This window comes from Molothrus ater, chromosome 6 (genome assembly GCF_012460135.2).
Source record: "Molothrus ater isolate BHLD 08-10-18 breed brown headed cowbird chromosome 6, BPBGC_Mater_1.1, whole genome shotgun sequence".
NCBI classification, from domain to species: domain Eukaryota; kingdom Metazoa; phylum Chordata; class Aves; order Passeriformes; family Icteridae; genus Molothrus; species Molothrus ater.
In genome coordinates, this window is record NC_050483.2 from 22,763,593 (window position 1) to 22,835,456 (window position 71,864).

A 71,864-nucleotide genomic window follows, 5' to 3' on the forward strand; every position below is an offset into this window, starting at 1 on the left:
ACCAGCTAATTCTGGTGATGGTATTAGGTCAGCCAAGCATGTTTTCCTCCTAATGAATGCATGGTTTACAGAGTATCATCAACACCAACTTGAAAGTACTGAGACTGGCAAAAACCAAAATAATAATTAAAAAAAACCCTCTAAATTCACTTCTTAGTTTTGTTTCAGAGATGGAGCCAGTATCTGGGAAGAAACTGGTTCCCAGATCCCATTCTCTAATCTCCTTGTAGCTCCTTTAGAGCTTTGTTTAGCTGCCACCTTGCTGAAAAGGCCAATAGATTTCTTGTGCTTGCCCAGGACAGGACTCTATTGCTGACTCCTCCTCTTCTCTTCGTACACCCATCCTTTGATGACACCCTTCAGAGCATCTTCTGTTGACTCATGCTGGCACTCTGTGCCTCTGACATGAGCTGCAAGCAGAGGGGACTTACTGTAGAGTAAAAAATGCAGACACAGCACTGGTACAGCTTGGAATTATTTACTTGCAGTGTTTTACATGTTGTGCTGTAATATTAGACACAAAGGCTGAGCATCATGCTCTGATTTTGTGCATTAGATTGTGAGAACAATATAAAGTCTTGACAAACAATATCTGGCCGTGTACAATAAACACACTGGGACACCAAAGGACCAAGTAAGCAGAAAAGCCCCCTCATGCTGGAAGGCTACAAATCACTATTTCACTTTGCTACTTTTCTTGTGCATACTGAAAACAGAAGAAATAATATGATGTGTTGAGTGTTACTATTTACTCATCATGCTTATCTTTCAACAAATTAACCAAATACATTTTAATACCTAGTTAAATTCTGAAACACATAAAAATGTTGTCAAAGCTCTGTCCCTTAATTCGATCAGACTTCAAACTGACCTTCATAAGAGTTCAAGAAGCATGGTCCAAGCCACTTTAGCTTCCAGTTCTTATTAAATCTCATTGTAGTCAACTCGTCTTAGACATTAGGAAAATTTGGGCAAACCTTGGGCTGTAATTCTAGGGCCCAAATGACAACCTACTTCATTTTGGGGGGAAAAAAAGATTGGTTTTGAATGCTACTGCCAGATAATACTGAAGACAGATGCTAGCAAAATACAAGATACAGCCGTTCAACGTACTGAAAGCCCATCTCTACCTGGGAGAATAATTGAGCCTGAAAATTTTCCCAGTCCTGCTGAAAGGAATTTTCCATTACTTTCTGATGTATTACCTCCTTGCAAAGCAAACATGTTTCTTATTAGCATGCAAGGATATTTGGGACAACAACTGAGGGGAAAACCTTGCACTGAAAAAATATTACCCTTACAGGGCATCAGCTGTAACCACTCCCCTTAAAACTGGGGAAGGGTGCTGAGGGTAGTAATGAGTCTAAAACATCCCAGATATTTTAGTTATTATTGATGATTTGTGCTTATTAATCCTTCTACTGTAGGACAAATTGCTTAAAATCAAACTAGATCATTTTTGGGGAGGAAGATCTAGCTCTGAGGGCAGGTTGAAGCAAAGCAACAGATGGCTACAATCTATATTTTAACAAAGGAACTCAAAGTAGTCACAAGTCATTTCCTCTGGCCTCTTAGCCCTCTCCTCTGAGCAGAGGCCACCTCAGGAGGCCACCTTTCCCAGGCAAAGCTGGGTAATATACTGGGAGCTGCATTTCTCAGGCTTTTTTACAGTAATCTGGTTGTCTGTGCTTTGTCACTGGATGAGGGACTGTGAACCCCTATCCTTAAACTCGCAATTCTGACCTTTAGTGAGAAGGATCATTCATTCTGACCAGGTAGACTGCCTCGCACCATGGTTTTTTGTTTGGGTTTTTTTTTTTCTCTCCTTCCCTATTCCCTACAGTCTCTTGGCTTCCAGCTTCGTCATGTTAATGCTTATAATAGGCAAAACAATCAGTCCAGCCACTAACTAGCCACTGGGGACTCTTGTGGCTGCTTTTGGTCACACATATGTCTTAGGAACATTAATTGCCATAACTGGGTTTTTTTTGCTTCTTCTCTTATGACACAATTTATAAGCAGCATCCTTTAATTTAATACACAGTGGTGCTTGCTGATGCTCCTGCATTTTCAGCTTCAGGAGCTGAAAACAGAGGGTCTGTTTGGCTCTGTCCTTATCGCACTTCAGCGATACTTTGACAGCTCAAGTTGCTGAAGCTGCTTGATACAATGGCATTTCCAAATATTTCGGATTTATCTTCATGACTTTGTCAGCTACCACAACCATTCCCAGCCATTTGTCCGCTGGGACAGTTCAGCACCTCGGCCCTTGGGGTGCTGAGGCTCAGGGACAGCCAGGTACTGCTGCTCAGGCTGTTCGGAGGGATGAGGACAGGGCCCGGGCAGACGCTGGAATGCGATGGGTGACACACAGCCCCTGTTAGGAGAGTTCAAAAGGCCGGGCTGGGCACCCCTGCCCCTCGGGTACCACACGTACACAGCATTCCTCATCCCGTTACGTGCCCGCTGTCAGCCCCCGGCGAGCGGCCGCCTCTTCCCAGCGACTCCTGGCAGCCTTTGTTCGGGCTGTGCTGATGGCTAGGAACATTCTTTGCAGGCTAAAATGCCAGACAATAAGAATGATCCATCCGGGGCAGATGTATGCATTTTCATTCCTTCTCTCTTTCCCATTAAATCCCACTGCAGCAAAGGAGGAAACAATGCCGTTCATTAACACTGATGGCACCACTTGGCTCCTAAGACAGATTCGTGGTTAAGTAGTGTGTATACACAGTATTTGTCTGCTGTAAAAGAGGACATTGTTTTACCACAGCTAGTCAGATTCTGAGGAGCTATTCTTTTAAATGCCATAGGACTGATTGATATCTATTACAGGGTGTGCCAGAATCACCAGGGCACAGGCAGATAATGCTGTTTACAATCAGTCATCAAGATGTTATAAAAGGCTCAGTGAAACAAGCAGAATGCAGAACTAGAGGAGTTGGCAGCAAGGCAAATATTTGGCCCTTCAGGCTTTCCATTGCCAGCCAAATAGCATCATTATGTGAAGTTATCCTTCTTACCATTAGCCCTCAAAAAATCACAGTGCTGCCTGGAACCTATATGTGAATTAGGCCAACATTCCAATAATTTCTGCACTTATATGGAAATGATTACTCCATACCTATAGGTACATCTACAGGCAAATCAGGATCATAGTAAGCATTAAGAATTCACTATCAACTAGACCCCTGTGTCCAGTTTACTCACAGTATCCTACAGCTTTTTGTTAGTAAACAAAACCCTATACAAGAAAAGCAAAACAAGAAACCAATTTTCTTTTCATTTGCATGCCCTCTAGCCAACAGATTAATATCAGAGATTAAAATATTGGGTGCAAGATTCATGGGCATACTTAGCTTTTCAGTCTGTTTGGTTGCTCAAAGAAGATTTTATTGCTCTCTTCAAAATGATCCTGTAACTCCTGGCTACACCACTCACAAAAGAAATAGTAGTGTAAAGACAACAGTTTTCAGTGTGCATCAACCTTGTCAGTTTCTTCACAGAATCATGACATTGCTGAGGATATAAAAGGCCTTTGGAGATCGTATAGTCCAAACTCACCCTTGCTCAAAGTGGGATAAACTAGAGCAGGTTGTTCACGCTGTATCTCATCAAATTTTCACTGTCTCCAAGCATGGGGACCCCCAACAACCTCTTCTTATTCCAGTATTTGATTATACTCACAGTAAAAAAGTGGGTTTATTCTTGCTATTTTTCATGTGTTCAAATGGAATTACCTACATTGCAACTTGTCACCTTGACTCTTGTGCTGTCACTGGACACCAGTGAAAAGAATCTCTCTCCATCTTCTTTTGTCGTCTCCAAGGTCAGGTATCTGTACACATTGATCTAAACAGTTCCAGCTCTCTCAGACTCTTCTCTTATAGAATATGCTCCAGTCTCTTAAACATCTTCATGGCCATTTGCTGCACTCTTCCCAGAATGTCTGTATCTTTCTTGCCCTGGGGAGTCCAGCAACAGACACAGCATTCCAGAAGAGCCCTCAGTGGTGCTCACCCTCCTTTGACCTGCTGGCATTGCTTAATCCAGCACAAGGCGCTGTTGTCCTTCTCTGCTGCAAGACCACAATGCTGGCTCATGTTCAAGTCAGTGTCCACCAGGACACCCAGGTCCTTTTCTGGAAAGCTCCTTTACAGATTGTCAGCCTTCACCCCCGCACTGCAAGGTTGTTCTTCCTCAGGTGCCACTTCTCCTTGTTGAATTTCAGGAGGTTCCTGTTAGCCCAGCATTTTTCCAGCATTTCTCTCAGCATCCCTCTGAATGTCAGCACAACTGCCTTGTGTATCAATCACTACTCCAAGTTTTGCATCACGTACAAACCTGCCAAGGCCATGCTCTGCACCATTGTCTAGGTCATTTATGAAGGTGGTAAATTCTGTCAGTCTCTCGACCAGCCCCAGTCACCACTAATTACTGACTTCCAGCTGAACTTCATTTCCCAGTTCATAACCCACTGTGCCTGGTCTTCAGCCAGTTTTCAGACACTGGTTCTGTTGTTTTCTCTTTGCCAACAGGATGGTAGCCTTCCCTTGACAAGCTGCTAGACTTGTTAGACTGCACCATCAGAATAGGATGGATACTACTTAAAGTAGTATCTACTTAAAGGTTAGCTTAATATTTTACTACTTAAAGGTTAGCTTAATATTTTGATTTAAACAAGGAGCAATCTGACCCTGCAAATATGAAGCTCTCTGAGATTTTCAGGGCTACGAATTATATGGTTCTGTTTCCAGATTTTTGGATGCCTTGTCCCCATGGAAATCCCTTAAAGTTGTGTCTACTACTTGAAAAAAAGTAGTAAGACAAGCAGTGTGCTTATAGGGTCATGACATTATCACTGCCAATGCCAGACTTTCAATCCATCTAGAAACACAAAAAAAAGGACAGTCATAAGTAACATTTAAGCCACATCAAATCTTGAAAGTGCACACAAAAAACAAGCCCTGGAGAGTCTGTCTGGTTGGTGATTTCCTTCTGTCTGGAAGTGATGAAATACATGGCAGTTAATAAGGGTTGTCCTTGAGTAATGCTGGTATGAGGATTTGAGTGCAATAGTTAACTGTCAAACCAAAACCATCTATCAGCTGCTAAGGTATGTAATGATCCCATTTCTTTTGCCTAATTTTAGATGTTGCCTGGAATATAAATAGCATATTTGAAATTTGGGATAAACCCAAACAGAAAATGTGGCAGTAAACAGAAAGATTTGGTCCAAGTTTTAGGAGGTAACATCAACAGTAACTTTTTGTCCATATTTTGGATCTTCCTGGATGACATCATAGAAAGATAAATGCTGCAGGTATTCTGATAAAGGATCCTGAAACATTCATATTTTCAGCAGTTTTCATGAATCTTAAAGACAAGGTATTAAACTCTCCAGGAAACAAAAGTAAAGGAAGGTATTTGACTTCTTGCTCGGCAGTGTTTGCTTCAAAGGCTACACAGGATGAGGGTGTTAACTGTCTCCCCCTTTCTTCTTCTTCTGTTCTCTCCCTTCATTCTGTGTATTTTTCTAGGTATCCATTTACTGCACTTTGGCTTCACTGTCTTTTTCATACTCATTCTTTGTGCCTGCCATGACAGTCAGTTCTCTGATCTTCATTTCTCAGTCTTGTGGAGCATTATGAAAAGCAGTGATTAATAAAACAGTTGTGTGTGATTATGGAGCCAACACTCATCAAGGGACTTGGGTGACAGCACTAGATGCCAATGAAGGGCTTACATTTCCATGATAACTTGCTCTTCTTTCCTTCCCTCTGCTCCTCTACAGAAACAGCGACGTCTCAGAAGAGACAGTGGTCAGGTAAATAAAATGAATTCAAATCATCCAGGCAGCCAACCCGTTGTTTGAGACAACCACTTGATTAGGTGAGAGACTGCCCTTTACATACATTTTCCAGACAGTTTCCTGGGCTAGAATGGTCAGGAAGATCAGAGAAGGGTGATGTAGTAAGAGTGCTGTGCTGAGCAATTTCATGGAGGTGAAGGTGGAAGATGAAATCCAGCTTATTCCCCCAGGCTCTGAGGCCTGGTGGGAATCTTGTTGTCAGTAATCATGATGAGTCTACATGTGGAGCTGGTGCCACATGGCTATCTGTTTCCTGGGGTTCCTCAGCATTTCTTCCCAGTGGCTTCTCTCTGTGCCTGTGACGTGTAAGCCCAGACTGCACTTGCCAAGCACATGGCTCTGGCCAGCTCCATCCTGGCTCAGCATTTCCAGCTCCACGCTGGAGGCACGCAAGAGCTCATGAGGCACCTCAAACATGATCATCTCGTTCCACACAGGGTTGATCTTGTGTTTTGCACGTTTGGTCTGCTTCTTCTTCAACTTCAGTGACTGATGCCTCAGTGTCACCTTGACAGAAACGTCTGTATAAGGAGGGGAGAGAGACATCATGTTAATGGGCATGCAACAAATAGACTAACTAGACTAGAAGAGGCTGAGTTTGCAGGGACCCATCAGGATCATGGAGTTCAACTCCTGGCTCTCCACAGAACACTCCAAAAATTATGCCATGTGCCCAAAAGTGTTGTCCAAATGCTTTTTGAACTCAATCAGGATGGTGCTGTGACCAACCTAAGTCTCCCTTGACTTAGGGAGACTTCATGCTGTGTCCTCAGGTCCTGTCCCTGTTCATGAAAGACGAGATCAGTGCCTGCCCTTTCACTTCCCCTTGTGAGGATGTTGAAGACCATGAAGAGGGGCTTCCCTCCCTCTTCTCCAGACTGAACAGAGCAAGTGATCTCAGCCACTCTTCATAAGGCTTCCACTCCAGGCCCTTCACCATCCTTATGGCCCTCCTTTGGACACTCTGTAATATATTAACATTTTTTTTATATTGTGATGCCTGAATCTGCACCCAAAAATCAAAAAAATGCAAGAGAATTTATAGTGGTGACATCAAACTGAGACAGCACAGTTGAAATATTGGCCAGGGGGCATTTGGTTTTCACTTTTTAGAAATTATTCAGATCTCTTTGGCTTTCTAAGCCAGACTTTTTTTTTTTTCCTGCCAGACTTCACCCTTCCCACTTTCTTTCTAGATTTACATAATAGCAGAACCAACAGTATCTGTTTCCTTGCTATAACACTCACCACTTCCGAGGAGATCTTTCAGCTGCTTGGAATGGAGGTTTTTAGCCTTAATAATCACCACCAGCAGGCGATTAGCTGCTGGCAAGTAGCTAATAGAGAGCAGAACTTCCCCATGGCCCGTGGATGGCTCCTGGAAATGGAGATACAGAAAGGTTTAATTTTTATATAATCTTGGCCAGAACATTAGGAAAGCAACTGATGGGTGGAAGGTCATGGACCAACCAAGTTTTCTCTCTGTACAGGAGGTCTTTCCAGTCACCCTGGATAAGAATAAACCTGGCAAAGATGCCTGAGGCTCATAAGGCTCCCCTAATGTGAGTTACTGAATCCTTATGGCACCGGAAAGTAACTGCTTCCTGACATCAACTTTTAGTGCAATATTTAATCAGAAGAAGATCTGGGGCTTGTATACAGTGCAAATAGTCAGGAATTTTGACTATTTTGAGAGACCACCTAACTGCCCTGTATTTATGTCTGACCTGGAGCTGGGCTACACCTTCCCTGACACCCTATTTGGTATGAGAAAAAACCTAGCCCAGCTGAAATCCTCCACAAGCTGGGCACAGTACAAATCATGAACAGGACAGAACTGCTAGGAACGTGCCTTGAGCTGTTTTATTTTTCAGCATCAGTCTCATTACATGGTTATAACAATGGAAAGATCCCATCAGCTCACATCCCAGGCAGCAGACCAAGAACTTAATGCTACAACTTACTTTAAAAGTTTTTTGACCAATCACACAAAGCAAAAGCACTTTGACAGTATTTCTACCCAACCACTATAAGCACACGTACCTTCAGTTAAAACAATGCTTGCTTATTTCAAATACAATACTGGCTTGTAAGCCTTAAAACACAATGCACAGAGCTCCATTATTAAGCTTAAAACTTCCTAATATCTTGCTAGATAAACTTTTCTGTAGCTTAGGGAGTTATTCTAGACAAGCATTAATACAAAGCCCATTGTTCTATTTGTCCTTACTTTTCTATGTTTTACATAATTTTTCTGCTGACCTATCTCATGGCTACTGCTTAGCTCTAATCACAGTTCTACTGTCTCTGAGGCCTGCCTTTTGCAGCTTTCCCAAAACCCTCTGATTTTATGAATTCCCACACTCTTCCTTCCCACCTGCCTTCTATCAGGACTGTGAGCAGCTCTCCCTGCTTCCCCTGTGGTAGACTCTCTTTCCCTTTCCCTTTCCCTTTCCCTTTCCCTTTCCCTTTCCCTTTCCCTTTCCCTTTCCCTTTCCCTTTCCCTTTCTCCTTACTTCCATTTGCCCTGGATAAGCAGCCCTTGGGGAGAAAGCCTAGGGACACAGTCACACCACTGCTGCTCTCCTATAAGAAAGTAATGCCATTTCCTTCTCAGGAGCCAGCAGGGAAGGAGAAAAATCCCACACCATTGTGTGCAGAGCTGACAGCCCATGGCAAGGAACAAAAAGGGAGTAGTTATTCTCTCAGTGAGTGGGAGCTTGTGACAGAAATCTGGTTTAGTGTGAGGTTAATGACCCAGAAGAGACCCAGAAAGCCAATGCCAATTCAACAGACTCATTCTGGGCTCCTTAGTGTGTTCTACATCCTCGAGGATAGACAGCCCTTCTCTCCAGGCTATTTCTGTGCTCTGCAGTGTCGCTACTAAGTGAGCCATAAATATTTCAAATTAAGTTTTCAACCAGTTTCTCGATACAGGCAAGGACAGGACCCTGTATGCTCTCCATGAGTTGATTGACTCTCCAGAAAACATGGCTGTCATCACTGTCTGGTTCAAATGACTAATTTGTCCTGCACAAGTCAGGTGGAAGGGCATTAGCAAGGAAGCCTGAAATTCAATTCCAAGTCAGCTCAAGTAAATATGTTTTTCATGCACTCAGGTAGCAATGAAGGGCTTGTATGCATTTCACTTATATGAATCCTGTCTTAAACTGAAGTGGAACTTAGAAAAGCCCACACATTAAAAAAAGCAGTTTCAAATGCCTGTATGCCCACTACAAAAGAATTGTACACTCAGTGACAAACCCAAACACCACCTCAATGCAAACCCAGCGTTTAGGCTTGTCATAAGCTGCTTTTTTTTATTTACCCCCACTACATCTCAGCAGGTTCCATTCTGTAGCTCTTGGCTAGAATTTGGTTCCTGTAGCTGCAGGCACAGATAGATGCAGTGGAGATTGGGAGGGGGTGGGGCTCTGTAGACATGCGCACACACACAAACACACGCATTGTACTCGGATCACATCTTGCACCTATGACTTTCTAGCTCCTAGTGTGCTGATCAAGTTTTTGGCCAGCCTGTATCCACATGAAAACAAAACCTGGAATGGTTGGTCTCTGCTGGAGTTTTGCTTGGACAGACCAAACCAGAGGTACTTTCCCTTCCCCTTCTCAGCTTTGTGTTCTTTGTTTCTTTTTTCCTATTAAATCCATAACCTACATTTTGTGCTGAAATCCTACAAATTCATACAACCATCAGAGCTTCAGTCTTTCTTTCTATACAAAATGAATAAAAAGCAACAAGGGGTCATCAATGATTTACGTGCAGGGCACCACGAAATCACAAAAGGGAAGTTGCTATGCAAGGACACACTATCATCAAGCCACTATCATTACTGTCATTAGCAAAGCAGTGGGAGGGAAGGAAGACAAGATAAGGATATCAGTCTACAGTATCTACTCTTTGCATTGCTCACAGGACTCAATGAATTCCTGAATGCTAATTGCATTACCTGGTTAGCTGTAAGCTCCACTCTGGGCTCCTTCCCTTGTCTGTGGGAGAATTACTGGGAAGGTAAGAACATAATTTCTGCCCTTCCTGGCATTTCAAGGAAATGTCACACTTTTGACAAAGCTCAGTAACTTTGTTCCTGGATGAATGCTGTCAAAAATAGCTCCTCTTTTTTGATCAGCTCTTCCTCCCTCCCTCTCTGGTTCTCAATGAATGATTCAGGATCTGTATACATAAGCTATCTGTGCAATGGTTGGCTCTCTCAGGTCCCAGATGACGCAAATTCAGCTTTCACTGCACATTCTCAGCTCAAACTGGGGCACTGTTCAGCAGTACTGCTGGTGTTAACCTTGTGCTGTCAGCCTGGAGAAGAAATGAATGCTGCACTGTTTCTGTGTGTGGTTGTGAAGCTGGACCAAGGCAGAATTCCCTGTATACCAGGACTCCATCAGGTGCACTGGAGTAACAACTTATTGCTGTGAACAGGCTGTTCCTTGTGTATTGCTAAAAAAGCAAATACTTCAGTATGGCGGGAGAGGGGGAGGGTTACAGCTATTAGACAAATACTGAGTCTTGTGCTTGAAGTTTATTAAACTCATTCAGACCACCCGTTTGTTTCTGCTGCCTCTGTCCCTGACAGATGTTTTTTTAGAGTGGATGGTCCTGTTAATATTCAAGTGGTTATCAGATAAATCAGCCCTATTGGAAATCAGAAATGCTAACAGTGTACTCTGTGGCCAGCTCACAGTGGAGAGCACTCACCCGTGATGGTGACAGGCAATAATTTGTTTCATTGTGCTTAGTGGTGGTGCTGGTGTTGTTTTGCATTGCTCAGCCATACCACAGCAGACTGCAAGAGGTACCACTTGTTGTGATGAGTGAGCAGCAGCAGTAGCAGCATCCTGCTGCCATGTCAAGTGAATTGCTGCTGCTAGAAGAGCAACCTAGCTCATGGCAGGGAAAAGGCTCCCGAGGAAATGTGCAAGAAATTTTAATGTGCACATGAAGCATCCCCTGTACCCACTTCAAGAACTGTTGGAATTCTTCCCTCCATTTTTTCCTGTCTGTGCAACTGGCAAAATGTGGATAAGGGAAAGGAAGGTTTTGATGTTTAAGGAAACTGACAGAATACTGTGAATGATATTTTGATATCTCCCAGAACAAATAGCACTGGATTGATTCCGGTAAGTGTCCTTCAATCCAGCATTCCAGTCCCAACAATGAATTTCACTCCTAGATTAAGGCTCCCTGGGGTGCCACCGAGTGCCCTACCACACCCAGCTTTGCAGAGTCCCTCCATTGGGCTCTGAAGGCACTCTGATACTTCAGCTCTTGCCACTCTGGTCCTGTATCAATAATTCTCAGAAGCTCACACACCTTTTTCTAGACATAGCATTACAAATGCCAATGTCAGATTGTCATGTACTTGGGGAGGAGTTGAGGGAGTTGTGACACATTAACAGCTGGGAGCATTAGACAGAAGGGCTTCTGATATGACGAGCTACAGACCAGCACAGAGCTGTGCTGAGTGATCTCTGCAGTCACACATCACCCCTCTAAACCTGCTCCAAACAAATAAAGCCACCCACCCGCATGCAGGTCTCTAGGAAAAGGGTTTCTCTTGTCCAAACTCTTAATCATTAGGGTTTCTGAACTACCGACAGATGGAGTCCATACCTTCTCTGGGCTCTTTAGCCTTTCCCACTGGGCCTTCCCAAAGGATTCCTCCATTTCAGCAAGGTTCAGTTTCAGTTCCCCCACAATGCTGTGCCTGGAGAACTTGTCACAGTTCCTCAGGGTGAGAGTCAGTGTTCCTCCTGGCATCTCCTCCTCTGTTAATGAGAATTGCAGCACCTCCTCCCAAAGGGTGTGAAGTACCTTCTTCTTCAGCTCTGTCTGGGCCTCAGCAATGCCAGACTTGCTCTCCAGGGTGCCCAGTATGTAGCAATGGCAGCCAGTGTCTTGGTCCCCGCTCATTCCGTCATGCATAGCTGGAAAAGATGGATAGTAAGGACCTCTCACAAAAGACAGCCCTGAAATATCTGTGGTTAAATTGCTTGTTTCGTGACAGCCATAAAATAAAACAGCTGCATAGACATTGACCCCTGTTCCTGCCTGCATGGGGGCAGATTAAACTGTGAGTCCAAGCTGTGGTGTTTTCCTCAGGCTGCACAATGTCCCTGTCCTAGTGCCAGTACAGAAGGATGCTGCCAGTGTTTGGGAGAGCAACAGCTGAGTTCAAGGAAACACGTTCTATTGAAAGATGCAGAACAGCACTGAAACAAGGCAGCATGAAACGGGTTGGCAGTTCTCATTTACTTTTACCTTGGCACACAAAAAAATTTCTTACAATGACTTTAAAAGCAGGACGGTCGGTCACAGATATCAGAGATGGGATAGAGCTTCCCTTGGCACACATCCATCCCTCCAGGCCAATGTCAAAGGGTTATTGCATTCTGCTGGTCCACCCTCTAGTAAATGAATCCATCAGAAGCCACCCCACAGCCCAAAAGACCTGCATCAAGAGACATTCATCCCTAATTTTATATCCCCTTTATTTTGAAAAGTCTAGAGTAGAATGGCATTTCTCACTCCTCTTCAGTTGCAGCAACAGAGCTGCACAGCCTTCTCCAGCAGCAAGAGGAACACACCCTCCTCCATGGGGTCATTGAATATCACAGCTTTGAGGCAAAAACTGTTGTCCTTGCTGCAGACAGTCCAAAGACAGCTGCTCCTGAGCTGCCAGGACCTGTGGGTCACAGGGCTCTCCTGGCTTCTCAGGGGAGCAGCACTGGCAAGCACGTCCTGTGCACAGGGGGCAGCCAGGGTGGCAGCCAGCCAGCGTGGGTGGTGGGTGTCCATCCTGAAGGGCAGCTGTGGGCTTGCTGGTGGCAGGAGGCCTGCAGCAGTGGCTGCCATTCAGCACCCTTTCAATTCTCGCCTTAGAGGGTGTGATTTGATTAGGTTTCCACAGAGATCTACACTGTGCATGAATTATTCAGTCAGCTTATTTTACTCTCCCAGAGGAACTGATGATGCTCCAGCCCCGAGTGGAGACGCTGTTGCAGTTGTCAGAGAGAGGCACAGAGCCTGGCTGCCTGACCAGGCCGCTGCCAGAGGGATTTAAAATAAGTCTGGTATCTCCAGCTCAGGCTTTGACTTGACTTGAGGAAAGGGCAGTAGGGAGTGGATCAGGTTGAAGAATGAAAGGTATGGAGAGGAAGGAGATAGTAACCCCATTCCTCTTGCCCCCAGAGGAGAGGAAAAAATAAAAAGAAGAGGTTGCTTTGTACCATGTCTTGGACTGGAGGAGCCCATCCTGGCTCCTGACAAAGCTGTGCAAACAACTGTTCCCAAGCTACGCCCTCTCTTCAAGCAGTGACATTGACAGCTATTCCTGTTCTGCAAGCCCAGCACTAGTGAAAACTCCAGTGGTCCTGAGGCACCTGTTGGCTTCAGACAGGAGGGGAAGTGTCTCTAAGTGTCTCTAAGTGTAGTCACCGTGTGTGTTGCCCCGTTCAGGCCGGAGCCATGGCCCTTACCTTGGAGGAGGGCCACGCGCAGCTGTGCGCGCTGCGGCTCGTAGAGCAGGGAGTAGTGCAGCTCAGGGGCCTGCTGCCCGCCACCTGCCCGCTCGGGCCTCAGGGGCTCCGTGACACACACATCCTTCACCACACCTGGAACTGAAATAAACCCTTTAGCAAGCAGCTCTTCCCCTTCCCAAGACAGCAAATCCACTTTCTCTTGACTTGACTTTTCAAAATGTCACACTCTTTCTGCACTTTGTATGCAGGACTATAATTTATTTTCCTTCTCAATCCATCATCATGAACCCTTTTTGTTCTGTTTTCTTGCACTTTCAGCTCTTTCTACAGCATTTGGACAAGACTTCTGCTCTCCACCACCTTATCCTCTATGATGGTTCACACACTTGCTCTTTTACCTTATGACTAGGCCAAGGTGTCTGAACGACACTCATTACTTGTTATATTGTTTTATATTCTGTTAACTGGCATTATTAAATTAAATCTTACATTCTCTGCAATGAGACTATGAGTCTGCTCTTGAACTGCTGTGCAACTCTGCATTAGGTCAGACCTCTCTAAACATTTTGTTTTGTTTTTCTTTTAATTTTAACAATGAAGTCTTTGTCATGCAAAAGACATCGATTTCCATTGCACCTGACCAGGTTAAAGGCAATGAACTTTGGAATCCATAAGGCAGTTTCTCCATGCATGATTTTAGAGCTGAGTATGTATTTCATACTGAAATAAAGCAAGTTGTAAGACTAAAAGAAAAGCCAGATATTTTTGTCATCCAAAGCTGTTATCTGCAAGGTCAGTTCCAACTCACACAGAAAACAATAGTGAGACCAGCACACTTCCTCCTAAAAATCTCAGCCACAGTTCAGACCAGTTCACTGTGGCATCAAAAGGAGAATGCAACATTTCTTGTTTAATTTTAGCAACACTTGAGCTATATAATCAGGCAGAGCAGGAAGGAAACTTGCTTGTGCCATTAGCAGTGCAGAGAGGCTCTTACACCAACACTTATATAAGGCTTTAGCCTAAATGCAGCCATCATCTTTCATCCTTTCCACCCTTATAATCTTTTCCCTGACACCTAAGGATGTGGCTCAGACAGTCTCTTCCTCCAATGCATCTGCTTCCCATGGTACTTTCCTTTCTGTACTCACAAGCCTCAGGTTGGAGGGTTAAGGGTAGGAGTTGTCCTTCCAGAAGGGCAAAAACATAATCTCAAAAAATTAAAAATAACTAAAAAGAATACTCAGTAAAAATAAGGGCAGATGGCATTGTCTCTCTGGCAAATCTGCAGGAAGATTTTATTAAAGTGGTAACCATAAGAGTAAATTATCCTGTTAAAATATGGCTGTGAAGTTAAAAATCAGTATGGAAGAAATCTGAACATGTTGCCAGATGCATATAATTAAGATTGCATTTTCTCTCAGGCCCTAGAAATCTTATGTTTCAGGATTGGGAGTGTTATCCTTTGGGCTGGCTGGGAAACAGGAATTGTGTTTGGCAAAAACCTTTGAGGTGTCAGCCTTCAGTTTCACTGCACATTGCAATAAGGCAAGAACATCTTACCAACCCATGGCAATAAAGGAGGAGAGAAAATTAGAAGCTTTGAGCTCCACTGTCCCTGACAAGGACAGTTGTTGGACAGCTAGGATTTGACCTGGAGGAGATACTCTGCCGAATTTTGGCCAGATATTTCACACAAACTCTGGCTACTGCTCTCGGCACAACTACACTAAATAGGCTTTTCTACAAAATGTCTGCTACCAGGGAGACAGATTTTTTAAAACAAAAAATGTTTAGGTATAAAAAAAAATTGCAAAAAGTTACAGCTACAGCTTTGTTATCAGAATATCCTTATGAGCTCCATTACTACCTTCTACTAAACAAATGGGTTGAAAGCAAAACTCAGAATGCTCATGATAAGAAAGTGAAAAGCATCCGATAAATTCCACATTTATTTATCTGACAACAATCACATTATGCTTAGAAGTATTACAGATCCACGCCCACTAAAGCAATTGTTAGTTTGAAGACCAAAAGCTCCTACCGTTTTGAGGGAGAACAAACAGCTCTTCATTGACTTGTATCTTCATCCTATTCTCATCCAAAGCAGTATGTTTCCCAGGAGCTGGTTCTTCTGTTGTCTTCAGAGAGTACTGCGTGTAGTTAACAATTTCAGGTGAAGTTACTTCTGGTTTGGGGCCATAAATGTTGGGAAACTTCAGAAGTGCTCGAGGCTGGACTGGCTCTGCAGTTTTCTTAATGTTGAACTGAAAATTAAAACTTTGTTTATTACTTTGCACAAATTACATTAACTCCTCCAATTCTCTTAACGTTAGATGAACTGAGACAGGAAAAAAGCAGGGCACCTGGTCGTTCCTACCATCAATTTTTTCTTGGCTTGTAGAAACCACTGCCTGTATATCTGGAGACTTTCTTGTCAACACAGAAACCTTGTACTTGGTTGTTTCTTTTCAGATTTATTCCTCTACAGATATTTGATTACTATAAGAAAAAGATATGTTCTTATAATTTGATTTTTCCTCTGTTCTGGTACCAGTTAATATTTTCATAAGTTAATACTTTCATTTTAGTAAAGAAATTAAACACAAAGTTAATTTTGCTTTGATTAAGATATGGCAATTTTTACTTTGATGTTTGAAGTCAAATCCAAGAGCAAGAGGCTACAGACATCTCCCAGAATCTAGAATATTTTATATGAGTATATAGTAAGCATTAAGAGTGCAAAGATGTAAATCAAACGTGGAGCAAGTATGAGCATGATGCAATAAGACTAAGGAGAGCTGGTTGAACAAATGAGCCCTGGACTGGCAAACCAAGAGAAGTCGATTCAGTCGTCATCTCAGCCTCTTGGTTCTGTGGACCAGAGCTCCATCTGACCATCCGACACACATTTCCCCTTTATTATACCAGGACTGAAATTTGGATTTATGTCTGATTTTGTTCTTAACACTTCAATTCCCTGCTGAATCATGAACATGGGATGAGCAGAAGAACCTGCAAGATGCTTGGGTAGTCCAAGCAAAGGCTGGCAGAAAAGGCACTACTGTTCTCCCAAAACAGAAAAAAAAATATTTTAGTGGAATAGAACAGTTCTCTTCTGCTTATGTCCCAAGAAATTATCCCGTCTTCTTACAATTGAAATCATTCATGATTCATTTATATTTGGATTCATCAATGGGGAAGAACAAAAGCTGACTAGCAAATGACCCCAACCCTTGCAAGAGATTTTATTAATGTTTCCAAAACATGGAAGACAAAAACCACAAGTAAAATAGCCATTTTTGGTCGATTACTGTGCAGTGGGATTATCTCCAACCTACTGCCTGCTAACCTATTTTTGGTCAAGATTGAGGGCAAGACAGAAAAGGATCATAACTGTAATTAAAGTTTTTAATTAGTCTTATTGTTTTCTATTAATAATGAATGTAGATGGTGCCCTGAATCTCTTGTCTGTGTTGGGATTTCCTTGTCCCAGCTTGTATGTCCAGAGGAAGCACACCTCCCTCTCAAGAAACAGAGCTGAAGAAAGAGGGCTGTCTTGCATGTTAGCCTAGTCATATTCTGCTTGTGGAGATCCTGGTTGCATACGCTTGGCAGTGGTAGGGAACTAATTAGGACAGTGACTCCATCTTCTCAAGGCAGCCAGTACACCAGTGTTTAGGAAGTCTACTGTGCAACATAGGATCTTGTCTTGTCTAATTTTAAGGGCTTTGAAAGAGAAGTGGGCTGAGAAAGAAAGACGTCATTGTGTGCCATCTTCACCTAGCATTCAGTTGAGTTTAGCTATTATGTAAATTACACAGTGTGGGGCTGTAAGTGAGAACCCTCTTATAGAGATGTGAGCCTCATCAGTCCTAAAATACCTAGGAAATGTGAAGTTACTCATCCAAACTTTAAATGCAGTTTTCCATTCTTCTAAAATTAAAGCAAACCAACCAAGCAGAATACATGGGGAATCACTGACAGCAGCTAGAAAAGGCAGGTTGTTTTTGTTGTGCAGAGGCATTACAGCCAGCAGACACACAGTAGTGGTCAGCCTCTCCTGGAGCTGCTGTCCTACCACTCACTGGCCACACACTGGAGCCTCCTGCCTGTCTTGCTCTGTGCTGCCAGCACACAAAACACCTCCAGATCCTTTGGGATGAAAAACACAAATTTGAGATATTGTTAGTACAGTCTTCCTCTTGCTAAATACCTTGCCAGGTAAATCTGTCAGCACACAGCATCTAAGAACTCTGTTGGGTCTAAATATTCCTCTTGTCTGTCTGCTCTGCAGAATTACAGACAGAGACATATGCAAGCACAGTGGGACTAGCCCACCCCCTCTTCCTACTGCATCTGCCTCTGTTTATTATGTTGCTGCCAGCTCTTTTCCCAAGTGCTGTGTGCTAATCCAGTTACATAGCAGTGTCCTATGGAAGTTTCCTTTGCAACTCAGCAGTTGTGTCTTAAATAAAGACACAGCAGAGGAGTTCAGAGAGTTCTGCAAAAATGCATGAAAGCAAGTAAACCAAAAGGAGCAAGGATGCTGCAAATGATCCTTCTGTGTCCCTGCCCAGTGTCACTCAAAGCACCAGACTGTTGCCATTGTTGGATGTGTTTAGGAATCTTCATTCTGCAGGCTTTACTGAGACTTTGCAAATTTTCAGCAGTTTCTCATTGTTTTGCAGATGTATGTTTGTGTTTGAACTTCTCATGTATGCAGGGCATGCCCATGGGGAGCTTCTGTCTATAGCAAATACAAGCATCACTGTCATGGGAGACATGCCAACTGAATAAAATGCAGACTTGCTACATCTTTCTTTTGTCATCTGTGTTTATCAGAATCAGTGGTCCTGACAGGTTTCAATAATTAAATGTGTCCAACACTGACTAGGACATACTGTGTACTAATGTAGTCAGAAAAAAAAGTCCCCACAGAACAATTTATAAACATAGAGATAATAAAATTTCACAAGCTCAGAACTCAAATTGAGATTCATTTCTTGGAGGTACAGAGACTGATTCTGATTCAGTGACAGCATAGGAGAATTCATGTTCCTGGCAAGAAAATTATTTTAATTGGAAAGAATTGCTAAACATATGGAATATGCAAACTAAGAACATTTTGCACTTTCTGTGACAGAATGTTCACTCGGCTGCTATAATATGTCCAGATTCTTTAAAAAAAAAACATAAAGCCAGTAACATTGGAAATAATACTTCAAATTAAAAAGTCTACAATGCTGAAAGAATGCAATCACTCAGGTAATAATGATACATTTAGGGCAGATTGAATAATTCTATCCCCTGTTGGTCAAATACTGGATTAAGTCACGGCAAAACTTATGAATGTAGACATATTTTGAGGACTGTAACTGAATAGCTGCTGAGTACTGGAGGCTTAACTGAACAATATGGAGACACAGTGCTTACTTCAGTCCTGCAAACAGGATAGCACCCCTGTGGACAAGATCCAGGATGGATTAACACTTTCCCAAGATGTTTTCCAAAAAAGCTGTGTAAAAGAAAAAAAGCCCAGTCCACGGATGGAGTTATAAGGAGGATTTGAGATATTTCTGGGCTTGGAGATTACATCAAACTCTCATAGAAAGAGCCTGATGGTAAAGTTGTCTGTGGGTTGTGTTGCTGCAGACAACAGCTAGAAAAATTGCTTTGGAAAGTGATGTGGCTGTCAAAGTTACACATTTTTTATTCACATTAACAGTAAACTTGGAAAAACTTCTGCATCATTATACATTCTTATATACAGGTGTTAGCAAATCCCCTGTATGGGGTAGAAAAGATAAGAAAGGAGCATGAAAGGGACATGACTAAGCTATCAAACAGAAAAGCAGATGAAATTAATCCTAGGAAAATGCAAACAGGTACTAGGAGTTATTCACTATGCTCATGGAGGGAAGCTCAGAATTAGCAGTAATCTCTTGTCCTAAACTCCATGCAGAAGTTAATCCATGGTCAATGGAGCCATCCTCTCACACCTCTCCTCCCGCCTCCAGCAACCACAAGGTCTGCTAATGCCGTTCTCTGTATCTGCACCAGTTCTTACAATACTGTTTATAGATTTGGTCGTCTTTCCTCAGCATAAACTGCAACAAGAACATGAGGATGCCAAGGTTCTTTTCTGCTTAGAGGGTAAGAGAGGAAGCCAGAGAAACACTGAATATTTAATTACAAACATTACAGAGGAGTTCAATTAGGACTCCAGCTACACTCTTTAAGAATCCAAAAATAACAGTCAGCTCAAATAATTAAAAGGCAAACAAAGACTATTGTACAATGGAGCACAGGCCTTTGGAATGGGCTACTATGGCACAACACTTCATTGAATGGCTAGGTGAGAGTGAAAAGGACACAGGCACAAACAAATATCAGGAGCAACAGCCAACAAGTAATACTTTCAGAGACTGACCAGTGCTATAGCTTATCCTAAGACCACATTCAACTGAGGAAATCATCAAACGCTTCCCTTTGAAGAAGAGATTCCCATTAATAAGTATATTAAAAGCTTTCTATAATTCCCCTAGCTCCCTCTTGCCCTGGGCTCAGGAGTCAATCAGGCTGTTTGGATTCTAACAAAAATGAAAGAGCACACAAGGATGCCTGACATTATCCATACTCCACATTGCTTTTACGATAAGTGAAAAAGAAATTCACAATGTGATGAGACTGTCCAGTTATCACAATCTAGATTCTCATTTGCTTTTTATTATGATTTCAATGCGTTGTTTTAACTTCACACATAATTAATCCCCTCAATTAGAAGGGCAGAAGGAGGAGGAGGGAAGGTTTTCACGAGAAACCAGCTGTTGACAGGGAACTATCCTGCAGGAACTATGAGATATTGTGAATAGAATTAAATAGCTGCTATACGAGATCTCAGCAGGAGCCATCCATTTCCTCTTCACAATGCTGCGTGCCACTTGGTACAGTCCAGTCTTCTCTTCTTAGGAAATTATTTCTCTTTGATCTATCTTAACTAAGCAGCATTTCCAGTCCTCATTCCCTGTTTCTGCCATTAGCAGCTTTCTCTCTGGCTCCGTGGCAGCTGTCTCCTGCTCCGGTAATTCTCTGGTACCCAGCTCATCTCTGTTTTTCCCTCACTCCTCCTCCCACTGGCATGTTGTTATATCCCAAACACAGTAAGCAGATAAACAGGCAGCATAAATCACATGCTGAGTAGCCTAACAGGGAAGTTGCACTCCCACCCTCTGCCTTTAAAGAAAAATCACAGAGTAAATTAGAGACTGTTTCTTACTTGCTGGACTGGCTGAAGCACACTGGGCTTAGTATTTTCCGTCTCATCCTCTTGGTCCTTTTCTGAGAGTCCTTTCCCAGGTTGCTTGCATTTGCAGAAGCAGGTGAGGCCGCAGAGGGCAAGGATGCTAGTTGCAGTCCCTAAGGTAGCCCCCAGGGCTATAACTGGAGCAGACAAAACCATTGTCCTGTGCTGCACAGGAACAGAAAGCACAGAGACCCTGTGGCTCTTTCTACTCCCTAGGAGAGCAGCTCTCCCACATCCACTCCGAATTCTAGCCTGGCTTCATTCTCCTTGGAAGTCTGAAAGCAATTCTCTTTGCAGCAAAGGGACCAATCTAGACACGCAGATAAATCATCCCACCTTTGCTAGGCAACAAGGCTACCTTTCTATCCTGCTGATGGAGTTGCTGCTCCAGGTCAGGGAGAGGAAATAGTAATTGTGGTGCCTGCAATCTCCATATAGCTGCAAACAGGCAGTTTTCATTGAAGCCTGTTCTCCAGCTCCACTGGGAAAAGTCTGATGTGTGATAGAGAGGAAAGACGTCAGCAGAAGGGGCCGGCCTTGCTAGCTAACTCACAAAAAGTGCATCCAAGTGTTTGATCATCTCTCTAGCAATATTTCTCGGGGTTGGCTTGCTGATATGCTCAAGAGGTTGCATTTTTTTGTCTTAAGGCAAAGATAGTGACTGCCAAAAGCTGCTGGCCTGAGAAGCTGTGTTATGATAGCACTGCACGATAACTCTGTAGTCACAGTAAAGCCTCTGTATAAGTCAGGCAAAACTTTCTTATCCTTCAGAGGCTGCAGAACAAACACAGGAAAGAATTAAGCAGTGTCCCATGCCTCACCACCTCAAAGCACAGGGTCTGAACCTTTTGGAGCTGCTTCTGCAGGATAAATGCAGAGCAGCACCTCTGTTTAAAAAGAGAGCAGAAAATCCTACCAAACAAGATGCACTAGTGCATATGCTGCTTCCTCTGGAGAAAATGAGAAAGCAAACAACATATGCTAGATATTAGTCATAGTGCTTACCACACTGGTGTCAGGCTGTGGGCTGCTGAGCACAGAAGAACCTGCATGAATAGACTTGAAGAGCTAGATGTCCGTCCCAGTTTTCTCTTGAGGTGATGGAGTGATTATCTTTCTCTGATTCATTTATTTTTGCCTTATTTCTCAGAATGCCCAGCTTGGGGAAGAGGATAATAAATGCCATCATTTGATGTGTTTCTCATGACATGTACTGCTCTTTTCTGGGTACTTCACAAGGAGAATCTAGTGGCCAGAAGGTGATTATAATTCTGGTCACTATATCTCTCAGCCAGAGTGAAAATAGTCAGCAAAATATTCCAAAAATACCCACTTCTACTGATTCTACTGGGAGTTTGTCATTCTGTTTTGGAATATAGTTGATGCCCATGGATCAGGAAAACAAATTAACTATGTACAGAGAATTGTTTAGAAATTCAGGTGTTTTGATCCTTCTGTAGCTCAGGTTTTGCACAGATTTTTCTTGACTTTTTTTTTTTCTTTGATGCTTCACATCTTATTCATGACAACTCACGCAGCCTTTGTTCCTTGATGACATGTTCACCTCCCTGGAACAAAACTTCCCTCGCACATCTTCCCTCACTTTAATTGTTAGATTCCTCTGTAGCACTGCAGCATCCTAATGGATGCAGTGCACATTCCCCTTCTCCTCACCCTACCTGGCTTTTCAGACATGTCTTACCCCTTGCTTCCAAGCCCTCTGACCCCCCATCAAGAATCAAATCCCAATGGACTCCTTAAGCAGAGGCAGTTTCCTAACAAACTGCTGAGCCTGTGGAAACTGGTCACTCAGCTCAGCCCACAGAAGGAAAACCTCAAGCTTTGTCTTCTATCTGCAAGAACAAAAGTTGTGTGTACCAGGCTGGACCACTGGCACACCTCTCCCTCTGCTCAGCAGTGGGAAGAACATCACACAGAGGAGGTTGAGAAATCTGACTAAACAATCCCTTTGCTTCTTGTTTTTTGTATCTCAGGAGATTCCAAAGCCTTGAGTAGCACCCTTGTGCTTACCTCTTCTGATGTGAATTTTCTCTGCCACAAGTAGACTTTTCCAACAATTTGCTGACTTATCTAACAGCTATTTCATTCAGCCCACAGATGAACAGGTAACATTGTAATGATAGTGCCATGAGGTCTCATCTAGAGTTTAGAGATTGAACCAAGTTGTTATGGACTTCTACCACCACTCAAGAGAAGCAGAAGTGAGAAGAGTCTGAAAGATGACAAAAAAGATGGACACACTCTTTAGATGCCTTTGATTTCCTCCACAGGATAGGTTCTTCCTAGAAGTGCCAATGAAATCCAACACAGCTAGGTCAGAGACCCCAGAGATTTGGAAGCCATATGGAAAGGAAGAAGGTTCTGTTAAGAGTAGAATACAGTGAGAGAGATTTGGAGTGGAGAAGGCATTCAGTCCATTCATGAAATGTCATCTTGATGTGTTTCCCACAAGCTGTTCTGAGAATTATGCAAAGACTGCTTATAACATGCTGTAGAAATAAGGTCACACCAAAGTATCTCTGCAAGACAATAATTTAATAGCAAAATCTCTGAGATATTTTCTACCTGCTTATATAGGCAGATTAAGTTTTCCTTCCCATAAATTATATTTGATGTGAAATGTAATAGGTACAGAATCATTGTCAAATATCATTTTTAATAGTAACAGACAGCCAACAGCCTTTTGCTGCTATTTCTAGGAAAACAAAGAAACTCTCCCCAGACATTGAATATTATCAGTATTATCAGCTTCTACAAGTGACAGGCCAAAGATTTCAGATTTTTGTGTGTGTACTGATGCATGTACAGATACATAATTTAACTGTAGCTTTGGCATGTACTGCCACTGCATGGTTGCTTATTTTTAGCACATTCTGTTCTAAAAAAATGGGCCAGAAGTGTGTTTCAAAGTCATCTTCACACTTGCTTGTTTCAACAGCTAATAATTAAATTGCTTCTTTTTCTTTAAAGCAGTAGTAGAATAAAATGGGAACAGGTAATGACTTTTCTCACTAGCCATTCACACTGATACTGTCCAGAATCACATAGCTTTTTAATCTGTCACATCTGCCATAAGAAAGAGACTTGCCAAGGTAGAAAGATGAAAGCCTGTTTCTGGAATCCAGGTTTTAGGGACAGGTTCAGGCCTGACAACATATTTCACAGTCATCCTATCCACATATTTTCTCTAGATTCTGATGCAAGGTATGTATAAGAATGACAAAAGCACATACATGGTTTTCAGCTTCTGGTATTTCAGACAGGAATAGTCTGTGATGGCAAAATAGAAGGTACCAGTAAACCTTTGGTGCCTATAGATTCTTTGTTCCTGCTGTGAGCTCTTCTGCTGACATTTTGGGCCTTTCTGTTCATTGGCTGTATAAAAGAGGCTTGCTCTGAATGAAGACTTGGCAGTACAGATCACATGGAGAATTACAAGAGCTTTTGCATTGCCTAGCTGTAGTTCATGCTTTAACAGAAAAAAAAAGGAAAAAAAAGAAGCCCTTTAATATAATTGCCAACCACTTGAATAAGCAGGTGGGATTTTCAACCTTTATTTTGACAATTGAAGACACAAATTAAAGTGCCAGAATCCAGGAGGAAAAGCTGATATACATCTGAATGAAAGATGTTTGCACACTACTTTCCCTGACTCAGCCTACTCCACTCCATCAGGGGCTGGTATCAGAGATACTCTGTTTCTCACTGAGGCATTTCACCAGGCAGAAGTGTGAGGTTAACAGATGGAAATGGGAAAGTTGTTCGGGCTTTTTTTTTTTTTTCCAGGGAAATCCTGGTGACAGTCAGATTTAGCCTGAAGGTGTAATCTCATGTTTTCACTTGTGTTGACTTGTTATGTGATGATGTGCTACAGAAATGGAACAGTTTGAACAGAACGGTGGTCTAAAATAACTTTCCAGATCATTGCAAGGTGTTTACATCATCCACTTTGGGCACTGAAATAGTCTGTTAGTAACAGAAGACCACATAAGGCTGCCATGCATTTTGTATAAGTAAATGAAATATTGTGAAAACAAAAGTGAAGGTAAAGGGCTTGTGCTTGCAATGACTCCTTATGCTGACTCCTTATGCTTTTGTGTGCTGTTGCCTCAGGTTGTAAAATCTTTAAGAAAGAGATTCTGCCTTCCTCCAAGTGGTGAAGTGTTCCTCCCCCAGATGCTTAAGTATTAACAAACCGCTGAAATAATCCTTTGCAGCACTATTAAGACAAAGCAGTTGTCTCTACATATTCATATGCAAAAAGAAAATAAAGAAAGAAGATCTGTGAGAGAAATGTAGGCTTGGTCCCTCCATCACTGTCACTGAAGCAGACCTATAGATATAAATCAAGTAAATTAAGTAATTAAGGGAAGAACAAAGACTCAGTTTCTAAAATGAAGCTATAAGACAATCAACCTCAACAAAATGAGCTTCAGGGTGTGGTGCTTCATCTGATGTTAATAGATGTAGAACTCCTGGAACCTCCAGACTTGCAGGAGCACCTGACAGCTGTGCGTGTAGTGTTTTGCCACAGTTCTACCCTCGGGATGATGATAAGGATTTAGCACCGTGGAGGGTCCAGCTAGTGCAGTGTAGAGTTTGTGGTTAATGATTCTGTACTGGGACACCACACTGTCCTGGGATTAAAATCTGTGGATTCAGGAGATCTATGAGAAAAACATGGCTGTCTACCTGTTTCAGGAGGCTGCCACGTACCTCCTGTCACCAGCAACCACTATAAACCTGACTGTTGTACATCTCTTGGATCCCTTGCAGCAACATTTGATGAATACTGCCAGAGGGTAGAAGACTCAATACTAGTAAGTAGAGAGAAAGGGCCAAAAAGCAAAAACTGGGGAGGAATAGGAAGGGTCTGTAATATGAGAATCGGGCATTGGTGTGACTGCTGTAGCAGGATGCTGTTAGATGCTACACTATAAGAAAAGTAGGAAAATTAGAGGAAGTTCAGGAAAGCACCACATGAATTAATTAAGGGGTGTCAGGCAGTGGATCAGAGTGTGCCTCAAGAAGGGGTCTCTTTATCGATGAAAAGGCTAAGGGGTGTCTTGGTCAAAATCCTTAAGGACCCAGTTGTGAAATAAACCTTTGATGATAGAGGTTCTCTCCTGCTGAGCAAACACTGTGTTACCAGGAGGTAATGGCCAGAAGCTGATGCCAGATAAAACTCAGAGTGGAAATGTTGCAGATTTCCAACAGCCAGCATAATTTCTGTGGGAGCAGTCTCTGGGGGATTGCGCAGGGTCATCCATCATGGGTGGTTTTGAAATCAAGATTAGAGTTGTGCAGATTGTTTTCATGGGACTATTTTTGTTCAGTTGTGGTCTACACTGATGTTGAACCACCAGTTATACACCGATGTGCTATCCTGTGTTGTTCCATGTGTATATGAGGATCACGTGGGAAGTGAAGAGAATATTATTGTATAAGGCAAGTTTTCAAAAAATCACAATTCCTCTGAGAGCATCAAGGAGCCAGCTGCAAAGAGAAAAGCAGCTTTAGAAGGTCACATCATACCACATAACCCAGCAAAAAAACCCAATATCTCTGCATTACCACATGAATTTCTTTAGCGTGAGCTCTCAGCACCTCAGTAATGCAGATTCGGAAAGAGAACGGTCAGCTCCAGCTCAGGACACATCCAGGTGAAAGAAAGGAAAAAGTATCACTGGAAATGCAACTGAAAGGAGAGTGTTGTTTGGTAAAGTGGCAGACAAAAGGTTAAGTGTGAGCCCAGTTAGCAGGTGAAGTTAAGCAAATGAGTAAATGCTTTCTTATATGGGGGAGGGTATTTTGCTGAGAGTAGATAACACACAGACAGATATCCTGTTTCTCCATTGAACTCTGCTAATTTGCTATTGAAAATCCAGGAAAATAGAGCTTGTTTTGTGTCTAACTCATTTTAATGTGAGAACTGGCTCTTGATTGACTGGAGAAGCAGAGCTTATTTCTGGGCAGATAGTTCCACTGCAAATGTACGTTTATTTCCACTAGATTTTTTTTATAACCACAGGAGATTTGAGAAACTTCAAAGCCTTCTGAAGTGCCAGACAGCAGAGTGCACATTGTGTATTTGCAATAAATGGCTGCCTCCTAGAGGTGACAATATTTTTCTTACAGTTTCTGTTTAGCGTTTATAACGTGCCAGAGTTTCAACCTTTTGCAACACCAATGCTGTAAAGGATACTTTGAAGAGAAAATCTTTGGATCTTGTACTTTTAGTTAAAATTATATTTCCAGCTGTGTTAAGGCTGCAAAGCCAAAAAATTCAAGAATTATGGTTGCCTGTAAAGCCTTAGCTCTATCCACTTTCATGTCAGCCTTGTCTTTAAACCTTTAAGTACAGGATAACACCATTTTATTTGAAAACGAACTGTGAATAGCTTGCTGATAAGATGCACTCTGATAATGAATCAGGGTTATATACTGAACACATCTGGGTTTTATATGTGTCTTCCAAAGAAGGAGTAGATAAAGAAAAATATTATTCCAAATTACTGGCTGATATTACAGTTTAAGCAGCTAGAAATATGCACCATAATTACATGGGGGTTTTCTCATTTAATTTACACCCAACCTGGCACTTGTGGCAAGATCTGTGTGCTAATTTCCATGGCAAAATTCTATGGAAGTTGCATTGGACCCTGAGCAGCACTGTGTGGTATTAAGCTGAAAAAAAAGTCACCTACAACTGTTCTTCAGGAGGTACCACTGTTTGAGAAAGCCCAAGCAGGCAAGCAGTCCTGGCAGCAGAGCTTGGAGGCTCTGCCTTCCACATCTGCTCCTCATCCCACTGTCTCTCTGACTGCAGATACCACTGTCATTGCAGAAATACTTCCAGAGAAAGAGAGGAAAGACCCATCAAAAAATGCTGTCATATCTTTCACTGCACTTGAAGAATCAAACTAGCAGCAAAATGGCCAAAGCACATCTGCTTTTGTGTCAGTTAATTCCAGTTCTAGAGCAGATTGCTTTTCCTTTAAGAGTTACATACAGCTTTTGCTTTTCCAGTCTAAAATTGGGTGTCATCAAACAAAATCAAGTTCATAGATGGATCAGAACAGATGACTCAAGGTGTGGAACTGGTTGTGTAAAGGAATGAAAGAGCAAATTACAGCTCCTCAGCCTGGAAACGGGATACTGCAAGGGAAGAGGAAAGAGGTCTCTCAAATCCTGAGTGTATGGGAGAAGCTGGCTGGGGATCAGCTTCCCAATTCCAGTATAAGAACTACAGGGAAGATTCAGTAGGACTCACATTCGAAACAAGGGGGAAGTATCCTACATGTTTGCCCTGTTCTTATGTGCTTTTCTAGGTTGCCACTTTTGGCCCATGCCAGACAGAGGCCACAGGGTCAGAGAGACCTGTGGTTATTCTAGCAGATGTCGCATGCCATACAAAATTTTATTTCCTACATCTTTTAGGAAAAACCCTGAGAATCAGCTTGGTTTTTGGAAGCATTTTGACTCACTGACTCATGTAAAGTTGGTCTCCTATTGTTTCATTCCATGTTTCCTTTGAGTCTCGGTGAAAGTTTTCATGTATCCCCTCCATCTGTCAAAGAGGCACCAGCAGAAAGGCACAGCGAACAGACTGGGAACTGAGCTGCTCCATGTAGTCACTCACTATGTTTATTGGGGTCTTTTGCTGGCTACCTCAATCAGTAGAAGCTGCAAGTACCTTAGCAGTGGTAATTCTTAACATCTAATGGTGAATCACTTTTAGTCCTTATAATATCAAGAACAGTACAGGAGTATTTTTCCCTAAGATGACGTTGTTTGATCCTGTCCCTTGACATAGAGACAGAGAACGAAGAGGAGGAAATAAGTGAAGATAAGAAAGAATCACATCTTCTAGTTCTGAACTTGAGAATTTATATTCTGTTCACGTTCACCTCTAGCCATTCCTTGTGACCCATAAGATTTTGTCAGGCTTTGAAATATTTTCCATGACACTGCTATTACACAAATTTCAGCTGGTACTCTGATAAAATGAGTTGGCACAAAAGATCATGAAGCCAAACCTTCCAGTCAGAGAAAAACACTCTCTACAAAAACAGCCTTTTGAGAAAACAGCCTCCAGCTATCAGGATAGATGCCTTTCACCAAGTAAACTGCAGAAGTGGCATGGATCTGTGCTTACTCCTCTACTGCTCTGATCCCTCTGGCCTCCATGCCTTCTTCCTTTGAAAGAGTTCAGATAGGGAGTTGGTTTTGGTTTTTGCAGAAATATATGCTATGTTTAGCTTTTCAGACTGAGATCACAATGAGATCTGACTTCATCCTGGTCAAGTTTGATAGGTGTTTGCTGCTCAGAATTGATGTTGCCCAGAGAGGAATAGAGCCATAGGTCTCACATTTCACACTACTGCCAGCACCTTTATTGACAGCTTTGCAGTCAGTCCTAATCTAAATGATCGTGAGACAGCCATCACCTTCAGGATTTAGGCACTTCTGTGGTGGAAATCACAGGGGCATTGCCTGTGATTGCCCCAGAGGGCTGTACTTGCTTAGTACACACAATCTTCAAAGTCGTTGAGGCAAAACCTTCCCCTAACATAAGACTGAAATTTGACATCCAAATTACATCCAAATTTGAAAGGAGCCCTCCCATGTATACTCCTTTCAGTAGCTCTAGGAAATTGTTTCCTTAGTTTCCACAACTGCCCAAATTACGCTTCAGAAGACTGTCCTCTCCCCACTGGGCTCACTGACTTGAAGCCCTGTGTCTTCAGCTGTTGCCTAGCTGCTATCAAAACTCTGGAGTAAAGAATCTGCAAGCCGCAAATCTGCAAAGTGGGTCAGAGGCTCTTCCCTGGGTCCGGTAGGAGGAAACCTGACACAGCAACGATGAAAAGTAAAACTCTTAGTGCAAATTCCCTTACTTGACTTAGTTGTTTCCACACTGGTTTCCACAGTCTCTACTTCACTGCCATGCTTACACTGGCCAGCTCACTGTCTTTTTTTCCTGAACACAACTATGGCATTCAAAACTCAGTTGTATCCTCCCTCTGCTTTTATAAACCTTTCCCTCCTCCTTCTCTTTTCCCTTTTATCTATTCATTTTGTAGGTCTTCCCTTTTCTTCACCATGTGAGAATCCACTATCTATTGAGAGGATAGATGATTCTTCTTTCTCTGTACCTTATCTCCACTTAGTCTTTTCCTGATCCATTCCCACTGTCATGTTTCATAAATAGATTACAGATCCCATACCAACATTTGGTTGATCTATTTTCTTACAATGTGAAATCTCAGGCTGACGCTGATGTCTTTTCCCAAGAGACTTCAAATGAGCTTAAGCCTAACATGATCATATTAAAGCTCACGATTTTCCCATGCAAGTTGCCTTTACCATCCAACATCTTCTCTCACACCACTATGTATCAAAAGCCCTCCTCACTCAAGCCCGTACATCTTGGATGTCCCCAACACGGCACACACTTGTCACATCAGCAGCCAGTTTGCACTTTCTCCGTCACTGTCAGGCTCTTGTCTGTACAGCTTAACTCTCTGAAGTACCTCTGAAGTTCCACTGAAGGAGTTTCATGGCAATATCAGGCAAAAATATATGATAAAGTTTAAATCATGCTGAAGCTGTGCTTTAGAGGCTTTAGAAGAGAAAGAGGTTTTGTTCCAATAAAGTTTAAATTTTGCATTTCACCTAAATTGTGGCAAAATAGATGAATCTTGTGTCAAAATTTCTGTTCAAAGTTGTGACACACTTGGTACCAGACAGTAGGAGGGAAAGGTCGGCCCCTGTCTGTGGAACAGGGACAGTTGTGTAATCTTCAGCAGTTGCATGGCAGGTGTGTAGGAGAGATGGCTGCCTACAACATCTTACCCAGTCTGGCTTTCTCTGCACAGATCAGGAAATGATGGGGGCATGGAAACCACACCATGATTCATATCTAACCTTTTTTTTATAACAGCCATGTAGATGGTATAAACATCCTGAAAATCTAGGTAACTTTGTTCCAGACACAGTGGAATGCACAGAGCCTACTGGGTCATACTAATGGCCCCATGAGGAAGCTCCCAAACCCGCTTTGTGTCATGTCACAGCCAGAAAAAAGACAAGGCACATGACCCCAGTCCCTGCCAAATGTGGTGCCACAAACACACACATTGCAATTTAGGAAATACTGCTTAATGAAAGGCTTCTTTAAATCACCCTAGGATAACCATAGGCTGCAGTAACCATACACTGGAGTATGGAAAAAATATCATTGTCTCCTAACAGCTCGTAATTTAGGACAAGTTCTTCAGTGACAGCAAAGAACATCCCCATTCATTTCAGTTTGTGAGTGCTTTAATCAAATACACCCATGAGGAGAGACATGTGGTCCTGCTCCTGTGAGGACCAGTAGGTCAGCTGCCCACTTAGTTTAATGACTGGGCAAAGAATGAGAGTTTTTCTAATGTATTGGGTTAACAGGTTGAATTGACTATTTGATATACGTATTTCTTTTTCTATTTGCATTTTACTGTTCTTTTCAGTTATGTCATTGCACAAACCAGCCACTTAGTCCTTTTTCTTTCAACAGATCTTAAGATATCAGAATTGCAATGGTCCAAGGCTAGAGCCATAATTCATTTAATGGCAGGCCACAGAGACCTCTATGGCCCTCATAAATTCTTGGAGAGAAGAACTCTACATTCTCTTCTCCTTTTTATGATGGTCCAAAACAAGTGTTACATGGGCCTCTCTCTCTTCAAGATCAGAAGAGATTATCAGAATAAAGAAAGTAATAAATACTCCACCCTTCTCTCATTTGCAGAGACTAACCACTTTGAATATTTCACATCATTCACTACTTCAACTTCCTACAAAAAGAATTTATTTATTTAAAGGAGAAATACAAATATCCACACAGAAACTGTTTATGACATTCTTATCAGAGATAGAAGGCAAATACATGTGCAAAGGATGGAAGCAGACCTCTAAGTAGAAGATTTCTCAGAGTGCCTTGACCTTAATTTGTTGTTGGACTCATACTGCATCATGTGCAGATTTACAACAGAACTATCCCTGAAAAAAAGAGCTGCAGTTCAAATCTTACAGTACAAATAAATGGTTTTCCTGCATACAAACCTGTGAACTGAGAGCTAAATCTGAGTTCACTGAGGAGAATTGAAAAGATTACTCTAAAGCCAAAAGGCTAGGTTCGAAGGCGCTAACATTAAAGTTTGGCCATGCATGTTTCTATCAGCTAGTTAGATAAATTTAAAATAAATTATATATGAAAACATAGTTAGGCTTTTCTCTTTAGTGGAAGATCTCAAGTCAGCCTCTCTAATTTATTTCAACTGCACTTGCTCTGAGGAGAGGGATGTGTTCACTGAGCAACAGAGGGAATCCTGGTAAGGACTTCAGAAATTGTAATTGTAGGTAATGTGTCAATGTGCCTTTAATGTGTTCAGTAACTAATGGGATAGTCGCTGCAGATGAGTGGAAAAGAAAGGCCCCTGTGGAAGCTTTTTCTTTAATGTAATGGCAGCTGTGAGCCAAGGCTAATGTAGCCACAGCTCCCTTGGGAAGCATCATGGATAGATAATTCATGGGTTGGGTAGCAGCCTCCTCTGTTCCCTGTTAGGTCTGCTCTTCCCTGAAGGAATGGTGAAAGCAACAGACTGGCACACTCATGCTCCAGGATCCTTCCGGACCCTATGGTAAAAAATCCTGAAATTCCTGGAGACCCAAATAAAATCACTAGTGGAAGGGGGAGAGAGATGCAGACATAAATGTACACATTCAGCTCCTCCTGCTGCAAAATAGGGAAAAAAAGTTATTTCCTTTCCAGATGGAATTGGTGGAAGGGTAAATCCATGATGGCACATTTTTTTGGATGTGCTTTTAACAGGAGCCCTAGCATGGCACAGAGAAAGAGGCAGAAATGGGTATCCCTCAGAAACTGAGAGGGGATTAAGGGTGGTTTTCAGATTAAATGGTTAAATCATGAGTGGCGGTGGTAGATTTATTTCCTTGTAAGAACTAAAGCCCAGCAATGAGAGGTGGCAGAGCGGTTAGCCCTGGCCGAGGCTGTGCTGTGCAAACCACCCAGTGACTCTTTGACAGCACAAAGCAGGAAAGCCTTCAGCCTCCCACCCTTCCTCCCTGCCCACTGCAGCTCTGCTGGTGCTGGTCCAGCATCCCTTGCGTTAAACCTGCTTGTCCAGTCACTCTCCCTGCTATCCCCAGCTCTGCTGCTGTCCCACCTGGTGGGGTGGCAGACCCTGCTGGTCCAGTCTGGACCCTTGGTCCGCAGGCCAGACCATGCCCCTCAGTGTGGCTGTCTGAAGCCCACCAGGCTTTGGTTACATGCTCACAGCAGACATGGGACAAAGCACACTGCTGGCTGTCCTGCATGGCCAGGATTCCTCCATGCTGCATCAATTGTTCTGGTCAGAGCTTCAGAGATCATTGGCTGCTTCTTTGGAGGCAAATGCTCTCTTTGGCAAAAGACTCCTGGAACATGCAAGTGGATTCTTTGTTTCAATAACTTTAAGGTTTATTATTAATCTTTCCCATGTGAATATTTAGCCACTAGTATCTGCCTGGATAGCAGGTCGCTTAAAACAAGACAGGCTGTAAGAGCTGAGCTTTAACTCTTCCTGAAGTACTTTTCTGTGGATCCAGATAAAGTCAGAAGTAGCAGTGTCCAAACTCACCTGTTCAGGAGACATGAGAGGAGCTACAAATTATTCTCCCAGAAGAGGAAGCAAATCCATCAGCTAACCTGGTGCATTAGAAAAGAGCAGTAAGAGTGATACAGCCTTCTCAAGACTCCCACTGAAATATTAAAAAATCCTCCTTAGAGGACAGTTGGGAAGCAAATATGTGGATAACAAGCAAAGGTATTGAGACAAGAACTGAGACAAGCAGGAAAGTCAGACAGCACAGCCTTTCTGACAAGGGACAAAGGAAACAGAAGTCAGTGCAGTGATATTTGAGTGAGGGACAATGCCCATTCCCTAATGGATTCTTTATCGGGCAGATCTGTGTACTGTAGAGGCAGAGATGTGCTTTCCACTTGCAGCACACACAGGCAGCTCCCATGCACTCATCTGAGAGGCAGACATGAGACATTTCCTCTGCCTTAGTTAAATTCCCAAGCAAGCACTCACAAGGGTAACTTTCATGGCATGGTTACTGTAAGCAAATTTTTCCCTGTAGGCAAAAGGACACTTCTGCTCCTAGGAGATCAAACCAAGCAGGGAAGCTGGCTGGCATTGCATAATCTGTCACAAGGAGATCACCCCAGCTGGGGCAGCACTGGGTGTCTCCCTTCAGAGGGCAGAGGGACCAAAAATGACCCCAGGCACTGCTCAAACAGCTTGCACCTTACCCCATCACATGGATTCCTTTGTAATCAGCATAACATTGCTCTGCAGGCTGGAAACACAGTGTAAACCCTTTGATCCATCCTTTCTTCACCTAAGGGCAGCAGACAAATCAGATGGCTTCTCCTGATAAAAGAAAGGAATTTGTTTTTTTCAAGGCAATCAGAAGTTCATTATTAGAATTGTCCAAATTAAAGTTCCAGTTTCCATTCTCCTTCCCTCAAATAGCCATTGGATCACATATCATTACAAATGCTAGTTTAATTACTAAATTATGCTTTGCTAAATTTGGCCTTGAAATCTGATTTTGAAATTAAAATCAACATGTTTTCAACTTTCATTTTAGAAGTTACAACGTTTTTACTATTCCAACTTGTTTCTTTACTATTTTTTTTTCTATCTCCATATTTTTCTTTTGAAAAGAGGAACCTGTCAAAAACAAAATCTTTTTCTTCATTGTCCTTCTTCTGACAACAGTCTAAATTTCAAAGTTTCTAGGTTTGGCTCTTTGAATAGAGAAGTGGCTAACCAATAGCAAGCCAATGTTGAACATTTTAGGTTTGAATTCTTTCAATAAACAGGCTAGGACTGCAGCTGGAGCTAGTCATTAATATCATGGAGGATGTGTCAGTGTTCTCCTAAAGAACCTGCAAATCATGTGGATTCATTGCTCCAGATGGTGTTAGCAATGACATGGAAACCCCCAAAAATGGAAAGCAAAACAGAAAGTGGAACAGGAACCCAAGAAACTCCAGGTCTTCTCTGGGAGGTAGGATCCAAAGAAGAAATGTGGAGAGGGACATGAAGGACAAATAAATCTATGAATGCAGCAAGTATGGTTGTGGGCACTGGAAACAGCTTCTAACTCCACTTTGACTTGTCTAGAGCTGTCTTTTGTAACACATGTCAATCTCCAACACAGGGACTTGAAGTCTGTGCTGGTTACTTGTGAAACCCTCAGGAGCTGCCAGCACTTCAATAATACTCTCAACCAGCGAAGTGCAGTACTGGTTGGCATTAATTCCCCTGAAATTGCCCACTCCTAATCACTGCACTCCAAAAAGGTACAGGCAACTTGGAAGGAATGAAAATATAATTGTAGAATCAAGAAGAGTGGAATTATTAGACTAAAGGGCCTGAAAGTCCTTTAAGCCAGCACAGAGAAAGCTTGTGTGGGACTGATTTATATCTGAAAAGTGTCTGATCATAAAGACAGCACAGAAAAGGAAGTGATTTCTGTGTGATTAGGGCACTTGGAATTAGTCAGAAGAAGACAAAAAGCACTGAGCTGAAAGCACTGCACAGGAGCAGATTTACTGGCCAGAGGATGGGGGTTCAGAAATCAAGAACCAAGAGCTCAGTGGAAACCAGAATTCCTTTTCCAAATGAAAGTGAGCCAAAATACTGAAATGTTGCACAAAGCAGACATTCTTGGAAAATGATACTGAGCAATTGTACCCAAAATAATATATTCCTGGTTCAGATTTGTCATTAACCCTAGATTGCATATGTAATTGTGTGGTGTTTATTCATGTGATGCCAATCCACAGCAATTTCAGTTATGTGTTGTGGTCTATACCATTGCTTCAATGGTTGGTTTTAGTAAAGCCAGATGATTTTAAACTTTCAAGATTAGTTAGTATATTACCACAAATCAGTTATGGTAGCTATCACATAACTTCCACAAGCTCTTTGGCATAAAGGTTTCTATTAGTTCCTAGAATTATTTTTTCCCTGCATTTCATGGCACAGCAATTAGTAGCAATTAGTGCAATTTCTTTCATAATTAAATTGTGATGGTTTACATTATACTTTGGGAGCTGTTTACAGTGAAAGACTCCAAAGAGAATAACACATATGACTAAATGACATATGACTGAGCAAAATCTGAAAGATTTTGCAGAGTTGTTGTATCTTTCATGCATCTGCTGTTTTGATTTTGACTACATATACATGCAGTGAATTTCCCATATCAAAAGAGAAAATTTTTTTTAATTGGTGTGTCTGTATATTATTTTCTTGGTTATGCCTACAGATTTCTGCAAACAAGTCTAACAGGCATAACTCCAAGTTTTGTGGTGTTCATTTAGGAGCAGTGCTATTTTTTGCTGAGAGACTGCTTGTCAACTATGACACTGTTCAAGTACTTCTTGAGATTCTGATGTTGGTTTTGGACATCTGCTAATAATTATTCACATGTTCAAAATCTGTGGAATCCCTACTGTCCACCAGAAACTAGGATATACTAAGAGGAGAACTTGGGTCTGACAAAACTTCCCACATGCTTTTCTTGTATAAATGCAAAGACAGCTTCTCTTTGTGAAGTCCTTGTTTGGCTCCTAAGGGTTCAAAACAATTTCTGTGGCATTTTCTTTACTAGAGGTACCAGCTTCATTGAATCTAGTAAAACTGTGCCCTGTTAATGCAATATCTCAATAAATTAGAGTGTATTTTGATTAGTGAAAACAGGTCTGCTGACAATGCCTCCCCCATGAGTATTGGAAAATAACCAAATATTGAATCTAAATAAGAGGCACAAGGTGATAAGATCTTCAGAACTGATAGGAACCATGAGTACCAGCACTCCCTCTCATCCCTCTCCCTCTCTTATGTGGTTTTTTGTTCGGATTTTTTTTTTGCCAGCTGCAACATTTACAGCCACATCTTAGACCCAAAAAGCCACCTTCCCCCTCAGCACTATTTGTTAGGTTGTGGAAAGCATGGCATACAGCAATCTATTTCATGAACTGTTTAGTTTGTCAGCATAGTAACACACCCAGGATAAAATGTGCTGCATCTTTTTGCCTCACTCTTTCCTGAGCACAGGCAGGTAATCAGTCATTCAGGAGTAGTATCTTGCCAATAACATGCTACAAAGATGCTGAGGTTACCAACCCTCCTATCTTGCTTTTTAAGTTTGTTTAATCCCCTCACTACCTCTGATCGTTCCTTTTGCTCCTGGACTGGTTTTCCCACCTGAGACTGGTCTGATTTTTCTTTTTTTCCTCCTAAACTCTAATGAAAGCAGATTATATTCAAGTTCCATGTTGCAGTGTGGTTTTGGTATGGTTTTGGCATGCCAAAGTATTTGGCATCATGGACTTTTGTTTTGTCCTTACATTGAGTGAGAAACATGGAGAAACATTCTCCCACTGCAGACCAGAGCTGCACAGCTTTGCTTTAGCACAAGGAAGATTTTCATCCCTCTGAAAGACAAATATTTAAAAAAGACACTTAGCATTGCTTATTGAGAACATTTATGTGCACAAAGGACACACAACAGGATTAACATGCTGACAATGGCTGATGTTGATGCTCTTTCATGGCCACAAGGGCCATGTACCACCCTGCTGTTTATTAACCGGTGCCTGGAGCAGCCTTTCCTTCAGCCGGTGTGCAGACACAGAAAAGGAAAAGTAATATCCCCCTGTGCTGCCTCCTGTGGGGGTGCTCAAAGTTTATCCCTGGACTTTGCCAATCCAGACTTTCCTAAAATAGTCAGCAGTGTGCACCATAACTTTCTATCACTAAAATAAAGAGTGATGGATGCCTCCAACACAATTCAGATTTCATTTATATCTAATTTCTACTCTTGACTGGGTATGATTTGGAGAAAAATAGATGTAAAGCCTTCTGCTGCTTCTTAATTGACCAACATGGAGAAATCTAGAACCTCTTATTCAGTACAGAAATAAGGAATAAGTGGGTTTAAAACTTACTCTGAGGGAATCTGAGCACCACCATGGTCTAGAGACAGAATCAGTGCGTTTTATAATTCAGTTTCCTTTTTCATGCATGGAAAATGTACTCTGACACAAACCAAAAGTGTGTCAGAGACCAGACGCTTTCCCAGCTACAGCAGCTTCACAAGTGGTTCAGTAAGAGAGCTTTGCTGTGAGAAGAGGTTGCTGTGATAAGAGGCTCAGTGGTTGCTGGTTTGCCTCCTACAAGCATTTCTTGCTACATCTGCTCACTGCTTCCTCTAGACAACGGCACTCTACTTCTGGACAAGTGCACTCCAGCAAAGCAAATCTGTTAATCATTCTCAAAATGAGTAAGTGCTGCTTATGCTGCTGTTCTCTTTTCCCCTTCTCTGATTGCTGGTCACAAAACTCATAAGGGCACCCATAATTGTCAGACTACAGAAACAATGGAGCACATGAGATGCTCCTGGCATGATGAAACATCAAGAAACGCACAGGAAAAAACAAAAATCTGTACATATAGAACCATAAGCTGTCTCAGGGAAGACACATTGATAAGCTCACTGGGTAGACATGTTCTATGTTTCAAAGCAACACAATAGTGTCACGGCCTTCTGTAATCTCAGCGACATAAAGAAAAAGTCACCTACCCTCTGAAATCCTAACAATCCAGTTCTCTGGAGAGTTATCCAGGAACAAGGGTGGTAACAGTCAAACCGAACATTTCAGGAACGATCCTCTAAGAAGCAGAGGAAATGCGTGGCAGCACAAGCATGAGGCTGAGCCAGCTCTCGAGAGCAGCACGAATGGCCCTGGGCGGCCTAGGGATGCTCACGGCGGCGGCGATAGCGCAGCACCGGGAGATGCCCAGGGGCTAAACCTGCTGTTGAGGCAGCAAAAGAAGTTTGCTTCCTGCTGGGATTCCCATTGGCTGGGGCAGGGTTCCCAGCCCGGGCCGAGCAGGCTCCGCTGCTATATCTGCGGCAGCGCTGCCGGGGGCAGGGAGCAGGGCTCGCACGCTGCTCCGTCCGCACTGCGCCATGGAGCTGAAGGGGTGCTTGGTCCTCGCTGCACTTCTGCTGCCCGCTGCCCTGGCCTTCCCTATTCAGGTGAGAGCAGCTCCCTGCAATTGTGCCCCATCGCCTAGCTGGTCTGTTCTTCCTGGAGTGAAGCTGTGAAGGCCCACTTTGATAAATTTTCTGCAAGAAAATATTAGTAATATCATAATAAATAAAGGCAATATAATGATTTGGCTCCTCCATTCATCCTGATTTTGATACTATTGTTGCTGTATTTGTCAGCTATGGAAGAATAACGCCTTTTACCTGTTGATTTTGCAGGACAACTATGAAAACAGCACAACAAGTAAGTAGGATTTGTAGCGTATTTTAAAAGCACCTGTTATTTCTTGACTGTTTATTACATTCTTGGTTTTGACTTGCTTTTAGAGCATGTGAAAGCACTGACAGGCCTTTTGAATAAGGCTATGTTTCATAACTTGTTATTGAGCTGAGAACAGATGTGTTTTTACAAAGATGTGCTTTACACAGACTTTGGGGCATGGTTTATTAGGTTAATTTAGATGTGCTTTCACAGGCTTGAAAATAAAATTTTAATTAGACATCCTGATACCTTTTCATTAAGTTGAATGTTATAATAAGACTGCTGATCATTTGCCTCCTTTCCTACCTGGGTTCAGCTGTATGAAAAATATGTCAGGCATCAAAGAAAGCTTTGCTTTGTTCTGGTTTAGAACAGGCTTAGCTGAACAGCTTTTGTTAACTTGCAAAATACAAGGAGATAATTGCAGACCTTCAGAGGTCAATGGAAAGAAAACTGTAGGCAGACTTTAACTACAGCAAGAACAGGCTGGGTGTAATGTGTACAAAGAGAAGACACCTTGGAAAAATTTGCTTGACATAGAGCAAGTCAGTGACAAAAGAACATTGACAAATTCTGCTTTTGAGCTGTCATTTATGACATGGGATGTTGTAAAATTACTGCTTAGTGTATTTAGAAGGGACCAAGGGACACTCTTGCTCAAGTTCAAGGTAGTCAGTTGCTCAGACTCAAAGTTGCAGGTTTATTGGGACAAATGCATGCAATGAGTTTTAATTTATCATTGTTACTGCTTTTTGTGCTTTTTGAGACATCTTTCAGTATTTAGAGTGTAGGGAAAATGTGAGCTGTATAATTTTGAGAGCCCTATCACACCAGATGTTCATTTCATCAAGGAGATGGCAGACGCCTTCTGTGGTGTCTCATTTGGGTTTTAAAAAGAAGTTGCGGGCTTTATGTGCCTAGGAATCTGGAGCCTAATTTCCACTGACTTTGACTACTCAATTAATCTAGTGCCTCTTGGGTACATAAATTCTGGGTCTGGTCAACCCATCTCAAAAATGTTCTTCCCTGCAGAATGTTTTTAGATGCCATGGATCTCTCTGATGCAGCTGGTGGGAACTGACCAAATTTTTCTATAATAAACCACCATCATTGCAGTGGACTTCCATTGCCATATAACTGAAGTTACAGCCTGAAAATACAGACTTGAAGTCTTTTTAGCTCAATAAAAGCGATTCTGGTGCGGGTGCTAGATGGAGTCTAAAAAGGAAGACATCTCCTCATTACCTTCGAGCAATAATTATGAAAAAGGAATGGTGCCACAAGGGGTGATAGAGCTTAGTATATCTTTTACTGAGAAAAATTATAGTAAAATTTGGGGCACAGATGGGCTTGGAAATAATAACTGTTTACATGAGTATTCTCTGTTTCTGTGTTAACTAGGAAAAACAATATTGTTTCATACTTTGACAAGGAAGACTGCAATTATTAGGAAACTGGAAGAGATTGCCAGATAGGCTTGCAGCATATCCATCATACTTAAGAACAGGTCAAACAAACTGTGGTCAGGAATAATACAGATAAAACTGTTTCTGCCTTAGGGAAAGCAGACAAACTGATGACCTTTGAAGGCCCTTCCAACTTTTAAACTTTTTTGATATTATAAAAATGAAGATAAAAATGTATACATCAGGTCAGATTTTCACTTCTGGTTTGTATCTAGAATCTCATATTTGGGAAAAATCAGAAGGCATCACAGTAGAAAGGCACCTTAGAATGGTACCAAGCTGCTGTCAGGTGCATACTGAAGCTGAGATTATTTTCCCCATGCTAAATTATAGCCCCCATCACATGTTATAACCTTATTGTTTGACACTTTGAAACCAGGGGATATTGTTGAGCTGATTAGCCTGCACCTGTTGCAGAGAAAGCTTGGGACAAAGCATTTTTTGTCACTGATTTCTTTTGCAATTTTCCACACTGAAACTGATAAAATGCTTTGCTGATTCTTAGATGGTAAATTCTTAGGATTCTGTTCCTCAGCACAATCTACTAGGGAATTTTCATAGTTGTTTGATTAAATATCTTTTTAATTTCTGTGCCTATGCATTAGCTGGTGTACTCCATTCTCCTCCACTCCTCCAAGGGACCTGCCAAAGGCATTCCCATGGCTGAGGATGTACATTCATGCTGTTTCACACTGAGAAGTTGCATTCAGAGTCTGATGCTTGTCTTTTTGTCTTTTTGCAGCAACAGAGCCTACTGAGGTAAGGAAAGCTAATTCAGCCCTTCTGATCACTTTGGGGTTCAAGATGGTGGAAAGTAAGGCCAGGACTCTTGGATCTACATCTGTGTAGCAAAGTTTTCTCTGCTCAACCGTGCATCAGAGTGTATCTGAACCTTATTCCACACTTCATATTGCACTTGCCTGTATGATACCCCTAGTTGCCAGGTTACCAAAGAAGAGTATCTACCACCCCATGGTACTTCTTTGCACATGGCAAAGTACATAAAAGCTGCATTGGTGAAAGATGCCAATGGTAGCCTGGATGCTGTTGATAATTTATATGTTTTATTATTTGATTTAATGTTACATTATAAATTGTGAGATAATATTAATGTGTTGTCCTTGCAGGTTACTACGCAGGAGAATATATATGGTATGTACTACTCCATCTACAAATACATATTTGAGGGGATATACTGATTGTTATCTACTCAGTTACTTCAGAAAATAACACAGGCTTAATACAAGTTAACCTTTATGAGGAATTTCAAATAAATGCACTCGCCACAATGTTTCATGCAAAGCAAAGTCTCTTGGTCTTGGCCAATTGCTTGGCCTTGCTAAAAACCTCAGCTGTTACTTTTGCTAAAAATAGCTCTTCTTAATTCATGTCCTGAATTATGCTACTTCCAAAGGTTAGAAGCACAGAGGTCACGTTTTTCTGCTTTTTATTGATGTCAAGAGTTGCTGCATAATGCACAGAGTTGGCTGGTTTTGCTAGCAAGGCCTATGAGTCCCCAATGCTGGGCTTAGATGGGGACATCAGTCCAACCCGTGGAACAGGAATGTAGTTCCAGTTTCATTGATTTTGAGGGGTTTTCAGGAGGTCATCATGTCCGGCAAGAAGTAGCAGGACTGCTCTCCATCCATTTTTGTTTCTGGTATCTTATGTTGGGGATCTGAGTGTGAGTTGTTCATAAAGAAGTAAAACTGTGCCATCTCAGACCTAAAAATATGATGGCTAGGAAAAGAAAAAGAAGAGAGAATGAAATAATTGAAGGAGAATGGCTCTTGGGACTAGATTAATGCCAAAATAACCACAGCTAGGAGGTTCTCAAGGTTGTCAGTGAACAAACATCTACATGAGTGAACATCCCTCCAGTCCCTAAATAGACTCTGTAAGTTTTACATGCGTCACTGGAAAAATCATGCATCATCAGAGTAAAAAGTCAGGATTAATATTTCCTCTGGGAATGAGAAAGTGATACTCTTGTGTTTCTGCACAGAATCTCCTTCACCTACAGAGACTGATGAGGAGGACGAAGATATTTTTAACAAAATTCTGAAAGTTAACAAAGGTAATGCCACCAAATTCCTGTCTGTAAGGGAGCTGTCCTTTTTGCTTTTTTAGGGTGATGTGGGAGGTACCATGTCTTACCACAATCTGTGCAAATGTTTTTCCCATCTTACACATCACCATGTAAGAGATACCACTGGGATTATGGTGTGGTCTGCTGAAGCCCTATAGCATCTCAAACGATTGTGTCAGTACTGATGCTCCCAGGTGTGGAGGCAACTGAAAACTTCAGACAGTTTCTTCAGCTTTAGCTTTCAACATCTTTGTCATTCTTTGGACATAAAGAGAAAATGTGGGTATTTGTATGCTTATTTAACAGCCTTTTTTTGGAATGAAGAATGGCACTCAGCCATCGTATGGCTTTGCACTGCAGTCTCCTAGATAAGCTGCAGTCAGTTCCATTCTCACTGCTCCCGACTTCCTCTTCCCTGATCCTTCCAAACATTTCCTGATCTATCAGCTTGTTTTCCTCACATTTCCTCCTCCAAGAGTCATTCAAGTGACTTTAAGTAGTCTGTAGAGAGAGACACCAAATATTCTTACAGTTTTCTCCTGACAACTCTCCTCTTTTTGGTTTGCCCACCTTCTTGGGTTTCTTTATTGGCACCTTCTGATTTTGCCCTGCACCTTCCTGGGGAGATATTTTATGCCATTCATTCAGTGTCACATGATGGATAATTAAATAGTACCAGAATAAAACATCATTCTTACTATTGAGACTGCTTGTTTTTTCAGGTGTGCTTAGCAGGTGTCCAGCAATTTATGGCTGAAATGTTTCCATCCTTTCTCGGCCCCCAGACAGCTCCCAGTTCCTGCAGGAAGGTGACATAGTTCCACGGAGGAGTCGCAGTGCCATCAACTGTCGCCATTGCAACTGGCCCCAGTCCAGTGATGGGATTGTTCGTATTCCCTACGAACTGGATCCTGCTTATGGTGGGTTTGAATAGAAATTATTTTTTAAATGGGTTTTGTCCAATATTCTTCAGGGAGAAACTTACATTGAGTGAGCATGCAAAAACAGCTGAATAAATCAGTTCTAAGGATTTACTTGTGCTGTGCAAGCACAAATAAATTTCAAGTTACAAGGACCTGAACCAGAAATATTCATTGAGACATTTTGCCTGCATCATGTTTTGGGACTGATCTCTTGGAGACAACAATAACCATTCCCTCTAATGTTGTCTTCCAGAATGCCTTCCTTTATAAGGTTCGTGACTATTACAGTAGAGCTTCAATGATCTGCTTTTCAAAAGTAAAACAGCTTCTCTTAATTGTCTCCAAGTGCCCAATAAGATACATCAAAAATGGCCACTATAATTAAGAACAAGTCGTTGAAAAAAGAGGCACCTGAATACATTTGGACAAATATCTGGATAAAGAGGGTCTTGTGCCAGGCTGTTAAAATCTTAAACAAAATTCAGTACTGAGCAAAAAAAGAACATAAGAACCTAGGCTAATGTTTCTGTCCCTCATTTATCCTGTTTTTGAGACACTATGTGAGATTTTAATGGCATCTGCTAATCTGTGCTTGTGACCCCTAAAATTAACCCTTTCTTCCCCAGAGGAGAGCCATGTAAAAGGGATTCTTGATGCCATGGCAGAATTTGAAGCACTGACTTGTATTAATTTTGTGAATCGCAAGGCAGAACGTGACTACCTCAGTATTAGATCTGCCGATGGGTGAGTTGAATGATAAATTAACAAGTTACTTCTACTCTGTTTTTCAATCCTTCCCTACACTGATTCTATGTGACCTCAGAAAAAGCTTTTGTTTTATCACAGTGCCAAGGTATCTTCCTTGGATACCTTACTAGGGCAAGGGCTCATCAGGTACATCAGGAGCTCACTGCAGACACTGAAATAATACAAACCATGGAAAAGCACCATTAAGGGGGAAAGAATGTCTAAGCTCGTGTTTTCTGTGTGGTACAGTGCACACTTCAGCACAACATATATTGAATACTGTAGGTCCTATCTACAAAAGTAAACCAACTTATGAAATAAACAGTTCTCTGAATCACACTATTGATCATCAAGCTCAGAATTAGACCTTATGAGAAAGTTGTTCAACACTTAGCCTGAAAGTGTTATCTCCGTCTTATCTCCAGCTCTGATACTGTCTTTAGTATTTTGGAAAAAAAAAAATTGTTATTTCAAGAGAGTTAAAGTCACGGTAAAGTCAGAATTCAGGAGCCTCTGTGCTAACAAAAGTTTTCCATTTAGCAATGATCATACACTTTGTTCTTTTATATGCCATGGTCACTTTTGCACTCTGACTATCACAGTGGAGAGAGGAATCCTTCCACTCCAACAAGAGGTGTGTGAAGTGAGGTTCTCTGTTCTGCCTCTTTGCCTGCCTGCCAATAAAAATCCTGTAAGTCTTGTTGTTCAATGCCTCTCTCAGCTGCTGGTCCAACTATGGGAGAGTAGGAGGTGGACAGACTGTCTCTGTGATGAAAGGAGGCTGCATGTGGAAAGGAGTAATTCAGCATGAACTGGAGCATGCTCTGGGCTTTTTGCATGAGCACTCTCGAAGTGACAGAGATAAACACGTAAAGATCATGTGGGAGTACATCAGTCCTCGTAAGTACTTTGAACTCCTCAATGTAGGAAGTGGTATAGACACATCCTACTGCTCCCAGCTCTCCCTTTTCCCCTGAAGGGAGAAGGGAAGAAGTACACTCTAAGTACAATATCATATATTACAGCTGACAGACCAGACTTCAAGAAATTTGAAAACTCCAATAACCTGGATCTTCCGTATGACTATTCCTCAGTAATGCACTATGGCCCGTAAGTAGCAGCATGGCATTACTATTTCAGGAACTCAAATCTTATATCAGAATTAGTTTCTATCATAACTCTTTCCTAACTATCAGTTTCCCCAATTCCTCTTCTGAGAAAAACAGTGTGAGTCAGTTCAGACCAGCTGCTCCCTAGGGCTGGGATACACTGTCCCCTAGCTTACCATTAGGGAGCCCTCCACTGCTGGGCTTGGGAGCAAGGGAGGCCATCTGGACATTGACTCTTCTTACTGGTGGACATCTCAATGAGGCCTGTTTAAACAGCACTATTAGTCACAGCATCCTACTGAATCCTGAAAGAAGTTATGGTGCTTAGAGAGCATTGTTTCTCATGGGTTTTTTCAGATACACATTCAGCAATACCACTGGGAAAGCAACTATTGTACCAATTCCTGATAGATCTGTACATATTGGACAGAGACAAGGGATGAGCAACTTGGATGTGGCCAAAATCAACAAACTTTACAACTGCAGTAAGTATCTCCAGACCTCCCTGTTATCTTCAACTCAGATCTGGGCACATGGCAGAGACAGCAGTTTTTCATCAGACTGTGAGACTATTCTCATGAATTCCTGGTACCCACTAGGGTTACTCTGGGAGGGAATGCAAAAGTAAAGCTGGAGGCACATTGGGATTAGTGAGAAAATGGAAACTGCCTCTAAATTAAATCAAACACATTTGCTATTAGCATGAGTGGCTGCTGTGCAACTAGACTAACTGCATACCACATTTTAAACTTAAATGGAATAATTTGATTTCTTACAGTTCAGCAGACAACTATAAATCCCAAAAGAACCAGATATCACCACTCCTCATGGCAGCTGGTATTTAAGACCTGATCCAAAACAAAACAGTTTTATGCTCCTTTGAACTTGAACAGTTTCATGTTGCCTTGTCCAGTTTTCAAAAGTTTGTCATTCTAAGTTTGTATGTTTAAACTCTTTATACGTAACCTCTGCTAGAAGAATTTTTTATATACAATCACAGAAATTTATTCAATCAAAGGAAAAAAAAAAGATGAAAGTATTACCTCTTGCACCCCAAGTGCTCCTTCTAGGCTTAGAATTTAAGCATTGCAGAAGCATCATATTTGTGCTTGACTCTTCTGACATCACTTAACTTCCCCTTCGGAATGGAAAGCAGTGGCACCAACTGCAGTGAATTGAAACCTCTCACTCTTTACAGAGTTGCAGAAGGAGATCTCTTGCTAAATGACAGAGCTAATCAATAAATTGAATGATTTTCAGAGCCCTACTTTACTTTCCTCTTTGATGCATTATGTGAAATATTAGGACAGTAGGACAACATGAATGCTCCTTTTAATCAAGATGTACCAGTACTCTGAAATGAATGCTGATAGACCAGAAAACAGAGATCAGTCCATTCTGAAGAGATTGTAGTTATGAATGAACTACTACTATGAAATCTTCTGCAATCCTGAAGCAAGCATTTTTCCCTCAGGTCGCTGCAGCACTATTCTTGATGGACCTTCTGGGTCACTGAGATCAGCCAACTACCCAAGGAATTACTCAGATAACACCAACTGTGTCTGGCTCATCCGAACCCGATCCAGAAAGGTAAACATAGGTTAAGAGTGGTCTTGAAAGACAGCTGAGCTTCTTTCAACGTTAAGCATCTTGTGCTCTGTACAGCAGTTACCAGATGAGAAAAACTTCAGAATAGTTTCTACTTCTAGAGAGGTATGTGCTAAAGCCAGGTATAGACAAAGACAATTCAGAGTTGTGATTTTGAAAAATCTCCACAAGTTGGGCTTCAGGTTTGAAAAGTCAGGACAAAGCTCCTTGAGCATGGGAGCATTCAGTGATTAGATCTGAACCCTGCAACTTCAGGGGAAGAGAGGCAAAGCTGGGTAAGCAGCTCTAGTCTCTGAGTCTGTGCTTGGCTAAAGTTTAGGTTCTGTCTGTTTTAAAGGACATTCCGTGAAAGTATACTTATATATTAAAAATTTATTTTCTCTTCCCTTCCAGGTTTCCCTGTACTTTCAAGCCTTTAATCTGCAAATAACTAAAGGTTGTCAGGGTGATTATGTTAAAGTTTATGATGGATCCAGCAAGTCTTCTCCAGTTCTAATGGACAAGACCTGTGGATCAAAGATCCCCAAAGGCATAGTTGCTTCCAGTAATCTTATGCTTGTAGAGTTCATCACAGATGGTGCCCAGACAGCTTCTGGTTTCCAAGCCACGTTTACTGCTGGTAAGTCTGAGAACAAGGAGAATGGCAAGGAAAACAGTCCATGCTAAATCAACCTTTCTATTCACTCAGGAAAAACCTTGAAGAACTGCTCTCCATGAGGGTCATCACTTCCTTCCTTGCTTTTGACATAAGAGATTAGTTCTACACTGGCCCCATTTATTCATTCATGCAGATGGGACCACACTCAGGTTAAGTGGTGTTAGCCAGGTGATTCACTGTTCCCCTTCCCTCTCAGATATGTGCCATTCCAAAGCATGTGTCAATAAGGGCAATCAATTTAATGACACTACAAGTGTTACTAGCACAGTAGAAAGAGAAGAAATCGTAATGCAGCATTTGAATATATCATTCCCCTGGAAAAGGTGCTGTTTTCAATCACACAGTTCAGATGGTGAGACAGATCTACAGTGAATGAAGTCACCCAGGCCCTTGACAAGAAGAGAGGCAGCATTTCCATGGTCAGGATTCCTGGAACCTTTCCAGCTAGAACACATTTTCTTCAGTCCCATTTAATTAAGAACTAAGGGCACAACTAAACAATTATGTGACCACAGGCTTTCTAGTTAGTGTGTACCAGCTGGAATAAAGGAATTCCTGTGTGTGTGACTGCAGCCTATGGCAACTGCAGAGCAGTGCAGCTTGTGTTGGGGGGAACGGAAGCTCAGCTGTGTCATGCAGCCTTGTATCTGCCATGGGATAAGAACAAGCATGCAGAGTTTGCATGAATCCACTGAAATGCACTAACTTGACCATATAGCCAAACCAAACCAGAAATTTTGCATTGTCTCTTTATAATATCTGTTTCTGTCCACTGTTGCTATGGAAGGAAAGAAAAATTAAGAAACTGCGTGTGCCACTTTGCTGTGTCCACAAATATAAAGCAATCTTAGCTGCCAGATAAAATGTGATTTAGTATATACGTATTTTAGAGATGCTACACTTTGTCCAGAGACTTCTGAAAGCTAAGTATTCCCTCATTTCTTTTACAGTGAGGACCCAAAGAAGATCTAGCATCCACAACTGACTTAATGAAGAAGAACCTATTCTGTGAATATTGAAATTATGTGTTTCCTACTTCGTTCCTGTCTTGGCTTGGATCAGTATGAAATTTAATTCTATTAAGAATCAAAGTTTTCATCTTCCTGAAAATGTTTATTCCCCAAGCCATACAAATGTACAAATTCTATACATCTGGTGTACTTCTCCCTTTGTCTGCACAGTTAAGTTATTACCTCTTTCTATTTAATTGAATAAAAAGCTTCATTAAAAAAGAAGTTTCCGCTTCTCTTTTCCAGTAGTCACTTCCAGCCAAACACACCATCAGCGTGGTCTGACTTCTTAGCCCCTTTGTTCAGTCATAGGGATGTCTCTTAATTATACCACTGACATCATCATGGGTTTAGTTAGTTGGCTGAAGAGACCAGCTCCAAACTTTAAAAACTCATTTTATGGTCTTCACAGTGTTGAGCATGAAAAGGTTCTTGGACAGGCTTAGGACAGACAGAGTCCTACACCAGCCTAATATTTCCACTTCCAAAAATGACTTCTCTCTTCCAAATTCTGTTATATCCTTAAATCACAAGAAAGGTGGACAAGACTAATCTACTTCCAGGAATGGACTGGTACTTCCTACTGCAGTTTTCCTTGTACAGTTCTGGCAGGCAGGGGACAGCTAAGGGTGCTTGTTTAGCCACAAGCCATTTTTGATCCCGTAGAGATGATTAAGCCTATCACAGGACAAGATAATGCTGCCAGAGTTCATGCACATGTTCAGAGAAGAAATCTTTTGTCAAGAAAGTAGCTAAGCTCTTCTCTTCTGATCTCATAAGAGATCTGCAAGAGTGTCACAACTCTTGGAGTGTTCATTTTATAGCCTTGCCTACAATCACACTTTAAAAATTATATTCTCTTGACCAAGACATGCCTGTAAGTGATCTGAGAAAAAAGTAGACTGCTATTTTAATTTGTAGTATAAACAGATAGTTAAATACATGACTAACCTGAGTATTTAATACTTGTATTTTTATGGCTGAAAAAAAGGAAACGCTTTTCCTATTGTTACTTTGTAACACTAGAAAACTTGAAATTCTTCTCAGAGAAATACATTTCTAGAAAAAAAACAATGGGAAATTAATTTGAATTTCAGAGTAAAATTTACATGGAAAATGAATTAAAAAAAAATTCTTTTATTTTGTTAAAGGAGGCACCAAAAAGACTTAATCTGAAAGAATTTGCTCAAAGGCCTGTCTGTGTTTATACTATAAGATGAAGAAACAATCAGCTCTTGAGAGAAGCTTTAATTCCTTTGAAGATTTTTTCCTTACCCACAGTGGCTGTGCAAATGCCTCTGAACACAGCAATCCTGAAGCTGCTTTAGAAGAGGCATTTCTTCAGCTCTTCAGACACTGAAAGATGGGTTCAGCTTCTGATGTGTTGTTTGAGTTACTCTGAGCAATCAAGTGTTGCTATCAACACATCATTAAAGGAGTAGTCCTTCTAAAATGCTGTTAAAAATGCAGGTCTAGAAAATTTTTTTCCAGTTTTGATTCCTAAGCCCCTGCAAAACAAAATGGAGGAAATAATGCTGCAAAGCCAGTGGATGAGGACTAACATCCTAGCATTATTTTTGAGAGAAATTTCATTTGTGATTAAGATGTTCCACACAACAGTGAAAAGGCAGGCTCAGGTGATTCAGGTACTTACCCTTGAAGGGGGAATCATGATTTTGATAAGAGTTCGGAAATAATGTTGGCAATGACTGAGAAATTAATAAAGTTGTGATCATCTGTGTATTGCTGAAATTGCTACAATAGTTAAGAAGTTTTTTTTAGGAAAACCAAGCAATCTGTGCTAAGAAAATATTAGACCCAGTTGATGTTAAGAGCCTGCAGTTTCTTCTTTTAATTCCACTGGAAGAGGAGGCACTTCCCTGCTAAGATGCAAAGTCCAGGTCTGTGTGAAGTTGGTCTGATCCTTATTGTACAGGACTGAAAAAGACTAAAGGTGGTCACAGGGACAGAGCAAGGTTCAACCCAAGGATGTGGCCGCTCAGTTGTCCCAGGACAACTCATGAAATACCATCAGCTCAGGGTGTGGTGAGCAGCCCAGGCAGTCGCTTTTCAGACACTGTGTCTGAAAGCCATTTCTGTCCTGAGGACTTTAACATCCCCTTGCTGTGACCATAAATGCCCCTTGTCCCGATTTCAACCCAAGGGTAGAAGCCGCCCTGTTCAGTAGGATTACATCTCTACTTACTGCCCTATAGCAAAATGTAGCATTTTCCTCATACAAGTGGGGGTCTCTCTCCAGCTCTAGGGACATGCAGAACCCCACAGACAGGGCTGCAGGACACCTGAGTGTCAGCCTAGGAGTGGTTTCACAAGGCTACCACTGAACTGGCCCAGTTCACTCCAAACACTCGTTGTCACACACACACAAACATACAGTTATACCTGCATCCTCTTCCTCATCCTTGGCTATCTCCAGAAGAAATACCAGATAATGCAACACCATCATCTTCAGAGACACCATCTTGCTGAAGAAAACACCTGCTGAGCAAGAGAATATTTCAGCAGGGAGAGCTGGCATCACAAATCATGATCGGAATTGTCCTGGACCCATATGCAGATATGTGCTCAGCTTGCTCTGGGACAGAAGTGGGCATCTCCCTCAGGCAGTCCTGGTCTGGAAGCTATAGTGGCAGGAAAGAGCCCCAGGCACATTTTGAGACTCCCCTACAAGTCTATACTTCTGAGGTGCTACCCAGGAGATGTGAAGCTGAGACTTCTGAACCAAAACCACTTTGGGAATGTGGAAAACTTCATGTATGCAAAGCCTCCCAGGGATGCAGCAGAACATCTCTTTTAGGACTCTGTCTCTTCCCCCAAACTACATCCATAGCAATCCAGCTGGGCCAGTCTTTGTGGAATGAAATACAAAGATTCCCAGGAATGCTGCAGGGATGGAAATGTGCACGTCTGGGAAATCACTGGAAGAAGCAGCCAAACAAGGGTTACAAGAACAGCCTGTATTGATAACAAAGGACATAATTCCCATGACACAGCACCAGGAGGATCATGGAGGAATGTCGTGTTTATGGCATGACCACAGGGTCTATACCCCATTCAGCAGCAGCACAGAAGACCTGTCAGTGGAAAATCCCACAGTCACGTGCCCGCAAGTTTGCAGCTACTGCATGTGCCTTCCCTTTTTCCCATTACCACAGCAGGAAAAAAGATTTATCCTTTTAGCAATGACAAACAGGTTGTTTGAACATGAGAGGTTTTTCTATGAGGAGGCAGAAGGCTCTAATTCCCATGCGTATTTCAGTATGTCTCCCCCTCATGGTCTGAATTCTTTTTCACTAGGCACTGCACACACTCAGGCAATTATATGAGGGATAACTTTTCTTTGGTTTGTTTTAAAGAAAAGTAGTAACTTGTAGTCTGACTTTTTGACTACTTTGACTTGTTAAAAAAAGTACCAAAACCCACAACCTTCCCTTTTCCCCTTCAATTGTAGCACATACAGTCATCCATAACAACTCTTCTGAATCTCATTCAAGGTTCAAAGCTATTGGCATCATCCTTCACCAGGAGAATCCAAGAAAATAGTTACAACTCAAAGTACAATCAGAAGCTCATTAAACAGTAATATCATTCTACATCTTCAATGAATGCTTGTCCTTTTACACGAAGTGATGGATATAAGACTGAGAGACCAAACAATGGAAATTAAAAGAAAGCATTTTTATTTGTCATTAATGGGCAAAATAGGTGTTGCCTGAATTTTCCTGTTTCATATCTCTTTCAGGAAAATTGTAAAGCCAGTATCTGAAGGAATAGGCAGATACAGCCCAGTGATCATCAGGGGACGTTCACAGTGACAAGGGAGATCCAAGGTCAAAGGATGAAACTGGTCCACAGGCCAGGATGAATAGGGTTCATGACCAAGTAGAGGCATGGCTGTGACAACACTGGAGAGGGACACACCTCCCCTATAGCTTCACAAGAGACTGAAGGTGTTGGTCTGAGCTGCAGTTGTGTTCCTGGGCCTATGAGTGGAAGCTTGGAAGGAGCTCCCAAGGAAGCTGATCAGGGTAATTAAGGTCTCAGTGCACTCAGGGGAGCAGGAGATAAAAAGGTGTCAGAAATGTTGCTGTTCTTTTGGTAAGCAGTGGTTTAGGACAGGCTTAGGATGGTTCTGCAGTAGGTACCAATGTAACCAGACAGCAAGTACCACAGAGACTCATGAACATGGAACTGTCAAACCATCTGCACAATGAAAGCGCTTAAATCCTAGGAGGATGCTTAGGTAAATGTTTGATCATTATAATGTTTTCTATCCTTCTCAGGCCTCAGTCTGAATTATCAACCAGAGTTGTGGGCCCTGGTTTTGGTCAATAACTATATGATAGGAATTATTTTTGATGATTGGAATTTATTTTTTAACTCTCCACCTGTATTGAGAGCTAATATGTGAATGTCAATAGGCCGTGTCTGTTTCTTCCATGATCTTGCTGCTGCCTTGTCCTGCTGGCAGTTTGTGTCCCAATCAATCTTATTTGTTTTGACTCTTATCTCAAGCCACTTGATGGAAGAATCTTTTGCTTTTCTTTCCAGTCCTTTGTCTTGGTGCAGGATATGTACCTCCATTACATAGTTGTCTTGTAGAACATCTTTTTGGATGTTTTTAATCTATAGTTATTACCTTTTACTTCACAGTGTTATGAGATTGTAATGATTGAATTCAGTTGTATTGTCTGTGCATAATCAATTTAAATTGAAAGAAATAAACTCAGAGAGAATATTCACACAAGGAGATATATGTTTATAATTATTTTTTGTTTACTTTTAAGCTTTCATTTGCTATATATTTTATTGTTCTTCTTGTCCATGGCAAACTTGGAGAAAAATTTCTATTGGATTTAGCCAAAGCCTGTTAAGAATCTTCTGGGTTTTGGGAAGATGCATGATCATCTTAACATAAAGATTCAAAAGCAATTTTTTTTTTACCAGTAAGCAGCCCAAAACTGGCTGAAAGAACTCAGCTTCTAAACCTCAATGGTTCTTCATTGTCTTATACTTTGCCTTCACTAGCTTGTATAGATCCACCTCTCAAATCTCCATATAAGTGTTGGTAATTAGATTTCCTAATATATTTAGATGTAATTTATCACATTTGTAAACTACCACTTGAAGTGAAATGGCATGAGGACATAGGACTGTGGAGTAGAAGTTAGGGTAGTATTAAGTTAGGGGTAACTGATGGACCTGGCTTGCTGAAACCCACCATCAACACCACATTAAACTGCAATCTCAGGGTTATATCACATGAGAGGAGTAAAAGGGGAGAGAAGCTGCTTACAGGAACATGAAAAGCTGTATGAACCCCAAAACCTGACTCAAGTAAGGTGCTACTGGTTAGACTTGAGATCTATTATTAGAACCTGAAGCATGACTCACTCACAGGAGGGCAGCGCTGAATGCCCCAAAGGGAGAAACAAATGGATGCTGCAGATACACTTAAACTCCCAAATGTAATCCTTTTAATCTCCTGGAATTAAAACAGCTGTTCACAGGAACAAAGCTGTGCAACAGAGCTTAAAATATTCATTTCTGAATGAAACCGAGTTGTAATTTTTATACACAGTAAAGTCACTGGTCTTTTTACAAACAGAACAAATAGCTCATTAAGTCTGCTCTAGTTTTGATCCTGCCTCTTTCCATGGTATTTAGCAAGATATTTTTACAGCTATAACTCAAAGTGTGTTTGATACAATAGGATTCAGACTCCTCTTTGCATTGGTTCTAGAAGACATTCTTTTTAGCCAAATAGATACCATTTCTAACAGCAGTCTAGAGTTGTTTTTTGTACCTAAGGAATACTAAGATCTCAGTTGACGGACAATACTCCAGTTTAAAGTGTTCCAGAGTCTATCAGCTAGTAATGTTTATTTTTAGCATCTGTATGTGCTGGATATGTGTGTGTTAGACCAGATATATGGAAACGGATTTCTAGCATTGTTTGGTTTGAGAATAAATATTTATAAAATAATGTAAATGAAAGAAAAGTAACAGTCTACTTAAACTCAGCCCTCAAATCTTTTGGTATTACCCCAAAACTTTTTAAGTTATGCTCTGCATAATAAAATGGAGCTGCCAGTAAATATCTTCGCAAAATTAAATGCATTAGTCTGCTTTTGCCTGAAGTCTGCTATCTGGTTCTGTATCTATCAGTTTCTGATAGGGTGACTAACATTTAGATTTCACACAATATCTTACCTCAACTGACATGTGAGAAAATCTATTCCAATATTGATAAGAGCATTCAAGTAGTTTTCGAAACAGAAAAAACACCCCCTTCTTTAGAGGATATACAATTCTTCTCTCCCTAGAATATTATTTATGACAAGGCTATCCCAAAGTAGTAATAATATGCCCAAATCAACTGTGTAAAATGAGATAGACTTGCAAGTTACAGCAATTTAAAAAATCCTTAAATTCTCCCATTTAAATAAATTGTACAATAATGTAAATAATCAGTTTCATTAAAGTTTTTGTTACTTTTGCCAATCTACACAGTAATCACAAAATAAGAGGCTATTTCTGGAGGATAATTTATTCAGTACATTAATTTCTTTCTTCTGTTGACAAAATGCTCAGAAAAAATCCTCACAATATTGCCTGAGTTTGTAAATTTATTTGGTAAACGTTTTTCTGTGAATATTTTATGAACAATTTGTTGTGGATATTCATGATTCAAATTATAACATTAATTCAGTGCCTAAGTAGTATGGTTTCTGCATTGTAATTGTCACTTGTGCAGCTTACCCATACATTTCCCATTTAGAATTTAAAGTGTGAATAATCACATTCAAACATATATTTTGTGACTATTTAAGCTTTCAAATTTAAATTTATTTTTGAAAGTTTAAGCAAGTCCTATTTTCCTCTAATGAATATTAGTGTGGCTTTTTTTCAATTGCTTGCACAGCTCTTGTAATTGATTTTTGCTGACCTAGATTTCCCCTGTAGTTTCAGCAGTTTCAGTTGAGTAGAGCCTTTTCCCTTCACTTCATTTTCTAGACTTCTATAGTGTCCAGTAACTGAAAATAAGTTTTCTTTCTGTATAATATGATTTGGAGAAATTGATTACTTGATTTAGTTATTGATTACTTCACTTTGGAAATTGTGGCAACAAAACCATCTGAGAGTCCTACCAGCACTGTTGTAGAGTAGATGAATGGGGTTTTTTAATCCTTGATCAAAATCTCTTCTTCTGACATCTCAATTGACATATTAACTGTCTCTTCTTGTCATTCGGGGGGATAATGTCAGTTTGATGAAAGAGCCGTTTATGAATCTCACATCTATACAGCAGAGATGGGCATGTTGCCAAGCTCCACACAAATACATAATTTCGCTTATTTTAATTGGCTTATTATTTATTCCATTACTGTGGGAGCAATTTCTCTCTGTAACCTTTTCTATAAGTACAGAAGTTGTGTATTCTTCTCCTGAACATGTAGAGATACACTGGTTTTTTGTTGATGAGATCCACCTTCTTTTTCCAGAGACAGAGCTAATCTTACTGCAGAGATTCTACAATGTCTGAAAAGGATCAATTTTTGGAGGAAGAACAAGTATCTCACACTCCCATTGGGCAAAACCAAAGTGACACTATCGAATACCCATTTTCTCTAGGGAGCACTTTCTTTTTCTCTTAGTCTAAAAACCTAGACTCTGAGAATTGTTTCACACAACAGCCAACTTTAACGGGCAGAATACTGGGATATTGGCTGAATTCCAAAATTCATCATAGGTTTGCCATCTGTACCCAGAATAGTAAACAGGTAAGCCACCACAGAAAATTATATGCTCATAGAGAGAAGGGGGTTTTTTGGTGATGATCTCCATAGCCCTTTTAGGAAACTATTTAGCTGTATTTACAGAATGATATGACACAATTTTTAATGCCATTTTTAAGAGTTAGGATTTTAATTACGAGCCATTCTGTAGCAATCATTTACACACAACCTCTTCTCAGGTATTTGTTGAAATCCCTATGTCTCACGCTCTTTATAGGAGTATTATAATGAAATTGAAACAACAGTGTATGAAGAACTGACGTACAAGAACTGATTCTCCTGGTTCTAGAGATAAATCCAGTAAATTCACTACATCTGTTACTTATTTATTCAGCATTGGATATACCTCTTTATACTATAGCTGGTGGAATATTGGCCCCAGGTTAGTGTTCTCCAGCACTGGCTCAAATCTGGTTTCCTGGGTCTTGTTGTCCAGAGCAATCTCATCCAAATAGCGATGTCACTGGGCAGTTTAGTTTGCCATTTGGGAGAGCAGTTCTTACATTTCTTCAGGGGATGAGAAAATATTCCAGACATTTTCATCACCCTTTATGCTGAGAGAAAAACTGAGGTCAGAGGGAGAGAAGCTGACAGCTGTGTTAGAATGTGTCATATTAATGGTTATGCTATTGGAATTGTTAAGTGCCATCTGATGAATGAAGACAATATACCTAATAAGTCAAATATACAAGTGAACATAACTAAAAGATAAGGAGGTATTTAATTAGTTATATTTAAGCTCTTAAATCTGCTATTTCTTGTTTCAGTTCAGTGTAGTCTGAAAAATGTTCTGCAGTTGATTCAATCAATTGTTTTGTTTTGCTTTGATTTTTCTATTGACTGAACTGATTATTAAGTCAAGATAAGGATTACTGAGATTACCAGAAGCAATGAAGAATTGGAAGTAGCAGAAGCAATACAAACAGTGAAAAGTGGAACTAGCCTAAAAAAAAGTGAAAATTAAAATAGGATATGCATTCTACTTACTGTTTTGCATTTGTATTGTATAACTTTCGCTGTTCTTGCGTTTTCGTGTAGTCTGCCTGGCAGAGCTATTTCTCTTTTAGTGACTGATGTTATGTTCCTTTAAAAAGGCACTCCAAAAAAAGTAGTATTTTTAAAAGCTTGAGACAGCTCTTATTTTCTCAATTTACAGCTTAAAATCTATACATTTTTACTAAAATCCATGTCGGTTATTTTACAGTGTTTTACTGCCCATAACTCTTTTTCCAATAACAGCTTATATGGTTATTGGTGTTTGGCATGGCATGTTCTTTAAAGAATTCATGGGAATTTTGCTTGTTTATGGAGAAAAGTATAGAACATCAACTGACAGAAGTGAAACAAAACCAAAAATTTCTTCATAGGTTATTGACTTGACAGTTGGCATGCATTTTCTTGCTGTACCTTAATTCTACCTCCAGGGCCTGTAGCAGCACATGCCCAGCAAAAGGCAAACCCATCCATCATATTTCATCCTCTGGAAGTTGCATAGCTCAGTGCTCCACAGAAGGAGAAGTAAATGCTATATTTATGTATGCACTGGTGCTGCACAGCCAAAGCAAGCTGCTGTATCAATGAGTAGGTGAGTCAGCAAAGCATCTGCAGAGGGAAAAGCAGGCATGACTGTTGCTGAGATACCACACCTGCTACACAAAAAAGAGTACAAATTGAGTTTCTTAATGAATTTACTGCAGCACATTTACAGAAATCTTGGCATGTAGAACAAATAACGGACATGCTACATGTACAGCAAGTTAAGCTACACAGTGACAAGAAGCTGTGAAGCAGGATCACCCTGATGGAAAAAACAGGCAGCAGGGAGAGACTAGTAAAGTGCTGCCATGTGTTCATTTGGGTTTTGCTGTGAATGTGGCTGGTGGAATTGGCTTGACACTTGCTGAAAAATTATGGCTTGTAGCATGTATATTTAAGGGGGATAGAACATAAGTAAATAAAGGTAGTATAGAAAGTAATCTTACCCGCTAAAGAGTTGCAGCTGAGCCAATTATTGAGGATTACGAGCAGGCCTGATGTTAACAGGCCATGCCTGTACCCAATAAGAAGAGTGTTATAAAACAGTAGATTGGTTGGTTGAGGGGAACTGGAGTCAGTTGGCTGCTGTGAGGATGAGTCAGTGCCAGTGCCTAGAGGAGCTACCTACAAGAAACGTCAAGGAGGTAGGAAACTAGCAATATAGAACCCTTTCACTATAATGACAACATGCATGAGTATCTGAATGTTAGTATCTGGGAATGGGAAACTGTCCTGAAATCATTAATCCAGGCCTAGATTTCAATGAGCAACTGAGTTTCCTGAAAAGTATGCTTGTTTTAGTTGACTGGAAAATGGTAAGTGATTTCAGATTTGGAATCAATTTTCAGCAAGAGGCATTGTCATTTGTATTTGAAAGTAATTTAAATAACACTGCACTTTTTATCACCTATTGAGCCAATAGGTGATATTATTTCAGTAATTGAGATTTTTGGAAACCAGCCTATGGGAATAAATCACATGGGACTCCATTTTCTTGGGTGGAAAAAGCCCATTCTTTATTCACATAACTCCTTTTTATAGAGTTTTACAGACCTCATGTGTAACTCCAATTGGTTAGCAGGTTTCTTGCCAATTACTTTATTGGCTAGTAGCAAGTTGTCACTTTATATTGGTCACTCAAACCCCTGGTGTGTATGTGCAGGAAAAGTTCTTTGTGAGAGATAGTTGTCATTTTTCTATCTAACAGTGTAAAACCAGTTTATACAGGTGCTAGTTGTTTTTCACCCAGGAATAGATTGTTATGTCAATGAGCTGCTCATGCTAGGATTGCTTTCACATGGGAACTTGCAAAGTGCTAGATTGATAAGGCCAGCCACTGATTCCAGGAGAGCAGTCTTGATTTTCTGAAGCCTTTCTCTATGATTTTTCTTCCTTATAGCAACATCTGCCTAACATTCTCAAGCTACTTCTGTTTAAAATAGACAGAGCTTGTTCCAGTTGCAGAGATTGGTGAGTGATGTATTTTTCCTTGGATTGCTAGTGTAGAATATATGAATAGTAAAAATATTATTTACTCTTTAGAAGAAAATTATTACTAAATAGTCTGAACTCTTGAAAAGTAGAACTAAGATTTTCCAGTTGTTTAAGTTCTCTGACCTGATTTGCATTGTGCTCATACTGGTTTTGGAATAAGGCATTAAAATCAAGCATGGAACAAGTGCTTTAATTTAAACTAATCATTTAACATTTTGAAGTTATCCTGGCTACTGACTTGCAAAATCGAAAATGCTTTAATAGCATTACAGCTTTTAAAGTACACAATAGAAAACTTAAGCAAATTCTCCAGAGTAAGAGTGAGAAAATCTCACCTACCTAATCTTGAGTTCTAAGTTCTCAGTCTTGTCCAAGAGAAGATGTGCATGAGGTTGGACAAGTACCTTTTAGTTGCCAATTTATATATGGTAGTAGAAAATGTAGACTCAAGTTGGGGCGTGGAGGGGAGAGTGTATATGTGTTTTGTGCAGCAGAGAGAGCGTAGAAAAATGAAAAGTCAGGGAAAAGGGACCTGGATATGGAAACAAACTGAGCCTCCTTGGATGTGCAGTTGTTAATGATGTATGGATGATTTATCTGGGTTGCAAATTAATGATGCTGAGGAAGCAGAGACACTAGTTCAGAGGTTGTGATGGGTCAGCTCAGGTATGGAGTCTGTCATCTTTGATGCAGTGTGGTGCAGAGCTGTGGAGGGGCCAGCTTGGCTGGGTGTATATTTTTAGTCTGTGGTTAAAACTCCAGCTGGACCTCAGCTAGCAATTGTCTGATCTCAGCCTCTGTAAATCCTCTCAGGATTATGCCATGCTCCTCATTCTCTCTTGTCATACCTAGAATACCTGGCTTATTCTAGGTATCTGCCTCTGTGCCCTAATTTGTTCGCTGGGAGTCACAGTGTTGGAGGAAAAAATATCTCTCTGCCTTAGAGAACTTGCTCATTGTTGTTTTAAAGAACTGCTAAGTACTGTTTTGTAATTTTATGGAAAAGATTAGGATGAAATCTCTTTCTCCAGAGTGCAGTTTTACTGCTGTGGTGGTGTAACACACCCCACCCTTCTCCTCAGGCCACACCATGAGCTCAGAAATGCTCCTTAGCATTGATGAGCAGCACCTCTGCTCAACTCATCTGTGCTTATCAGAAACACCACCTGCTCCCAGGAACTTGGGAGCTAGCTACAGAGCTTGGTCTTAACAAACAGCCTTGGAAACTTAGTTTTCCTGCCTCAATAACAACCTAAGTGGAATAACGTTTTTGTTGTCAAACCTTCAAAGAATATTTCCAGCATGAATTGCGGTCGGGATGGAAAATCACTGTTTCTAAAGCCATTTGTAATGGGACCCTATAAGCAGTCGTCCTGAGAGTGAGACCCTTTGTGCTCTCCTGGGCTGCAGTGGGCTCTCCTCAGCAATCCTCTCCTCATTAGGACTGCTCTTAGAACCAGCTAACTCTCAAATTTGCTATACTTAGAGTGCTGCCACTGAGCACCTGTGATTGAGCCCACACCCAGAGGCTCAACCCTTTGTTCATGGAGAAGGTGCAAAGGCATCTGATGGGGAGTATTGTGCTGGTTTTGAGGGGAAGTTTCACAGGCATTTACCTTGGTCTCTGCCTATGTGCAGGCGTGAATATGCTGTAGCAAATGTACCGTGAATGTTGCTTTCTCAGCTTCTTTACAACTTTAGATCTGGAAGTAACTGTAAGAGAGTTACTATTGTGCTGTAGTCATTTTTTATATTAATATTTTGCTAAATTGTTTAAATTGAGCTATTGATTGAGTGCCGTTACATTGAAGGGCTGTTAAAACCTTTAGGCCTAAACCACTGGTCAAGTTCAGGGTGAGGTTTAGCAAGGAGTCTATCCTGAACCTTGTGACTCAATGGGAGGGTCTCCTTGTTCCTTTTCATACTTCAGCATTTCTATCCTTACCCTTTTCCATGTGCAGACTCCTCATAGACAACTTTTGGTTGATTTTAGCTTTAGATTGATTCTTTTAGATTTCAGTCCAATTTTTCTTTGTCCTTTAACTACTTACTGAGTAGTAGAGTGGGCCTTGCCACAGTGAACCTTGTTGTACTTTCATTTTAACATTAAGCCTGCTTTTGCTGGCACTTTGCTGGTGATTCTTGGAACAACCTAAACCACTCATTTATGTCAATTGCATAAATCATAAGACTTTTTCTTCAGCCTATTTCCAGCACTATCTGCTTGCCATTTTCTGTAGCAAGTGTCACACAATGCCCCTCTTGCAGTCATTCCTCCACTGCATAACCTTAGCCTGTCTCTAGAAAGAAGGGACCAGGAACAAAAAAGTACATGAGCTAAAGTTAATTTTATGTCATTGATAATGTCACTTTATGCTGTGTGTGGGTGGCAAGGTTTTGGTAGCAGGGCAGAGAGAGGCTGCAGGGGTGGCCCTGGCGGGAAGAGGTCAGGGGCTTCTCCAGCCAGCTGGAGAAAGCTGTGTCCTGGTGGGGTCTGTGTATAGCTGAGTCAGCAGCCAAGCTGGTGGCACCTCTGTGGAAATGTATTTTAGAAAGAGTATAAGATTTTAAAGGGAGAGAGGAAAAGGAAGCAAAAAGAGTGAGGAACAAGACAGGGGACACCAAGATCAGAGGAGATGCTCTATGAAGAAGAATAGTCACTGCTGTGCTTGGAAGACCCACAGCAGAGCAGATGGATGCACCTGAAGGAACTGCAGGTTGTGGAGATCACATGTCAGAACACGTGCCCACTTTTAACCAGAGCACCAGGTAACAGTTTACAGAGAAACTTGTGCATTCTTAGGGTTGAGGGCTTCAGAGCCAAACACTGACACTTTGAGACTCAAGTCACTCAGGAGCTCTATAGCCCATGTTACCAGTACAGTGGAGACATTTTGAGGTTTACTATGATTCCAGTATCTTTTTTTTTTTTTTGACAGCAGATTCAAGGCTGCAGTGTCTAATGATTGTACCACAAAAAACAAATCTGGAAATAAAATATCAGTGCTAGTTTCTAACTCTTTTAAACCTCAAATGCTTTCAAGACTGACATTTGTCAGCCGTCAGCCACAAGCTGCTGTTGCTGCTGTTCATGAAATCAGTCATTTTAGAATCAAAGTAGTTTCCAAACAAAACAAATTTGAAGGTGAGTATTTCTTAATCTTACCTTTAGTTCACATAAAGAAAAATCTTGTCTGGCTATCCTAAATATTTAATTATTTCTGTTATCAAAGTGATCTCATGCTGAATGAAGTACAGAGAACCCTGCCAAAAAAAAAAAATCAAGAGGAATCAGAAAATGACCTGAAACTGAACTCTCCAAATTAGAAACAAATCAATCTGTTAGATGCCAAAGGTAAGTCAGAACTTTGATGGAATTGGCATTAAATCTATTTGTCTCCTTTGGTAAAAGGGTACCTCAAGAGCCAGCATTTTCAGGTGAAAAGAAAGGAAGAAATTTTCCTAGTCTCTGGAAATGCAAGAGTGTGCTCCCTCTACCTAATTTATTTTGCTCTTAGGACTGCAATGTAGAGGAATCAAATCTGAAAATCAGTCTCATCTTTATTTTTCTTTCCAGCAACAAATCTGTGGAATATGTGGTTCAGAGCTGTGGTTTGTATATGTGGGGAGAAGATATAAAAAACCAAAGCTCAATAAGAGTTGAAACTGGTCAGTGTTGTGTCAGATATGAAGGGCTTTTTGAAGTATGCTAATAGCAAGAGGGAGGTCTAAATACTTGTTGAAGGTGGTCACCTGGCTGAGAGCAGGGCTGTTCCATGTTAAGAAGCAATCACAGCTCTCTTTATAGAGCAGAAGTTTAAATAAATTAATTTTTTGATCAGTTTGCAGAATTTTCATTATTGGTAATGATATATTTTGCCATGCTAGAAATAAGATTACAGAAATGACATAATCTAGAAAAAGGCAATTGTAAATTGCTAAGTATAGATGAAATTTATCTTTGACATCTTTACAGTTTAAACTTGAATTTATTTGGCCTTTTTGGGTCTAAGTGGGGGTGATGTAAACAAAAGAGCAAAGAGCAGTCGTGATGGAGTCTGACATTCTGATTGCAGTGTGATTCTTATGGGGAAATTTCCAGAGAACGCTCGTAGTGATGTGAAGGACAGACCCTGCAGATGGCAGCAGAGCTTTAAACTTCAGCCCGAGACACAACCCCTAAAGAAAACTCCCATTTCCAGACTATTACAGCGAGACATTTTGCTAGTAGCCAGCAGCGTGTTACTGATGCCTTTAAAAAAAAAAAAAAAACCAAAAACAAAACAGTTTTCATAATTATCAAGTATCAGAAGGATGGTTTTTGTTCCTTTTGGAATCACTCCAATTTCCCAATGCAGACATTCCCTACCACTCTGTTTCATGTATTGCAGGTGGGGTTTTTTTTCTTTAGTATTTTTCATCCTTTAGGTTTAGAGCAAGAATGTGACCTAGCTGAATTGGAATAGCATAGCCCACTAATGTCTCTATAATAGCCAGTTTAGTCATAGCAAAATTTAAGTGACTGTTAAAAAAACCTTTCAGGTGGCAAATGCCTATCTCTAAAGACACAGCCTCAGAAACAGAATAAACAGATGAGTTCAAACACATGAAAAAGTATTCCTTCCTGGATATGAAATACTGTTTCCCTTACTTTTACTAGCTCTGTGGTCTTAAGGTGATTTCTTCAATCTGTCATGCTGCATAGGTTATTTCTTCCTTGCTCAAATGTCTTTATCTCCTTTTTTTCCCCCTTCTTTTCTCACCAATGCTAATCCATCTTGTAGTTTGTATCGATAATCTTTACATCTTCATCTCCTTTCGATTTCTACTGTTCAATATTAATAAGATAGAAACAATCCACAAGAATAATGATAAAATAGAGCCTAGCGCAGGTAAATGTTTATGATGTCTGTATTTTGTGGCAGTCCCTCTAATTTTAAAGAATAGTTTGATACCCATTATGTTTTTGCTGCATTTAAATATTTTGGCTATTCCTCCTCTGTTTCCACTGGCATTGCTTTATCTCTGTGCTTGTATTGTAATTTATTCAGGGCAATGACAGTGTCTTCTTACTTTATGTACATAAAGTATCTGAATATCATCCTTGACTGAATGATGGATTCTTAGCAAATGGCTATTTTGACGGAGTTTCCTGGCTGGTTCATCAAAAAGACAAAGTATGAAATAGTTTTCTGGCAGGCTAAGTAAGCATGGGCTATGAAGCTTGAATATGCTTTTGTTTCCAGAATGTAGATCTCTCAAGAGCAATTTTAAAGCACATGTATGGGACTGTTGGGTTGTTCAGAAGGTTTATTTCTCCAAAACCAGTAAATGTTTGCCTAGTCTGAGTGTGGGATTTTTTTAGTGCTCCACTTCCTGTCCTGGAATTTTGAATAATGTTACTGCGTGCTAAAGATGCTTGTGTTTTAACAGTAGGGAAAACTGATCTCTGTAAAGGCTTTGGGATGCTTCTAGATGAAAGGTGTTATCTAAATTGTTGGCAGTTTGACTATTTCATACAGTGTGAACTGATGAAAGACAGGAAAGGAGTGGCACTTACGTCTCAATATAATACATAACTTGCCTTAGGTAGGACCATTCTCTTTACTGAACACTTCATTCAGTCCCAGTGGAGAACCAGTGGTGGCATCTGCTGTTTTCATAACAACCCAAAGAAGATGCCATGTCTCTGAATGGCTGCCTACCCCCGATGGCAAAACAGCAGAGAAGTAATGTGAGAAACAGCTCTGCTGAAAATAACTTCAGTTATCATCACTGGAGCATGTGGGTTCATTCCTACCACAGGTCTGTTTGCCCTACAGCAAATCTCTTCTCCCATAGTGGTGGATTGGTGCCACGACTCTCTTGGGCATTCCCAGTTTTTTTTGTTTTGTTTTTTTTTTTTTTTACTGCAGGAGCAGCATAAGAGGACAGGATAAAGAGGAAAGGAGAAGCTGCTAAAGGAAATATAACATTATATGACAAAACTACTGACTAAGTAGGATACTACTACTATTAATAGTAATAATAATTTTAAAAGCAGCACAACTTCTTATTTTTTCTGGAATCCTGTAATTGAAACACACAGAAAAATTGTTTCCAGTTTGTTTCTGTTCAGTCAGAGACAGTAAAGGATAGAGAATACAACATTGCACTATATCATAGCCACTTTGCTCAAAATCTAGCAGGGAGAAACAAACAAAAGCCAGAACTGTACTCATTGTGGTTAAAATCTGCAAAGGATCTGCATTGTGACCCAAAAGAAGGCATCAGTACCACCTCTGAGCAACAGCTAACCTTTGGGAAAAACTAAATACTCACCCATTAATCAGTCAATTAATACAAAATTAGATAAACTGTAGAATTTGAGACCCCTGCAAATAAAAATATGCTGTGATCAAGAAATCATACAACAGCTGCCTGAACTGAAAACTGGTTGCAGTTTATAGCAGAAGTAAAAATCCATTTCAAGTGAAAAGGTAGAAGGGGCAGACAAGGAGTCTAGATAGATTGGTTAGTTTTACACTGGGGAGTTGAGTAAACAAGTACAGAGCAACAAAAAATTCATGATGCATCAAGGCAACAGCAGAATCCTTTCAACAGGAAGCAGAATTTGCTTCCACTGTCTCTGGACCAAGTGTTTAATCTAATCCTGAGGAAATGAAACACTTTGCAAGTGTACCCAGTCGTAATGCAAGGTCTGCAGATGTTAATTTGAAACCACCTGTCAGTGTGGGAAACAGTATTTAAACACAGAAGGATCTGAAACAGCCTTTGAAAAGCATTTGCTGTCAAATTTTGCAGCTAGGTGTTTGTGTACAGAGGTTTCCTTTATATACATAAATATGCTTTTAAATATTCACATAGTGTACATATATATAAGTGTGTATATATGGTTTTGTGTATACTTATATATAAATATAGAGAGAAATTTTGTTACCACTGGGTATTTTGTAGAATAACTGGGAGCAGCCTCAAAGGGCATCACACTCAAAGCTGAGATCAAGAAATGAAAAACAAGAGTTTAATATCAAGGTCTATATCCTTATCTGGGACTTTCAAAATTATGGGAAGAGCCTCCCAGATTACAGTTGTGACCTCTGGGAGGCACACCAGCTCAGAAACACAATTTAGTGTGCACAGCAACAGATATTGTGGAAATTATTGCTGGCCAAGGAAACAACTCTGTTGATAGATTAGTGATTTGGCAATTTTTTAAAATGACTGGGAATATTTAGAAGTTTTTTGGGGGAAAGTGTGTGAATTACTTTTTTTTTTTTTTTGGTGAGGTAGTCAAGGAACTGATTTCATAGACAGGAGATAGACTGTTTAAATAATAAGAAAGGAAAATCCATTTAGGAAGCAGTTTTGGGTGTACGTTTCCAACCTGAGAGACACAGGTGACCCTGACAATGTTCTTATGGAATGCTACAAAACTGTAATGTAAACATTGTTAAAAGGAATGCTGTATCCAGTGATGGTTCCACTTTCTGAAAGGGCATAAAGTTACTTGCTAAGGGCATATCACCTCTCACTAAATACAGAATTACAGATTACTGGACTGTTGGCCTGATGTGCACTTCTCAAAGCTCATGAGTTAGTGTTTCCAGAGTTTTGCTGAATTCAATACTGAAATAGAAACTGCTGTATCCAAATGCTGGCCAAGTTTGGTAATGTTCCCACTTAGAAAACTGATGTAGACCCAGACTTCTGTTCCGAAAGCTGCTCACTGTTGAGTGGAAGGATGCAAGATTCATCTGAGCCACATAGTTAAAATGCTGCTCTGGTACAGCGCTGAGCAAATGCATTGCCTACATCTTCCTAGACTTGCATTAACATCATTAGGACACTTAAATATTTAATGGAACCTTTTGATGAAAAAATGTGTTGATATAAAAGGAAAACTGGACAGGCTGAAAAACATTTAAAATGAAATTAATGACTCTGAGCAGAAAAAAAGTATTCATCATTCCAAAGTGATGCCAGTTGAAGTTGAAAATTATTTAAAATATATCTGGTGGGAAGAAAACTGCTTCAGGTTTTGGAATGTGAAACCTGACACAGAAATGAGCTGGTACTGGGAATACCTCAGAAAGAAGCCATTTCATAAGTGGGGAACAGATGCATTTCTGCCTTGCATATTCTGGCAGACACATTCAGGTTTGCTGCTGCAGGCATGTACAGAATGTTTCCAAGTATCAAAAGACTGAGTCTTACATCATCACTTTGCAAAAAAAGAAAAAATGGATAATATGGCCTGGGGCAGAAAAGGCACAGGCAGGGAGTTACAGAACCACTGAGAAAGAAGCATGGAACATGGCCCTGTAAAGCCAGTTGTAAAACATGGTATTTTTTAATTCCTAAAGTGCCATCCTCAGTGGAGTCTAGTACAGTGGGCTGGTCATTCACAAGCAGCAGAGACAAATGCTGTCTGCCTCCTTCCTTCTCTCTTGAGAGTATGCATTGTAGTTTTCCTGATGGAGATAATATCAATCTTCCAGTGAATGATACTTCAGTGAAGAGTTTCTCATAAAGTTTTTCTTAAGCAAAGCAAAACTTGAGATTCAGGTTTGGCAAAAGCATGAGTACTTCCATGAGAAATGTTGACATCTTGTCACCTCTTTTCTTGTGAAACTGAGAAATGTTGACATCTTGTCACCTCTCTGAAGTGATTTTAGTTATCCTGAAGGCAGATAATTTTAATTAAAATGTAATGTGGCATTATAATAAATATTACATTGAATCCTTAGACAAACCTGTTTCCCTGCTGACCTATCACCTTCTCATTGATGTATTCTTACGGTTTTTCTCCAGGAGGTGCTGGTTTTTGGTATGGTCCCAGTAGGAAAAGGACTTGGACACTGCCAAGTATCTCTTAAAACACTTTTCATTTACACTAACATGAGAGAGGATGGTACAGATCATTTTACATCCCCTCAGATGCTGGGAACGCTGAGCTGCACAGCATCGACAGACCTCTGATCAGAACACGGCACACTGTGCAGATCCCATCCATGGCAAGAGCATACAGCATTTTGGCCTCTGAGCTCTTGCAGGATTTTCTCAAAAAGGTAGAATAAAACAACTCCATTGATCATTTTTACTGGCAAACAAAGTTCTCATGAGAACTTGTTGCTGCGCTTTTCAGATAAAGGCAGGGACAGGCAGGTGGTGCAGTGGCTGCTGCTGAGTTGGGTCTGCCTGCAGGCCCCTGTTACCATTAGCTGGATGAGTTTTTCTGTGGCACAGGGACACGCTCAGCATGATGCTGTCCTGAGGGCCAAGCTGTAAGTGGAACGTAGTGCAACACAGCCCTGTGCCTGCTGAGGGTTACCATAAAGTGCTGCCCAATGGTCTTCTTGCTCCAATCATTCTGCTTAGGATCATTCAGAGATCAGCTCATCGCATGCTTCCCTCCCTCTCTCATACATCTCATCCTTTTACATAACTTTCAGGGATTTAGCTATCCTTAGGAACACGTACTTCCCCCCTGCCTTTGTTAAACCAGGCTTTAGAACAATTGCAGTAGGCAGACTCTTGAAGAATTAATTCCAGGTTTTGCAATGTATGTGGTGCAAGCCTAGACAAAATGTTCAGAATTTTAGTCAGTCTAGAAGAGTTCCCAGAATGGCTGAATTTACCAGATTTAACTTAATACTGAACCTTAGTGATTAATCTTATTGAAGGGTGTACCAGACAAACTGGCACCAAATTCATGCAGGTGCTATACAATGGTTTCCTTATTATAAAATGGTTTCCTTATTTCCTTTGATGATTGGGGGGTTGTTTGTTTTTGTTTTGTTGGTCAGTTTTTGAGATTATCTGCCTCAAAACTAAGCTGCTCCTCTTCATTTCCACTATTCTTTGTTGTCTTCTTCATTACCAGATGGCAAAGATTTTACAGCCCAGATGCATTAGACCAGTCCTTCATATTGTTCTAGTTGTCTTTTTGGTTTTTTTCTTAAGTAAATTTGTCTTTCTTTGGTCCTTCAGATATTTCTAAGAAACACTAGCTAGATTTTGTGGAATTGCTGTCCAAGTTTACACTGTTCTCCATTCCTGATCCACATCTCAGTTACTTGACGCTTTTTTCATTGCAGCTTTCAGATGGGGACTTGTTAGTGCCAAGGGATTGAATCTGACAAGAAAACTGACAAGATAAGACAAGCAGTTATGCAACTGAAAAGGAACATTTCTAAATCTGAGCTTTTGGTTTTGTGATTTTTTACCTTGGCAGGTTTTAACCAAAAAGGTGAAAATGTAAAAAACTCACAAAACTGATATTAAACATTCAGTTTCTTACAGTTCAGCCTCTAAATATTAAGTTCCAAGCCATGCTTCCACTTGAGATTTTTTTTTCCTCTACCTACCAGTTTCTGGGGTACCTTAATAATTAAGCTTCTGAGATGCTAAGCTGTTTTGTTGTTTTGTTTTTTTTTTTTTTTTTTAATTTTAGTTAACTCCTCTTTTCCAGTAGTGCAGGAATGAGTAATTTGCTGAAAACTGGACATAGCTTTGTATCCTATTGCAGCTCTGTGTTACAGCAATATATATAAAATATGTGGTCAATACATATGTAATGATTCTTGGGTTTATTTTATTTTACTTTCTTTGCAGGTAAATTGGCAGTGTTCATTTTTCTTATTTAACATAATCTTCCTCAGCAAGTTCTAGGAAATTAAAACACTGGAGAGAGTGTGTCTCTTTTAAGAATTGTTTGCTCTTAAATTTCCTAGCCATGTCTTGTCTCCAAGCTTCAGCTCACCACACAGACATTCTGGAATGATTCCTGGTGTGAATCTGGGCTTGTGATAGCTCTTGGCTTATACTAACAATTATTATTAACAATTGTTATTCATTTCCATTTTAATAATTTTAAGTATAGGCAAGCCAATATAGGAGTTCAGCTAGAAACATCAGAGAAAAAAAGTTAGAATAAACAGAGTTGTGACAGTTGCTGATGTTTTGCATGGGGGGGGTCACTTAGCCCGGCTTTCAATTACTTAGCTTTAAATGTGATTTACTGCCTGCAGCAGTGCTTACGGTCTTGCTCTCTTCTTTGAGATTAACTGCTGTTAGCATAAATTTTATTTAAATTTATATAAATTTTACTTTAAAATTATCATTAGCTACAGAAGAAAAGCAGTTTAAAGGAATTACAGTAATACCTCCTACTTCTGTGAAAATAGAATAATTTGACTGTCAGGTTTCTACAGAGTAACAAGGATTAAAATTCAGTGTTACCATGTAACCTGAACTTCTCTTTAAAAGGAAAGAGAACAATTCTGAGTCCAGTCTGTCTATGAGATATTTTCAATATAAATTCTTGATTCAACTGATATCCCCATAAATATCTTCTGGTCACTCAGACCTGTGATAAAATTTCTTTCTAACCATCAGCATGAGGAGGAGTTAAATCTCAAGTTCATGAGCTAAACATCCAAGAAATTACTGCTAGTAGGAGCATCAGTTTACTATTGTCAGTGCTTCAGGAAAGGTAAAGAAGACACTGGTGTGATGAGCTGAATTATCCAACCAGCCAGAAAATGGCCATCCTGGGGCTATCCATGCAGGGCCACAAGAATGACTAAGGACATCCTTGTGTGAGGAGGGGAACTAGGAAAGTTTAGCCTGGAGAAGGGAAGACTCAAGGCGCTTCTTATCAGAATGTATAAATATCTGAAGGGAGGATGTTAGAAGGATGTATCCAGACTCTTCTTAGTGCCTAGTGACAAGAAGCAATGAGCACAAACCTTGAGACAGTAAAATATGACACTTTTCTGCTGTAGCTGAACATTGGAACATGTTTCCCAGGGAAGCTGTGAAGTCTCCATCCTTGAAAATATTCAAAACTCAATGCAGTCAAATATTCAAAGTGGATGCAGTCTTGGGCAACTTGCTGTAGCTTACCCAGCTTGATTAGGAAAGCACAAGGTCATCTCTTCCATTCTCACTTCTGAGAAAAATAAACTGAGTACTCATCGTCAATCTGAATGTCTCTCGGTCCTTAGAGCCCTTCCTAACAGCTTTCATTCTGAGTCTAGAACAGGATGTGCCCTTCCCTCTCTTATATAGATTCCCATATTCCTTAAATGCTGAATGTACCCCTAGACTGCTGTGTAGAATTTGGCAGGGGCAGCGCCACATGTTTGTTTCTGGCATCACAAACGTGCTGTTTGTCTGTTTTCCTTGAGTGCAGTGTCTCCAAGGGACACAGAGTCCAACAGAGCACTCTGAGATCTCAG

At 40.9% G+C, this 71,864-nt stretch overlaps 2 protein-coding genes across 3 annotated transcripts; one reads left to right on the plus strand and one right to left on the minus strand.

The window, feature by feature from the left end:
• Window positions 1–462: 462 nt before the first annotated feature.
• On the minus strand, window positions 463–21,189 carry SYT13 (synaptotagmin 13). 2 transcript variants are annotated; one of them, XM_036383955.2, is made up of 6 exons: window positions 20,667–21,189; window positions 15,432–15,654; window positions 13,385–13,519; window positions 11,520–11,833; window positions 7,121–7,250; window positions 463–6,393 (listed from the first exon to the last, which is right to left on the minus strand). In XM_036383955.2, the coding sequence occupies exons 1-6, from the start codon at window positions 20,847–20,849 to the stop codon at window positions 6,089–6,091; spliced, it is 1,290 nt and encodes a 429-aa protein (XP_036239848.1). In that variant the 5' UTR covers window positions 20,850–21,189; the 3' UTR covers window positions 463–6,088. The 2 variants fall into 2 exon arrangements, with proteins under 2 accessions (XP_036239848.1, XP_036239847.1); XM_036383954.1 differs by having other exon boundaries at window positions 13,385–13,525.
• Window positions 21,190–38,816: 17,627 nt separating this feature from the next.
• Window positions 38,817–48,805, plus strand: LOC118687577 (astacin-like metalloendopeptidase). Its single transcript, XM_036384627.1, has 13 exons — window positions 38,817–38,885; window positions 39,117–39,141; window positions 41,368–41,384; window positions 41,753–41,777; window positions 42,631–42,702; window positions 43,500–43,634; window positions 44,264–44,381; window positions 45,106–45,284; window positions 45,410–45,494; window positions 45,851–45,978; window positions 46,968–47,083; window positions 47,495–47,720; window positions 48,710–48,805. Exons 1-13 carry the CDS (start codon window positions 38,817–38,819, stop codon window positions 48,742–48,744), a joined length of 1,230 nt encoding a protein of 409 aa, XP_036240520.1. The 3' UTR covers window positions 48,745–48,805.
• Window positions 48,806–71,864: the final 23,059 nt, after the last annotated feature.

Bases quoted from the DNA above. Each gene is read 5' to 3' on its own strand.
- LOC118687577 (XM_036384627.1), top strand. From the start codon at position 38,817: ATGGAGCTGAAGGGGTGCTTGGTCCTCGCTGCACTTCTGCTGCCCGCT. The intron at 42,703-43,499 runs GTAATGCCACCA...CTCGGCCCCCAG, and splicing joins AATTCTGAAAGTTAACAAAG to ACAGCTCCCAGTTCCTGCAG. The intron at 43,635-44,263 runs GTGGGTTTGAAT...TTTCTTCCCCAG, and splicing joins CGAACTGGATCCTGCTTATG to AGGAGAGCCATGTAAAAGGG.
- SYT13 (XM_036383954.1), bottom strand. From the start codon at position 20,849: ATGGTTTTGTCTGCTCCAGTTATAGCCCTGGGGGCTACCTTAGGGACT. The intron at 7,251-11,519 runs GTATGGACTCCA...CTCCATTTCCAG, and splicing joins GGCTAAAGAGCCCAGAGAAG to GAGCCATCCACGGGCCATGG. The intron at 6,394-7,120 runs GTGAGTGTTATA...CTCCTTATACAG, and splicing joins GAAAGATCTCCTCGGAAGTG to ACGTTTCTGTCAAGGTGACA.